The 72,089-nt window shown below is 38.5% G+C and overlaps 1 protein-coding gene across 1 annotated transcript, besides 1 other annotated feature; it reads right to left on the bottom strand.

Annotated features, from left to right (window-relative positions):
- UGT2B17 (UDP glucuronosyltransferase family 2 member B17) lies at nt 4,441-43,590 on the bottom strand. Its single transcript, NM_001077.4, has 7 exons — nt 43,219-43,590; nt 35,029-35,816; nt 32,840-32,988; nt 27,805-27,936; nt 19,092-19,179; nt 17,945-18,164; nt 4,441-5,172 (listed from the first exon to the last, which is right to left on the bottom strand). The coding sequence occupies exons 2-7, from the start codon at nt 35,750-35,752 to the stop codon at nt 4,893-4,895; spliced, it is 1,593 nt and encodes a 530-aa protein (NP_001068.1). The 5' UTR covers nt 35,753-35,816; nt 43,219-43,590; the 3' UTR covers nt 4,441-4,892.
- Nucleotides 52,250-52,352: a silencer, noted in NCBI's record as "fragment chr4:69450700-69450802 (GRCh37/hg19 assembly coordinates)". NCBI's record gives its function as "represses an EF-1alpha promoter that drives an FKBP-Casp9 reporter gene in an ReSE screen in phorbol 12-myristate 13-acetate-treated (for megakaryocytic differentiation) K562 erythroleukemia cells {active_cell/tissue: K562(+PMA)}" and the evidence as "EXISTENCE:reporter gene assay evidence [ECO:0000049][PMID:32094911]".

The raw sequence follows: 72,089 nt of genomic DNA on the forward strand, positions 1-72,089 counted from the left end.
TGATGGATTATGTTCATTGAGTTCTGTATGTTGAACCAGCCTTGCATCCTGGGGATGAAGCTGGCCTGATTGTGGTGGATAAGCTTTTTGATGTGTGGTTAGATTCAGTTTGCCAGTATTTTATTGAATATTTTTGCATCGATGTCCATCAGGGATATTGGCCTGAAATTTTCTTTTTTGTTGTGTCTCTGCCAGTCTTTGGTATCAGCATGATGCTGGCCTCATAAAGTGAGTTAGGGAGAATTCCCTCTCTTTCTGTTGTTTGGAATAGTTTCACAAGGAATGGTACCAGCTCCTCTTTGTACCTCTGGTAGAATTTGGCTGCAAATCTGTCTGGTCCTGGGCTTGTTTTAGTTGGTAGGCTATTAATTACTGCCTCAATTTCAGAACTTGTTATTGTTCTATTCAGGGATTTGACTTCTTCCTGGTTTAGACTGGTGAGGCTGTATGTATCCAGGAATTTATCCACTTCTAGGTTTTCTAGTTTATTTGTGTTGAGATGTTTTTATAGTATTTTCTGATGGTAGTTTGTATTTCTGTGAGATCAGTGGTGATATCCTATTTAACTTTTTTCATTGAGTCTATTTGATTATTCTCTCTTTTCCTTTTTATTAGCTTGGCTAGTGGTCTATTTTGTTAACCTTTTCTAAAAACCAGCTCCTGCATTCATTGACTTTTTTTGAAGGGTGTTTTATGTCTCCATCTCTTTCAGTTCAGCTCTGATCTTAGTTATTTCTTGTCTTCTGCTAGCTTTTGAATGTGTTTGCTCTTGCTTCTCCAGTTCTTTTAATTGGGATATTAGGGTGTCAATTTTGGATCTTTCCTGCTTTCTCTTGTGGGCATTTAGTGCTATAAATTTCCCTCTAAACACTGCTTTAGCTGTGTCTCAGAGATCCTAGTATGTTGTCTCTTTGTTCTCATTGGTTTCAACAAACTTTGTTATTTCTGCCTTAATTTTGTTATTTAACCCAGTAGTCATTCAGGAGCAGGTTATTCAGTTTCCATGTAGTTGAATGGTTTTGAGTGAATTTCTTAATCCTGAGTTCTAATTGTATTGCACTGTGGTCTGAGAGACTGTTTGTTATGATTTCCGTTCTTTTGCGTTTGCTGAGGAGTGTTTTACTCCCAGTTATGTGGTTGATTTTAGAGTAAGTGCTATGTGCTGTGAGAAGAATGTATATCTGTTGATTTGGGTTGGAGAGTTCTGTAGATGTCTATTAGGTCTACTTGGTCTAGAGATGAGTTCAAATCCTGAATAGGCTTGTTAAATTTCTGTCTCATTGATCTGTCTAATACTGATAGTGGAAAGTTAAAGTCTCCCACTATTATTATGTGGGACCTAAGTCTCTTTATAGGTCTCTAAGAACTTCTTTTATGAATCTGGGTGCTCCTGTATTGGGTGCATATATATTAGAATAGTTAGCTCTTCTTGTTTCATTGGTCCGTTTACCATTATGTAGTGGCCTTCTTTGTCTCTTTTGATCTTTGTTGTTTTAAAGTCTGTTTTATCAGAGACTAGGATTGCAACCCCTGCTGCTTTTTGCTTTCCATTTGCTTGGCAAATTTTCCTCCATCCCTTTATTTGTTTTGAGCCTACGTGTGTCTTTGCATGTGACATGGGTCTCCTTAATATAGGACACTGATGGATCCTGACTCTTTATCCAATTTTCCCATCTGTGTCTTTTAATTGGGGCATTTAGCCCATTTACATTTAAGGTTAATATTGTTATGTGTGAATTTGATCCTGTCATCATGATGCTAGCTGTTTATTTTTCACATTAGTTTATGCAGTTTCTTCATAGAGTCATTAGTCTTTATATTTTGGTGTGTTTTTGCAGTGGCTGGTACTGATTTTTCCTTTCCATATTTAAGTCTTCCTTCAGGAGCTCTGGTAAGGCAGGCCTGGTGGTGACAAAATCCTCAGCATTTGCTTGTCTGTAAAGATTTTATTTCTCCTTCACTTATGAAGCTTAGTTTGGCTGGATATGAAATTCCAGGTTAAAAATTCTTTTCTTTAAGAATGTTGAATATTGGCCCCCACTCTCTTCTGGTTTGTAGGGTTTCTGCCGAGAGATCCACTGTTAGTCTGATGGGCTTCCCTTTGTAGATAACCTGTCCGTTCTCTCTGGCTGCCCTACACATTTTTTCCTTAGTTTCAACCTTGGAGAATCTGATGATTATGTGTCTTGGGGTTCCTCTTCTCGAGGAGTATGTTAGCGTTGTTTTCTATATTTCCTGGATTTGAATGTTGGCCTGTCTTGCTAGGTTGGGGAAGTTCTCCTGGATAATATCCTGAAGAGTGTTTTCCAACTTGGTTCCATTTTCCCCATCACTTTTGGGTAAACCAATCACTGCTTATTTCATTAAGTTGACCTTCAGTCTCTGATATCCTTTCTTCTGCTTCATCAATTCAGCTATTGATACTTCTGTATGCTTCACGAAGTTCTTGTGCTGTGTTTTTTTTTTTTTTTTTATATCTCCATCAGGTCATTAATGTTCTTCTCTAAACTGGTTATTCTAGTTAGCAGCTCCTGTAACCTTTTATCAAGGTTCTTAGCTTCCATGCATTGGGTTAGAATATGAGTTCCCCTCTAGCTGAGAGGAGTTTGTTATTATCCATCTTCTGAAGCCTACTTCTGTTAACTCAGCAAACTCCTTCTCCATCCAGTTTTGTGCCCTTGCTGGAGAGGAGTTGCAATCATTTGGAGGAGAAGAGGCATTCTGGTTTTTGGATTTTTTTTTTTTTTTTTTTGCATTTTTACGCTAGTTTTCCTTATCTTCCTAGATGTATCTACTTTTGATCTTTGAGGCTGATGACCATTGGATGGGGTTTTAGTGTGGGGGTCTTTTATGTTGATGTTGATGTTATTACTTTCTGTTTGCTAGTTTTTCTTCCAACAGTCAGCTCCCTCTTCTGCAGGTCTCCTGCAGTTTGGTGGAGGTCCACTCCAGACCCTGTTTGCCTGGGTATCACCAGCAGAGGCTGTGGAACAGCAAAGATTGCTGCCTGCTCCTTCCTATGGAAGCCTTGCCCCAGAGGGGCACTGGCCTGATGCCAGCTGGAGCTCTCCTGTATGAGGTATCTGTCAACCCTTGCTGGGAGTTCTCTCCCAGTCAAGAGGCATGGGGTTCAGGGACCCACTTGAGGAGGCAGTCTGTCCCTTAGCAGAGCTCGAGGACTCTGCTGGGAGAATCCTCCTTGTCAGGATCCACTCTTCTGTTCAAAGCTGGCAGGCAAGAAGGTTTAAATCCACTGAAGCTTTGCCCACAGTTGCTCCTTCCCCCAGGTGCTCTGTCCCAGGGAGATGGGAGTTTTATCTATAAGTCCCTGACTGGTGCTGCTGCCTTTCTTTCAGAGATGCCCTGCCGAGTGGGGAGGAATTTAGAGGCGTAGTCTGGCCACAGCTGCTTTGCTGCGCTGTGGTGAATTCTGTCCAGTACAAATTTCCTGGCCTGCTTAGCACTGTCAGGGGAAAACTGCTTACTGAAACCTCAGTAATGGCCCCTCCCCCCAGTAAGCTCGGTTGTCCCAGGTTGACTTCAGATTGCTGTGCTGGCAGCGAAAATTTCAATCTAGTGGTTCCTAGCTTGCTGGGCTTCATGGGAGTGGGACCCACTAAGCGAGACCACTTGGCTCCCTGGCTTCAGTCCCCTTTGTAGGGGAGTGAATGGTTCTGTCTCACTTGGGCTCCAGGCACAAAACAAACAAACAAAACAACAACAACAGCAACAAAAAACTCCTGTAGCTAGCTTGGTGTCTGCCCAAACAGCTCCCCAGTTTGGCGCTTGCAACCCAGTGCTCTGGCGATGTCAGCACAGAAGGGAGTATCCTGCTCCGTGGATTGCAAAAACCATGGGGAAAGCATAATATCTGGGCTGGATAGCATAGTCCCTCATGGCTTCCCTTGGCTGTGGGAGGAAGATCCCTGGCAATGCAGAAACACCCTGCCTTCTGCATTGGTCTCACTGAGAGCTGCAGACAGGAGCTGTTCCTATTCAACCATCTTGCCAGATCTCCATCTTCTCAAAGTTTTACTGTTTCTAGTCTTATGTTGCCATCTTTCATCCATTTTGAGTTGATTTTTGTATATGATAAAAAATAAGGGTTCACTTTTTTCTTTTGGTTGTGGACATCCAATTTTCTCAGCACCATTTTTTGAAGAAACTCATCTTTCTTCATTGAGTATATTTGGGACTCTTATTGAAGATCAGTTAGCTGTATATATTCATGGATTTATTTCTAGGCTTTCTAGTTTGTTATGTAGATCTGTATCTGTTAATGTGGTATAATATACGTGTTAATTTTTGTATGTGAAACTATCTTTCATTCTAGGAATAAACTTGCCATGTCTTCTAGGAAAGAAGTGATGCTGAGTCTGAATACACAGTAAAAGCCAAGCAACACTACTGGTCTTGCAATCTCAAAAGGAAGAGTGAGACTTTTTACATAATTTAATTATTGAAGATTTCATTGGCAAAATTAAAAACAAAAATTCTGCTCAAAATGAAGCCAAAATATTCTGAGTATTTGCAAAACAATGTTGATACTATGAGTGGAGTTGTTAATGTTTTGTGTTCAAATACAATGTGTGAAACATAAGGAAGCTCAGTAACTTTTGTGTGGGGTAACTTTTGGATTAGAATAATAAATTTCAATATAAGCCCATAAGGTTTTATATTATTATTTTTCATAGCTTAAAAATCATTGACATAGAATAATTCCAACTAAAGTACATATTAAATTCCTGGAAAATAAATTTTGACTTAACAGGGTAAGTTGTGAAAAGACGTTTTGTCGCAGGAAAAAGGAAATCCTCCATTTAAAACCCTCCATGCTGGAATAAAGGAGGAGTCCCATCTTTTGGTCATTCCACTTCAGGCTTTTGATATAACTAATCCCTTTTCTTCTTCTTTCCTGTTTTGGCAAGCTTTCGGAAACAAAACAGGCAACATTTTGTGATCATAAATATCATAGTTGCCACGCAGGCCAGCAGGAATGCTATCACATCCAAAGAGTGGTACTGGATCCAGGTGAGGTTGTGGGCTGCGACCCGAAGGTGCTTGGCTCCTTTATGGCGCATGACAAACTCAATCCAGAAGACTGCTCGATCCAGGGGCTTCACCGGTTGATCATGATGAATTCTTGATAATTTCATGATATTCTCTTTATAGCTGAAGGATAAATATAAAGATATCAACATTAAAAGTAAATTTATTGCTTAAGCATATCAAGTCTATGGATGGTCTTTGAAAAGCGCCACACAAGTGATTCAAAGTAAGTGTCATTGAATTGACATAAAATATTAATGTTTTAATGTATGTCATTACAGAAAGTTTGGTTTTTAAATTGGAGTTTTATCACTGACAAATACCTTTAAAAATGAAAAATGGAATTTTCGGTGGGAAAGTTAATGTTTTTCTAGAGCAGAAAATATTGTGAGCCATTCTAAGTGCTATAAGTAAGATAGTGGAAATAGAATCTGGGAATGATCATTTTGATATTTTTAGTTTTTTTTTTTTTTGAGACAGGCTTTTGCTCCATTACACAGGCTGAGTGCAGTCACATGATCATGGCTCAGTGCAGCCTTTCCGTTTCGGTCTCAGGTAATCCTCCACCTCAGCCTCATGAGAAGCTGGGGCTACAGCTGCGCACCACCATGCCTGGCTATATTTTTTATTTTTTACATTTTTAGATATGAGGTCTTGCTGTAGTGCCCATACTCATCTGGAACTCCTGTGGTCTAATCATTCTGCCTCTGTCTCCCAAAGTGTTGGCCCTACAGACATGAACCACTGTGCCCAGCCCATTTTGACATATTTAAAGAAGAATTGTGTCACAACTGGTGAAATGTCTCCTAACTAGTTTCTCAGCTTCTACTCTAATCTTCTGTCTTCTACCGTATTTTCCTACTAGTAGCCAGAACATTTTCTAAATTAATGTCAAATTATGACAGTTGCCTGTCAAGATTTCCATCTGGTTTCTTGTTACATTAAGAATAAAATCCAAATCTGTCTGTGGTCTAGAGAACGCTACACAGACACCTACTTGTCCTAACCCTTTCCCCCTGTACACTTTCTTCTAGAGACAATGGCCTTCTGTTGTTCTTTAAACTCCTGAAGGTGTTCTCACCTTAGCCCGTTTACACCTTTTGTTCCCCGTGTCTCTCTCATTGAGCATTCTTTCTTGCAACTACTTGAGGTTTGCTTCTATTTCTTTTTGAGGCTTCCCCTTAAATGATACCTCTTAGAGAGTGTTTTCCTGGCCACACTATAGGCACCCATAGGATTTCTCTACTGCTTCGTTCTTATTTTGCTATTTGATTTCTGGAACTTTAAAATATGTTATATATCTTCCACAATAAAAGTTTAAGTATGAAATACATAGGATAAATGTATATACGCTATGTGACTATCTCAAAATTTTAAGATTATCTTAAACATTATCCAAAAGTGAAAACACCAATTTATCACAAACTGCATAGAAGAACTCTTTCCTCCTGGGCCATTTTAGTCACTACTTTTATCCTCAAAGTAAGTATTAACCTGAATTCTAATATCATAGATTATGTTTATATAATTGAATTAAATAATACTTATTCATTTCTGTTTTTGTTTAGCAGTTGTTTAATTGCACTGGTGTAGAGTATTCAGTTGATTGACAAAGACCACAGATCTCTTCATTTATGATTAATGGATATTTGTGTTGTTAACATTTTTTGATCTTACTAATAATTATGGTATTAAGATATTTATATATTTTATTAGATTTACATACTTATTCATTTTTGTTGGATGTATACTTGGAAGAATAGTTGATGAGAGAAAGGCATATTTATAATTAGAATTTTTTGACTGAATTTTTTAAAAAATATTTTTTATTTTAAAGAATCAGAGATTGTTTTTAGTTATCATTTTCTGGATGATTTATAATTTGATTCTAGTATGACTAGAACATACTATTTTTATGAATTTGAATCTTATACAATTTACTTAGCATTTTTTTATGGCCCAGCATATGGTCAATTCCAGTAACTATTTCATACATATAATCTTTTTTTTTTTTTTTTTTTGAGACAGAGTCTCTCTCTGTCACCCAGGCTTGAGTATGACGGAGCGATCTTGGCTGACTGCAACTTACGTCTCCTGGGTTCAAGTGATTCTCATGCCTCAACCTCCCAAGTGTCTGGGACTACAGGTGCTCATCCCCCACATCTGGCTAAGTTTTGTATTACTAGTGGACACAGGATTTCACCATGTTGGCCAGGCTGGTCTCGAACTCCTGACCAAATGTGATCCTCCCACCTTGGCCTCCCAAAGTGTTGGAATTACAGGTGTGAGCCACCACACCCAGTCTCCATAAACTCTTTTAAAAATGTTTATTTTCTGTCTACACACACACAACCAGAGATATATGTATGGATACATATATACAGATATATGTGCAATATATATACACACACACACATATAACACATAGGTTACATTTAATTGTGTACTTCAAATGTTTTATCTCCTTAAATAAAAGTTTTCAAAGATCATTATTTTGTCTACTTTGGTCTGTTTAAATTTAATGCGAGTACTGGTAGGTTCACTTTTTTGTTGTGATCTTTGAGATGGAGTCTCGCTCTGTCACCAGGCTGGAGTGCAGTGGCACTATCTCAGCTCACTGAAACCTCCGTCTCCCAGGTTCAAGTGATTCTCCTGCCTCAAACTCCTGAGGAGCTGGGACTACAGGTGCACACCACCATGCCTAGCTAATTTTTGTATTTTTAGTAGAGACAGGGTTTCACTATGTTGGCCAGGAGTATGGTCTCGATCTCTTGACCTCGTGATCTGCCCTCCTCAGCCACCCAAAGTGCTGGGATTACAGGCTTGAGCCACCACATCTGGTCGGTTCACATTTTTTAAAAACAGTTTTATTTTAAGTTCCAGGATACATACGCAGAATGTGTGGGTTTGTTACATAGGTATATGTGTGCCATGGTGGTTTGCAGCACCTATCAATCTGTCATCTAGATTTTAAGTCCCTCATGTATTAGCTATTTGTCCTGATACTCTCACTCCCATTCCATGCCCCGAATGGCCCCGGTGTGTTTTGCTCCCCTCCCTGAGTCCATGTATTCTCATTTTTCGACTCCCTCTTATGAGTGAGAACATGTGGTGTTTGGTTTTCTGTTCCTGTGTTAGTTTGCTGAGGATAATGGCTTTGAGTTTCATCCATGTCCCTGCAACAGACATAATCTCATTCCTTTTTATGGCACATAGTATGCCGCCATACTGTACATGCATCATATTTTCTTTATCCAGTCTATCATTGATGAGTATTTGTGTTGGTTCCATATCTTTGATATTGTAGATAGTGCTGCAATAGACATACATGTGCATGTGTCTTTACAGTAGAATGATTTATATGCCTTTGGGTATATATCAAGTAATGAGATTGCTAGGTCAAATGGTGTTTCTGGTTCTAGATCTTTGAGGAATCACCACATTGTTTTCCATGATGGTTGAACTAACTTACATTCCCACCAAAAATGTAAAAGTTTTCCTATATCTCCCCAGTTTCACCAGCATCTGTTGTTTTTTGACTTTTTAATCATCTCCATTCTGACTGGCATGAGATTGTATCTCATTGTGGTTTTGATTTGCATTTCTCTAATGATCAGTGATATTGAGCTTTTCTCATAAGTGTGTTGGCTGCATAAATGTATTTTTTTGAGAAGTGTCTGTTTATATCCTTTGCCCACTTTTTGGTGGTGGTGTTTTTTTTCTTGTAAATTTGTTTAAGTTACTTGTAGATTCTGGATATTGGACCTTTGTCAGAGGGATAGATTGCAAAAATGTTCCCTCATTCTGTAGGTTGCCTGTGCCCTCTGATGATGGTTTATTTTGCTGTGCAGAAGCTCTTTAGTTTAATTTGATCCCATTTGTCAACTTTGGCTTTTATTGTAATTGCTTTTGGTGTTTGTGTCATGAAATTTTTGCCCACGCCTATGTCCTGAATGATGTTGCTTAGGTTTTCTTCCAGGGTTTTTATGGTTTTGGGTTTTACATTTAAGTCTTTAATCCATCTTGAGTTAATTTTTGTATAAGGTGTAAGGCAGGGGTATAGTTTCTGTTTTTTGCATATGGCCAGCCAGTTTCCCCAGCACCATTTATTAAATAGGGAATCCTTTCCCATTGCTTGTTTTTGTCAGTTTTGTCGAAGATCAGATGGCTGTAGATGTGTGGTGTTATTTCTGAGGCCTCTGTTCTGTTCCATTGGTCTATATGTCTGCTTTTGTTCCAGTACTATGCTGGTTTGGTTACTGTAAGGTGTAAGGAAGGGATCCAGTTGCAGTTTTCTCCATATGGCTAACCAGTTTTTCCAAAACACCATTTATTAAATAGGGAATCCTTCCCCTAATTGCTTGTTTTTGTCAGGTTTGTCAAAGATCAGATGGTTGTAGATGTGTAATGTTATTTCTGAGGCGTATGTTCTGTTCCATTGGTCAATACATCTTTTTGGTACCAGTACCATTCTGTTTTGGTTATGTAGCCTAATAGTATAGTTTGACATCAGGTAGCGTGATGCCTCCAGCTTTGTTCTTTTTGCTTAGGGTTGTCTTGGCTATATGGGCTCTTTTTTGGTTCCATATTAAATTTAAAGTAGTTTTTTTCTAGCTCTGTGAGGAATGTCAATGGTAGTTTGATGGGAATAGCTTTGAATATATAAATTACTGTGGGAAGAAGCCAAGATGGCCGAATAAGAACAGCTCCAGTCTACAGCTCCCAGTGTGAATGACACAGATGAGGAATGATTTCTGCATTTCCAACTGAGGTACTGGGTTCATCTCCCAGGGGACTGTCAGACAGTGGGTGCAGGACAGTGGGTGCAGCGCACCACGTGTGAGCCAAAGCATGGCGAGGCATTGCCTCATCAGGGAAGCACAAGGGGTCTGTGAATTCCCTTCCCTAGCCAAGGATAGGGGTAACAGATGGCACCTGGAAAATTGGGTTACTCCCACCCTAATACTGCGCTTTTCCAAAAGGTTTTAGCAAACGGCACACCAGGAGATTATATCGCGCACCTGGCTCAGAGGGTCCTACGCCCACGGAGCCTCGCTCATTGCTAGCACAGCAGTCTGAGATCGAACTGCAAGGCAGCAGTGAGACTGGGGGAGGGGCGCCTGCCATTCCCATGGATTGAATAGGTAAACAAAGCGGCCCAGAAGCTTGAACTGGGTGGAGCCCACCGCAGCTCAAGGACGCCTGCCTGCCTCTGTAGATCCACCTCTGGGGGCAGGGCATAACCAAACAAAAGGCAGCAGAAACCTCTGCAGTCTTAAATGTCCCTGTCTGACAGCTTTGAAAAGAGTAGTGGTTCTCCCAGCACGCAGCTTGAGATCTGAGAATGGACAGACTGCTACTCAAGTGGGTCCTGATCCCCGAGTAGCCTGACTGGGAGGCACCCCCCAGTAGGGGCAGACTGACACCTCACACAGCCGGGTACTCCTCTGAGAAAACTTCCAGAGGAACAATCAGACAGCAACATTTGCTGTTCACTAATATCCACTGTTCTGCAGTGTCCGCTGCTGATACCCAGGCAAACAGGATCTGCAGTGGACCTCCAGCAAACTCGAACAGACCTGCAGCTGAGGGTCCTGACTGTTAGAAGGAAAACTAACAAACGGAAAGGACATCCACACCAAAACCCATTTCTACATCGCCATCATCAAAAACCAAAGGTAGATAAAACCACAAAGATGGGGGAAAAAAGAGCAGAAAAACTGGAAATTATAAAATCAGAATGCCTCTCCTCCTCCAAAGAAATGCAGCTCCTCACCAGCAATGGAACAAAGCTGGATGGAGAATGACTTTGACGAGTTCAGAGAAGAAGGCTTCAGACGATCAAACTACTCCGGACTAAAGGAGGAAGTTCGAACCGAAGGCAAAGAAGGTAAAAACCTTGAAAAAAGATTAGATGAATGGCTAACTAGATAACCAATGCAGAGAAGTCCTTAAAGGACCTGATGGAGCTGAAAACCATGGCACGAGAACTATGTGATGAATGCACAAGCCTCAGTAGCTGATTTGATCAACTGGAAGAAACGGTATCAGTGATGGAAGATGAAATGAATGAAATGAAGCAAGAAGAGAAGTTTAGACAAAAAAGAATAAAAAGAAATGAACAAAGCCTCCAAGAAATATGGGACTATGTGAAAAGACCAAATCTACATCTGATTGGTGTACCTGAAAGTGACGGGGAGAATGGAAACAAGTTGGAAAACACTCTGCAGGTTATCATCCAGGAGAGCTTCCCCAATCTAGCAAGGCAGGCTGACATTCAAATTCAAGACATACAGAGAATGCCATAAAGATACTCCTCAAGAAGAGCAACTCCAAGACACATAATTGTTAGATTCACCAAAGTTGAAATGAAGGAAAAAATGTTAAGTGCAGCAAGAGAGAAAGGTCAGGTTACCCACAAAGGGAAGCCCATCAGACTAACAGCTGATCTCTTGGCAGAAACTCTACAAGCCAGAAGAGAGTGGGGGCCAATATTCAACATTCTTAAAGAAAAGAATCTTCAACCCAGAATTTCATATCCAGCCAAACTAAGCTTCATAAGTGAAGGAGAAATAAAATAAAATCTCTAAGCATTTACAGACAAGCAAATGCTGAGAGATTTTGTCACCACCAGGCCTGCCCTAAAAGAGCTCCTGAAGGAAGCACTAAACATGGAAAGGAACAACTGGTACCAGCCACTGCAAAAACATGCCAAATGATAAAGACCACTGAGGCTAGGAAAAAACGGCATCAACTATCGAGCAAAACAATCAGCTAACATCATAATGACAGGATCAAATTTACACATAACAATATTAACCTTAAATGTAAATGGGTTAAATGCTAGAATTAAAAGACACAGACTGGCAAACTGGATCAAGAGTCAAGACCCATCACTGTGCTGTATTCAGGAAACCCATCTCATGTGCAGAGACACACATAGGCTCAAAATAAAGGGATGGAGGAAGATCTACCAAGCAAATGGAAAGCAAAAAAAGGCAGGGATTACAATCCTAGTCTCTGATAAAACAGACTTTAAACCAGCAAAGATCAAAAGAGACAAGGCCATTACATAATGGTAAAGGGATCAATTCAACAAGAAGAGCTAACTATCCTAAATATACATGCACCCAGATTCATAAAGCAAGTCCTTAGATACCTACAAAGAGACTTAGACTCCCACACAATAATAATGGGACACTTTAACAAACCACCGTCAACATTAGACAGATCAACGAGAAAAAGTTAACAAGGATATCCAAGAATTGAACTCAGCTCTGCACGAAGAGGACCTAATAGACATCTACAGAACTCTGCACCCCAAATCAACAGAATGTACATTCTTTTCAGCACCACACCACACCAACTCCAAAACTGACCACATAGTTGGAAGTAAAGCACTCCTCAGCAAATGTAAAAGAACAGAAATTATAACAAACTATCTCTCAGACCACAGTGCAATCAAACTAGAACTCAGGATTAAGAAACTCACTCAAAACTGTTCAACTACATGGAAACTGAACAACCTGCTTCTGAATGACTACTGGGTACATAATGAAATGAAGGCAGAATTAAAGATGTTCTTTGAAACCAACGAGAACAAAGACACAACATACCAGAATCTCTGGGACGCATTCAAAGCAGTGTGTAGATGGAAATTTATAGCACTAAATGCCCACAAGAGAAAGCAGGAAACATCTAAAATTGACACCCTAACGTCACAATTAAAAGAACTAGAGAAGCAAGAGCAAACACATTCAAAAGCTAGCAGAAGGCAAGAAATAACTAAAATCAGAGCAGAACTGAAGGAAATAGAGACACAAAAAACTCTTCAAAAAATCAATGAATCCAAGAGCTGGTTTTTTGAAAAGGCCAACAAAATTGATAGACTGCTAGCAAGACTAATAAAGAAGAAAAGAGAGACGAATCAAATAGATGGAATAAAAATGATTAAGGGGGTATCACCACCGATTCCAGAGAAATACAAACTACCATCAGAGAATACTATAAACACCTCTACGCAAATAAACTAGAAAATCAAGAAGAAATGGATAAATTCCTCGACACACACACCCTCCCAAGACTAAACCAGGAAGAAGTTGAATCTCTGAATAGACTAATAACAGGCTCTGAAATTGAGGCAATAATTAATAGCTTACCAACCAAAAAAAGTCCAGGACCAGATGGATTCACAGCTGAATTCTACCAGAGGTACAAGGAGGAGCTGGTACCCTTCCTTCTGAAACTATTCCAATCAACAGAAAAAGAGGGAATCCTCCCTAACTCATTTTATGAGGCCAACATCATCCTGATACCAAAGCCTGGCAGGGACACAAGAAAAAAAAGAGAATTGTAGACCAATATCCCTGATGAACATCGATGCAAAAATCCTCAATAAAATACTGGCAAACTGAATCCAGCAGCACATCAAAAAGCTTATCCACCTTGACCAAGTGGGCTTCATCCCTGGGATGCAAGGCTAGTTCAACGTACACAAATCAATGAATGTAATCCAGCACATAAACAGAACCAATGACAAAAACCACATGATTATCTCAATAGATGCAGAAAAGACCTTTGACAAAATTCAACAACACTTCATGCTAAAAACTCTCAATAAATTAGGTATTGATGGGGAGTATCTCCAAATAATAAGAGTTATCTATGACAAACCCACAGCAAATATCATGTTGAATGGGCAAAAGGTGGAAGCATTCCCTTTGAAGACTGGTACAAGACAGGGATGCCCTCTCTCACCACTCCTATTCAACACAGTGTTGGATGTTCTGGCCAGGAGAATAAGGCAGGATAAGGAAATACAGGGTATTCAATTAGGAAAAGAGGAAGTCAAATTGTCCCTGTTTGCAGAAGACATGATTGTATATCTAGAAAACCTGATCGTCTGAGCCCCAAATCTCCTTAAGCTGATAAGCAACTTCAGCAAAGTCTCAGGATAAAAAATCAATGTGCAAAAATCACAAGCATTCTTATACACCCATAACAGACAAACAGAGAGCCAAATCATGAGTGAACTCCCATTCACAATTGCTTCAAAGAGAATAAAATACCTAGGAATCCAACTTACAAGGGATGTGAAGGACCTCTTCAAGGAGAACTACAAACCACTGCTCAAGGAAATAAAAGAGGAAACAAACCAATGGAAGAACGTTCCATGCTCATGGGTAGGAAGAATCAATATCGTGAAAACGGCCATACTGCCCAAGGTAATTTATAGATCCAATGCCATCCCCATCAAGCTACCAATGACTTTCTTCACAGAATTGGAAAAAACTACTTGAATTCATATGGAACCAAAAAAGAGCCCGCATCACCAAGTCAATCCTAAGCCAAAAGAACAAAGCTGGAGGCATCACACTACCTGACTTCAAACTATACTACAAGGCTACAGTAACCAAAACAGCATGGTACTGGTACCAAAACAGAGATATAGACCAATGGAACAGAACAGAGCCCTCAGAAATAATGCCACACATCTACAACTATCTGATCTTTGACAAACCTTACAAAAACAAGAAATGGGGAAAGGATTCCCTATTTAATAAATGGTGCTAGGAAAACTGGCTAGCCATATGTAGAAAGCTGAAACTGGATACCTTCCTTACACCTTATACAAAAATTAATTGAAGATGGATTAAAGACTTACATGTTAGACCTAAAACCATAAAAACTCTAGAAGAAAACCTAGGCAATACCATTCAGGACATAGGCATGGGCAAGGACTTCATGACTAAAACACCAAAAGCAATGGCAACAAAAGCCAAAATTGACAAATGGGATCTCATTAAACTAAAGAGCTTCTGCACAGCAAAGGAAACTACCATCAGATTGAACAGGCAACCTACAGAATGGGAGAACATTTTTGCAATCTACTCATCTGACAAAGGGCTAATATCCAGAATCTACAATGAACTCAAACAAATTTACAAGAAAAAAACAAACAACCTCATCAGCTTGTGGGTGAAGGAAATGAACAGACACTTCTCAAAAGAAGACATTTAGGCAGCCAAAAGACATATGAAAAAATGCTCATCATCGCTGGCCATCAGAGAAATGCAAATCAAAACCACAATGAGATACCATCTCACCCCAGTTAGAATGGCAATCATTAAAAAGTCAGGAAACCACAGGTGCTGGAGAGGATATGGAGAAATAGGAACACTTTTACACTGTTGGTGGGACTGTAAACTAGTTCAACCATTGTGGAAGTCAGTGTGGCGATTCCTCAGGGATCTAGAACTAGAAATATCATTTATCTAGCATTCCCATTACTGGGTATATACCCAAAGGGTTATAAATCATGCTTCTATAAAGACATGTGCACAAGTATGTTTATGGAGGCACTATTCACAATAGCAAAGACTTGGAACCAACCCAAATGTCCAACAATGATAGACTGGATTAAGAAAATGTGGCACACATACACTATAGAATACTATGCAGCCATAAAAAATGATGAGTTCATGTCCTTTGCAGGGACATGGATGAAGCTGGAAACCATCATTCCCAGCAAACTATCGCAAGGACAAAAAACCAAACACCGCATGTTCTCACTCATAGGTGGGAATTGAACAATGAGAACACGAGGACACAGGAAGGGGAATATCACACACCGGGGCCTGCTTGGGGGTAGCGGGAGTGGGGAGGGATAGCATTAGGAGATACACTTAATGTTAAATGACGAGTTAATGGGTGCAGCACACCAACATGGCACATGTATACATATGTAGCAAAGCTGCACCTTGTGCACAGATACCCTAAAACTTAAAGTATAATAAAAAAAATTACTTTGGGCAGCATGGCCATTTTTACAATTCTGATTTTTTTATCCATGAGGATGGAATGTTTTTCCATTTGTTTGTGTCCTCTCTTAATTCCTTCAGCAGGGTTTTCTATTTCTCCTTGAAGAGGTCCTTCACGTACCTTGTTAGGCATATTCCTAGGTATTTTATTCTCTTTGTTGCAATTGCAAATGGGAATTTATTCGTGATTTGGCTCTGCTTGTGTATTGTTGGTGTATAGGAATACTTGTAATTTTTGCATATTGATTTTTCTATCCGGAGGCTTTGCTGAAGTTGCTTATCAGCTTAAGGAATTTTAGAACTGAGATGAAGGGGTTTTCTAAATATAGAATTATGTCATCTGCAAATAGAGACAATTTAACTTCTTCTCTTTCTATTTATAGAATACCCTTTATTTCTTTTTCTTGCCTGATTGCCCTAGTTCACATTTAAATCCACCATTTTATTCTATATATTTTTGTTTTCTAACCTGTTTTCTGTTTCTTTGCTTTTTTACTTTATTTGAAGTATTTTAAATCATTTCTTGTCTTACTAATTTTTTGGTAAAGTGTTTTTAATGTATTCTCTTAGCTGGTACCACCTTACATCATAATAATATTGGTAGGATTAATAGACTCTGAATTGATGGTAGCTGGTGTAGTCACAGCATTTTCCATATTATTTCCCTTGGATTATGGAAAACTATTACATATTTATTTTATCAATATTAAAACCTTCATGTTTCAAAAGGCATCCTCCAAAAAGTAAAAAAAAAAAAAAATCTATCTGCCCATAGTGGAAGAAAATATATGAAAATCGTATATTTGATAAGGGATAGTATCTATAACATATTAATAATTCTTATGAATCCATAATAAGGTAAATAGAAAAATGACAAAATGTTCACAAGATTAAAATAGAAATTTTATCTAAGGAAGATGCATGAATGATCAGTAAGCACATGAAAAGAGGGTTAACATCTTCAGCCATAAGGAAATGCAAATGAAAACCATAATGAGAGACCACTTTACACACACTAGAAAGGCTGTAATAGAAAGACAGGTGATAACAAGTGTTGGGAAGAGTGTGAAGAAATTAGAGCCCTCCTATCCAGCTGGTGGTAATGAAAAATGATGCAAATACTTTGAAAAACAGTTTAGCCATTCTTCATAAACAACAATTTCCCATATGCCTCAGCAAGTCCACTCCTAGCCTCTCCTCAAAAGAAGTAAAAACATATTTTTACACAGAAAATATGTATAACAATATTCGTAAGTGCCAAAATTGGAAAGACCTAAAATGTCCATGCCCTGATAAATGGGTAATTTTGGTATAAACATATCAAAGAATATTATATAGAAATAAAAATGAATGAGTTCTGATACATCCAACAACATAAATAAAACTAAAAATAATTATGCTAAGTGAAAGAAGTCGTTTACAAAACACTATAAATTGTATGATTTCATTTATATAAAATATGTGAAGAGAATAATCTATTGAGAAACAAAGTAAGTCGGTATTTTTCTAGGACTGGAGGTGTATTGGGAGTGACTTCATGCATTTTGAGTTTAATTTGAGCTCACAAAAATGTTATTTAGGGTTGTGGCTTCGTAACTATGTAAACATACTAAATATATTTAGATTTTAAATTTTAGTGAATGTTATGCTATGCAAATTGTAACTCATTTTCAAATTGATTAAAATAATGATAATAATAAAAATAAATTTTTGAGAAAGAATAGATTCATACTTTCAGAAATTTTAGGTATTGAATTGAAATATTTTATCATATTTCTCTAGTTACATAATTTCTATTGTGTATTCTATCATTAAAAATATTTAAAATAATTATGTACATATCTTTAATTTTTTTGATTTTATAATTCATTGCAGTCATTGGTGACCCATTAAATCTGTGGGGTTGAAATGTAACTTTGAAATAATTGTCTGGTGGAAAATAAGAGCAGATTTTACATTGGTTAAATCACTTCAATCCCTTCAAAATTAGTCTCTTAACAAAGGGTTCAAACTCATATTCACTGTTGACAAAATAATTTGTAAGTACCACCTGGTCACAAAATTGTAATACTCACATAGGGTCATTAATGACTGACTTCAATGCATTGAGCAAATCTCTACTTGACATGGTCCTGATGTCCACACTGAGGGCTGCTCCCTTGGCTTTCATGTGAGCAATGTTATCATGTTGATCCGCAAACAAGGGAATGCCCACCATAGGGATCCCATGGTAGATTGCCTCATAGATGCCATTGGTTCCACCATGAGTTATAAAAGCTTTGGTTTTGGGATGACCTAAAAGTGGATGCATTTTAACAAAGTTATTAATTATAAGGCACAGGAATTGAATAAGAAATGCACAATATAAGGAACTTAAAGCAAAACTGTTCCCTAGGTAACATTATACCCACAAAACTGCATTGAAATTGTTTTCAAATTTCAGAGGAAGAAGCACCTACTTCTGCTGGAAAGGTAAGTGAAGGCTACATGAAAAGGTGGTGGTCTGTGTGTCTTCACAGTGGAAACATAAATTTAAAAGTTTGCCAGGTGAACAAAATGAAAAAACATATTCTTAATTAAAAAATTAAAATGTGCAAAAAAGAAAAGAATAAGATTTGGTATACAAGAACATAGTCTCTTAAGTAGTATAAATTATGCAGTCACATTTATATATTTAAAAAATATTTAAATAGTTAAAATATTTAAAATACTTAAATTTTTTTTTAAAGGCAGCAAGGAGTAGGGTGGAGGTGGTGCTGAGGAAGGACAGGTTACACATCATCATGAAATGTGTTATCACTTTATGATAAAGATTGGTGATTTATTCCCACAGAAAATAGAGTCACTGGTAATAGAAGAATGTCTGTTATTTTTCAGTACCTGTTGAAATAACCCTGCAGTAGGGGAAGGAACAGATGTAAAGTTGCAGAAATAAGAGACAGAAAATCCAGGATGTTATTTAAAACCTGTGAGAGGTAATTACACCTGAATAAAGAGATTTTTATTCTGACCATAAAGAATGTGACTGTATGTAACAAAATGCCAACTACCATAGTGTATTCTTCTTATACTAAGACTAGAAAATAAATATAAAGTAGTTAAATTTGATTTTTTTTTAGTTTTCCAATAATAAATGTTAAATATGTTTGTTTTATGTTGAAATATTATCACTTCTAATTGGCTGTTACTAATATATTCAGTATTTGTTCTCCAGAGTCTTACCAAGAAGGTCATTCTGGGGTAACCACTTATACAGTCGAGTATTGGAACCTAAAGTATTTGGCTTCTTGCCATCAAATCTCCATAGAACCTGTTAGGGCAAGGAAAATATCTTGTTCAATGAATAGAACTCTAAAAATATAACTTGTTAGAATTCTGAAGAGATTAATAATCAGTTAATCCATATAAAAGATGAAGAAATAAGAAGAAGTGATGTCAAGTAATGAGAACTACTAAAAGTCTGAGGTAAGCTGAATACCCACATTTAATATCTTTACTTTTATAATCAATTTGGTATATAAAAAAATGACATTTCTAACTTAATAGCTAGACACATGAGAGTGTGAGAGGAAAATAAATCTTGGTGCCCCAAAATCTATGCTAAAGGGAAAAGTTAAGCTGCTCAGGGCAAACCTACTTCCCATTCTATTCAAAGTCAGCCCTTGGCTCACTGAGATAAATGCATATCTAATTGCCTCATTTGGAGAGGCTAATCAGAAACTCAAAGGAATTCAGCCATTTGTCTCCTATCTACCTATGACCTGGAAGCCCCTTCCATGCTTCAAGTTGCTCTGCCTTTGTTTCTAGTTGTCCCCCATTTCTGGACTGAACAAATGTCCATCTTATATAAGTTGATTGATGTCTCATGTATCCCTAAAATGTATAAAACCAAACTGTCCCCCCACCACCTTGGGACACATGTCACCAGGACCCCCTGAGGCTGTGTCATGGGTGCACATTTTCAACCTTGGCAAAATAAACTTTCTAAATTAACTGAGACCTGCCTCAGATATTCAGGGTTCACATTTTGGTAACCATGAAGAGACTCTGAGTGGAGGTTCCCTGACCTTTGATAAATGTCCTGTCAGTGCTTGGTACCAGCATGAGCTAACTTTATGGCTCAAACAAATAAGACAATTGGCTGAGGTCTGGGAGCAACCCCTCCAGAGAATCCCTGATACCCCAAAATTCAGTCAAGACCAAAAGTTTATTTTGCTGTACAACTCCTTTTTTTTTGTTTTTTATTTTTTTTTGGAGTTTTACTTGCTTCCTACAAGAAAGGCAATATTTCCTGTTTCCATGACAATGGAAGGCAGGTAACTCTATGGAGTTTGAGCTCACTCCCAGGAGGGAGGATAAATTTGAGGTTTCTTTCCTACTTCTAGGACGACAGAGGGCAGTTTTAGCCTGAAACCCATCCGTAGGTAAATAGCTGAATTGGGGTTTTGTCTTGGTTAATGTTTAACAACTAGCTGGACTTAATTTCTCCTTACCATTACAGTGCTTAATGATCACATTTTTGGGAGTATTTTTTTTGTACATTCCAGTATTTCTCCCATCAGATTTGACAAACTTTACCTGACTTGATCATATCTGAGTGAGAATTCCAAATTGTGGGTAACAAAGCCTGTCTAATTTGGTGAAAATTCTTCACAGATGCAAAAGAGAAAACAAAACAAAACCTAAAAACCATGCTCTTGGTTTCTGTGTTTGCTTCCTGTCTTTAAAAAAACAAATGTTCTTTTGTTTACTTTTCCTCCACCCTATACCTCCTTTTGTCTTTTGCCATTTGTAGTACCAAAAATCTAGAGAAGGCTTCTAATGATTTGAACTCTTTTAAAGAATTCAGAACAAAGGCACCACTCACCCCTTTGGGGGTGCTCTGTTTTCTTTGTGGAGTTTCAAGAGTTGTGGGCAGATTTTTTCTTAGGTCCAAAGCTCTGTTTTCCTATGTTGAATGACCTGATCTCTTTGGCTTCGAGATTACCACAGATTACCTTGTACTGTGAGAGGATTTTACCTTGGCGTGTGTAATGGCAGACGAGTTACAAAGTAGAGGGTGGCTGAGTACAGTTTACTGGAAGTAGTATTGACTGTTGTTATTTTTTTCCTCCTAGGAAGTTGTTGTTTAAGAATCCTAATTCTAGTTTGGAGATGTGTTGTAAAGGGTCTCCTCTATTGTTTTTATTCCCCAAATTAATCTCATTTGGCTTGTCTGTGTGGATTTGTGTGAGAAACTGAACTGTGGTTTACATAGGAAAATGAAAGACTGAGTTTTCTCAGCTCCAAAGTGAAAGGGCATCTGCTCCTCCCAGGCAAAAGGCACCCCTAAGCAACTGGGGGCCTTGTGGGAGTGTCTTGGGTTTGACCCCCTATGACATGCAGTGGTCCTGCAGGGAAATCCCCAAGAAAAATTAACTTTTAAAAAAAGGCTAGTCCAGGAAACACATATGAGGGCAGATCACCCAGCATTTTGAGCCCTCTCAGAGGTCATACACCTCTGGAGGGAGAAACTGAGACACGTAAGAGGGTGGAAACAACTCAGTGGTGACACACTGTGGAGTACTGCCCACAAGCAGCACACATTGATTCACCACACATAAACCCTAGGCCACAGCTCAGTTCCTCCTTTTAGGAAAAAAAGTGGGAAACAAATAATCTAAGAATGATGAGAAAAGAAGAAGAATGATCCCCTGATATCGCCTGTTTGGATTTATGACACCTCTACTTGGCAGAGTTTATGTAAAATGAAGGTAATACGGTCTTTGTGCACATATACATTAAGAGCCCTAAGGTTGTCCTACAAACTGTAGAGTTCCTAAGTTCTCTCTTTTTTAAAAATTTTCTTTTATTCTTGCTTTAAATTTGCTTTTATTTTTCTATTAAGTTAAAAACCACTGTTTTGATTCAACAGGTTTTTGTCTGCAAGCTGGTGATTTTTTTTTATCTCATAGCTAAATTTCTGAAGTAAAAACCACATAATCTTTTGTGTGTGTGTAAGTGTTTGCATATATTTAAAAGGCCATTATAATTTCTATAATTTTATGTTTAATTGGCAATTAAATCCATTTTATTTTCCTTCTAGCACACCAATTTTTTTCTCTGTGTACATTATGATGTAAATTTTGCTATTTGATTTTCACCTGAATGGTTTCTTTTAATATGCAAATGTAAGATTATTTAGCTCACAACTGCCTATGGTGATCAAGTATTCATACAGATTACCTATTGAAACAGGTTATCAAGAATTTGAAAGTCTAATATGGCAAAGAGGAGTTTTTATAAACCTGTAAGATGTACTTCTGTTGGCATGCTTACTACATCTATGTATTTATGTGTTTTGTACACAATGTTTTATTACTGAAAATATATAAAAGAGCTCTAATTAATTGGCTTAAGAAAATAAAAGTGCTTGAATTAAATACTTTGCCAGAAAAAAAGACTAATTAAATGCTTTTTCAAGTTTATGTAACTTAAATAAAATCTTTTATAAATAAGATAACAACAATTATTGATAAAGTATGATAATATTAGAAATGCATTAAGACTTGCCAGCATACATTTTTGTTTGCATTTATTAATCAAGAAATTTCATACTTATTCTTGCCAAATACTTTAAGGTGTCAAAATTTGACATAGGGGTTACAAAACTGTAAACCAAGCCCAAAACAGAATGATCTTCACTTGTGTAATTTTTAATAAATAAGACATTAATATTGGTTTAATGCAAATAGCTACACCTTGAATTAAGTAAGATTATCATAACTTCTCATCTTGTGGCCTTAAGCAATCTAGTCCACAGGCATTAAGCTTTGTTTTGGGAAAAGACTGTTATCATTTTTATTTCAAAGCTAAACTATAAACTAAGTTCCTCCTTAAGTTAGTTTGGCCTACACCCAGAAATAAACACGGAGAGCTTGGAGGTTAAAAGCAAGATGGAGTTAGGTCAGATCTTTTTCACTGTCTCAGTTATAATTTTGCAATGGCAATTCCATAACTTTAAATGATGACTACCACACTTTTCACAAATATTCTAGGTAAATGACTAAATAATTAGGTAAATGTAATGGGATAAATACTTATAGACAAACTCATAATTTAGAATCTAAGGTTATATTAAATTAAATAATAGATATTTCATTGTTTGGGTATTTTTAAAAAAAAATTTGTAGGAAAACATTCTTTCCAAAAAAAAGTGCATCTTTTTTAAAAAGGTGAAGAAGTGTTGTCTAATTCAAAGCTTATTTAAAGGTTATGTATAAAACAAGGTAAAAGGAACCAGGAAGTAAGGGAGATGTAAAGAAAGTTATAAAAATAAAAAGTTTTTTTTTTTTTTTTTTGTAAAAAGCTTGAAGAGAAATAATTTTATATGAGAAAGAATCTTGTGTGGTAAATTTAGTCCTAGAATAAAATGATCAGTTGTGTAAGAAAGAAGGATGTTCAGGACAAACCAGAAAGTCCAAACATATCATGAATGATCTGTGTAAGTCACAATAAGAAGATTAAAAAAACTTTTATATGATCAAGTTGTCTATAATTAAAGGGAAATTATAATGGTGTTTCTACAGATTGGGCTTGATGTAAAAAAAGCACTTATGCACTAAATAATTGGTTAGAACAATAACATTTTCTTAAGGGATTGATTTACTCTTAAAATATTATGAGTTTTTTTTTTTTAACCCAAAGTTTAACTTTTCTTGCATCTCACTGTTTTTGGTTTTCTCTCCCCTTTTAAAGGGTGTGAAATAGTAACACTCTCCTTCAACTCATTTTCAACTCATGTAAGTTTTTTCCTCAAGTTCTGTTTGTTGTGGCATAATGCTAACAGTGTTTTCTAAAAGCTATTCAACTCCTCAAGGTCCAGGGACTATCACAGAAGAGGTGGGTGTGTGAGATTGAAAGAACTGATACTAAGAGATAAAATAAGTTCCGTTTATGCATAAATTAATCATTAATGTCAAAGACACACTAATGCAAGACCAACATATGGGCCCCTGTGTCAGATTAACAAGGTTTTCTTGAAGCATAAACTGACTTCTTAATAAAGATTATAAACGTTATGAAAGGCTGAGGAAAGTTATATCTTATGGTCAAGATTAGAATTTTATAGATTGTTCATACAATTTTGAAAAACAAACTTATTTGGCTTCATGCTGTTTTATTAGGGCTTATTGTTTGGCAAATTGAGTCTCCTCTCTCAAAGAATGAAGATTTTTGCCTTTTTTTGAAATCCTTGAGTTACTACTTTAGTCAAATGAATGCTTTATTTTACCTGTGATATCAAGCTTTTTAATCCTTTGATATTTGACAAATTTTCCAAAATTATGTTTTTTTCTGACCTAAGTAATCCTTTAATTTATTAGTTTCCCTAAAGTCCAAAAATGACATAATTTGGCTTATTTGGTATAAAAATTATACAGGGAACATTGTCAAACATGAAATGGTGTTTGGTCTTTTTGAGCTGTATTTATATAAATATGTTATTGGCATGTGTTCCAAAATTATGGGAAACTCCTATAATTCTGATATGACTTAGTGTGTACATTATCAGTAATAATTATATTTGTTATGTTAAGTTATTGTGTGCCACAGAGGTAACAAATTTCCTTGTCCATTGTGTCTTTGACTGAGGCTGCCCTAAAACTTTTTGTCATCCACAGACAATTGTTGTCTGACTTTGGTCCTCTTTAGAAGGCGATTTTATACTCAGCCATGAAATTCTAACAGGTGCTCTTGAAAAAAAGTTTTTGATAATTTTGGAGATTGTGACATTAGAATGGAAGAAAAACTTTCAGGACTCATGGAGAACTAAAATGTTCATGAATATCAAGCAGAACAGGAATTAACTACATGGACTGAAATAATAGAAAACTAAAGTAATCTTTTTGACTTTGCTTAAAACATTGCTGATCCTTTGTTTTGTTTTGTTTTTTTTTTTAGAGTGAAGGAATCTTTCTTTTTTTGAGCTATTAACAGCTTTTAACAATTTAGTATACTCCTATGAAAAAAATTTAGAACATATTTGTTTCCCTCTACCTGATTTTTCAGAATTTGGAAACTATTTGTGAGTATTTTTTACTTTTGTCAATACAGTTATTTGCATAAGTGCAATAAGAATCTATTTTCATTTTTAACAAAACACAATTGGAGAAACTGGTTATTTTATCAAGGCTTCCACTGGAATGGTGGGCTTTCCTTTAGGGAATCAAACTTAACTTATGGAGCCAATAAAACCCCTTGGGAAAACTGGCCTCATACCTTCATCTATAAGGTCCCTGTACAGGGTTCCTGAACTGTGTTAAGCAAAGAATGTAACTTTCTGACAGGCCCAGGAGCCCCAAGTTTATTTTGGAACCCCAAGAGGAGAGGAATTCACCCAACTCATAGGTATTTGATGGTACAAATCTATGGCTTGCCTCAGCTTTAAAAAAGTCCTATCTGAGATTCTTTCTATAAGACAAAGTTCCATCAAAGCCACTTTAAAAGCCTATGTAAATAAAAAATTATTCTTCCTCCTCTGTATACAATAATCAGGCCAAGTATAATAAAGCAAATCAGTTGTACCATGGTTTGTCTTTAGTAAAATTGGGAAACTGAAGACAGAAAAATTATGTTTCAAAAATAACAGTATACCTGTTGTTAGATTCTAGTCTTGCCTAATGTTTTTCAATTTTTATTACTGTCTACAGTTTGGACTGAATTCTAATTTTTCATGGCTACACGTCTTCAAAATAGTGTCTTCAGGTTTTTTTTCCTCCCCTTCCACAATTTTTCCTAATTTGGAGTCACTGTAAACTAAGCTATGCTTTCATAAAGCCCTACAAATTAAGCTAGACAACTTAAACTCCAGAAGAAAATAACAGCAACCAATTTACATACATAATCCACTTTCATACCTGCCTACTGATTTATGGACTTCAGAGTAATGTGGCCTATATTAATTTTAAAGGATTGTTCTTTTGTTTTTGTTTTTCTCACTTCCTCCCTTTATTTTGTCTTCACAGTACATGAGACTTCAGAACCTGCTAAAAATGAACTTTCCTAATAACTCAGGACCTGCTTAGGAATAAACCTTCCTTGCCATTAGAGATCAGATGAAAACCTGAGACCAGAGACTCATTTTCTTCTAAAATGCTTTCTCCAAAAGATTTTTTTAAAATGTAAAATGAAAATAAACCTGGGGGCCCCAAAGTCACTAAGCAAATCACTGCCTCCCATTCTATTCAAAGACACCCCTCTGCTCACTGAGATAAATGCATATCTGATTGCCTCCTTTGGAGAGCCTAATCAGAAGCTCAAAGGAATGCCTCTTCCCTGCTTCAAGTTGGCAAAATAAACTTTCTAAATGTACTGAGACCTGTATCAGATATTTGGGGTTCACAAGATTATCAATGAAATATTCAAATATATAAGAATTGTTAGGCAGTCTTAATTCTAGTAATAAAAAAGTAGCAAATTAGTAATAACCTATATATTTATTTTATATACTTTATACTAGCTGTAACCTTCCAAATTTAATATAAATTTATTAATTTTTGAGTGATATGGGAAGAGTTTACTTATATCCACTTGTCTACTAGTCATAAGTTATTTTATGAATTTGACATCATTGATTACAAAAGACTAAATACTTAAACTGCACATATGGTGAGAAATAATGCTACATATGTAGTAAATTCAGACTATTATCAGTATTGCTACTTTTGTAAATGCTAACAATGTAGGAAAAAGGAGCCCATTGACAATTCATGATTAACAATACAGATGCTGAGAATGTAGAAAATTGTATTTTGCTACTTTTTGCTTAACTGATCTTTCACACTTAGATGATGCACTACCTAGCATTGACAGCCTTGATATATGGTCAGCTATAGCCAGTCATTACCATGTCTAGTACCAAACTAAGGTACTGATTTTAGATTTCCCAAGCAATCTTTATAAACTGGAGTAGAATTTACAAGTGTTGTCCTTGTATTTGATATGGGAGTGTTAAAGTAACTCTGTGTTTTCAGCAAAAACTTGCATAGATCATTCAGAGAGGGCTATGCAGATAAGAAAGTAAAACGTAAATTGAAAATACACAAAGATTGTAGGTATATTCTATAGATTAGAAAATAAGTTCCTACCATGTTTATTTATAGTTCCTGCTCCTTCCTCAATGTGGAGAAGGCACTAATCTGATTCTTAGAGCATAGTCTTTGTTGGGCCACATTTAATAATGCACATAGTCTACCCTAAAAGCAGGATTCTATCTCCATCCTTTCCATTACATTTTTCTGCTTAAGACATTAGCGGCACCCAAGCCAGCAGAGCAGACAAGTTTTTCTTTTTCTCTAAATCTACTTGGCTAGGTGGGTACCTCCAGAGCAGTGGCTAGTCAGACTAGGACATTCTTTCTCTGAATGGCACCCTGAACAGAACGCTAAATAGACCTATTCCAATGCATGGGAAGTAAAAACAGCCAGATTGCTTGGTAAGACGAAGCTGCATGATGCATTTCAAAGTTTTTTCAATACCTGCTTATTGTTATTGTGATAGTACAGTAACTTATTAAAATTTTACCGCTTTTTGATAATATCTACAGTGTATACAGTACCTTCTAAAATCCTGTAAACCAAAAGGAGCAAATGACAGGGCAGAATTTAGTGATTTCTATGTACATGCTACGATACCATGATAATACCAAACTTCACTAGCACCTCTTAAATATATTTCCTTCTGATCACAATATTAATGCCAACGTTATTATCAACCAAAACTCCTCTCTTTATGATTTTAAGATCTTCCATATATGTTTTTGCTTTGAACAGATGTCTGAGATAATTAGAACTATCATAGCAGTTAAATTTTCAGGCAGAACATTTCTGTAATGGACTCTTGAAGAGTTTAACAGATTCATTTAGTAGCCATCCACAGTTAAGGCACTTTATCTAACCTTTTGTGGGATCTGGGCAAGGGCTGATGCAATCATGTTGGCACTTTCTTCTGACATGTTACTGATCATCGACCCCAGAGAAAACACCACAATACCATTTTCTCCAGAGCTCTGCACAAACTCTTCCATTTCCTGTGAAGAAAGAATTTGTTCTATCAGAAAAGAGCAACAGCACAGAAAACACTGTTGACAGGATTGTTACAAACATCTAAGATGAGAAAGTCAGGAGCTATTGGAGTAATTTTTTTAAACTGACCTAATCATTCAGTTTCTTTGAAAGGAGATGTGTAATATAATATATGTGGGATCTTTCATGCAAATTTGTGTAAATATGTGTGCATATGCATGTATGTATGTGTGTGTAAGGAAGAAATGAAACAAAGCTATGACACTGCAGTAGGAGGAGATAATGCTAGAAAATATTACACCCAGACACTTTATTTATAATATTATAATTACTAACATAGGTTATTGGAAGGTAGCTTTACTTGGCTTTAATTCTATTTTTTTTTGTAGTTCTACTAAATCTCTTGTGTTTATTTGGGGTCATTTTATTTTATTTTTTTCTGTTCAGTTCTTTTAGTTAGGAGTCATTGGAGCCATTACATGACTATGAGCAATGAGGAAAAGTTAGTTACAATTAGAATGATTTTATATCTACATTTATTTAGCTTCTTTAGCTCTCTAACCCTTTATATTTCACTTAGAGTTTCCTAGTCTTACCCCACTACCCCTCACTTCCCCCGACACCCCCACCCCCAAAAAACACCTTAAAAGCTGAAGTATAAGAATCATTGACGTTCATCAGTCTGGTGTTGGGGCTTGGAATTTCCGGGAAATAGTTCTGAGAATTCCATTTATAATACAGTATTATATACTATTTAGTTACATAATTAAGTGATCTTATTTCTCAGATCATTGTTTAGGTATGACTATGATACCTTTTGTCCTGAAATCACACTGTGAAATTGATGTGCTATTTATAACTTACCATGAGGGACCCTCATCCTCACTTTGCTGTGTCTCACAGGGGGCACTTGAACCACAGTGGGAGAGGTCACCAAGCCTTTCTCCAGTGGAGATCTGCTCACCCCCTAGAGTAGCTCCCTCACACTATATGAAGCTCCTGGTAAATATGTGTTTGCTTCGAAATGAATGAGAATTATTCTGACTTGTGTTTCCTGATGTGTTCCTGTTTTTAAACTTAAATCCATTCTCTAATGCCACATCAGTCAATGTATTCTCACACCAAAAAAAAAAAAAAAGAAAAAGAAAGAGAGAAAGAGGAAAAGAAATGTAGACTCATAAGTTTCCCGGATATCATATCAAAATTGTATACTCATCTTTTTGTTGCTATTGTCCCTTTTGTTCTAAATTCTTTTTTTCTCAGTAAAATAATGACCAACCCCTTCTATCATAACAAATATACTTTCTGGTCCTAATCATTGGGGGAAATTTCTTTATAAAACTGTTTACGAATAAAAAAGGAAATTCTAAAATATGTCAATTCAGACCATATATTGGTATTTTTCAAAAATATAATTGAACTTTATGACATCTTTTATTTTTATTTTATTTTATTTATTTATTTATTTTTGAGATGGAGTCTTGCTCTGTCACCTAGGCTGGAGTGCAATGATGCAATCTTGGCTCATTGCGACCTCTGCCTCCCAGGTTCAAGCAATTCTCCTGCCTCAGCCTCCTGAGTAGCTGGGATTACAGGCACCTGCCACCACGCCTGGCTAATTTTTCTGTTTTTAGTAGAGACAGGTTTCACCATCTTGGCCAGACTGGTCTTGACCTCCTGACCTCATGATCCACCTGCCTCGGCCTCCCAAAGTGGTGGGATTACAGGCTTGAGCCACTGTGCCCGGTCTGATATCAGTTTTAATTGGAGATTCAGTGTATGGCTATTAGAGTTAATTCATGAGGCATCCAGGAACTCAGTGTAATTGCAGTTGCCTGTAGCCACATTTAATGTAACTTCGGTTTAATGTTTTGTCTCATTCACTGACAAAAGTCTTCTTCATCCACCAAGTATTGAAGTAAAAAATCGTCTGTTTATAGACAGATCAGCACTGATCTCATTCTGTGACGTCTTTATGAAAGCAATGGTAATAGAAGATCAATGTAAGTAGTCTTGTAAAAGTATGAAAATTTAGGAAAAAAATCATTTTTCCCATATCTCTATCTCAATTTAAAATGTGTACCATTTCATTATGGTTTTAATTCTATTTATATAACTCAATGTACATATGTGATGTTTATTTAGAAAATTTTTTCTCATTGTATATGCCTTTTTATCCTACAAAAAAATTGTGATCTTGTTCTACTCATCATTCTGTTCCTTAGTTTCCAACTATACCTGTACTACAGCTGACAGTGTAATTAAACATTGTTTTGAAAAAATGGATTGTAATGGCTTGGTATGCGCATTGTATAAGTTTTTAACCATTTCTTAATGTAAGATATTTGAATTATTTCCAGAGTTTTTTAACGAATATTTGCTACTAATATTGAATCTTACCATCATGATTTATTCTCTGTACAGTTTCATGTGAATATATTACAAAGGCAATAACTATATGCAGTTTTCAAACACTTGATACTTTTTGGCAAGAGTCTTATTCTTTTGAAATATACAAACATTATCTGAGAATCTAATACATAATGGAAAAGCAAGCAAATTTGTGGCAACAATTATTTTGTGTACAAAAGAATTAGAGAATCGGTTTCACAATTATTTACTTAGATTCAAGTCTACCTTTTGCAGGTTAACAACAACAGCCAGTGCCGGGCACGGAGGCTCACACTTGTAATCCCAGCACTTTGGAAGGTTGAGGCAAGTGGATCACCTGAGGTCAGGAGTTCGAGACCAGCCTGGCCAACATGGCGAAACTCTGTCTCTACTAAAAATACAAAAATTATCCGGATGTGTTGGTGGGTGCCTGTAATCCCAGCTACTTGGGAGTCTGAGGCAGGAGAATCAGAATCACTTGAACCTAGAGGGTGGAGGTTGCAGTGAGCTGAGATCATGGTAGTATTAGTAATAATCACTATTGTACTACTAGTCATTTATTCCTTGTCCTCCTTATTCTCCTATTCTCTTCCCCCTGCTAATGGCACTATCACTTTCTTTTGATGTGAGTGAGGATTTTTTTTTGAGAATAAGATAAGAGTACACAGAATTACCTTTTAAGCTAAAATATTAATGAAGTGCCTCCACCTTTGCAATACAACTTTAGCTTTCCAGCGTGTTCAACTGACTGCCCAAACTTAAACATTTATATTTAAACAAGCACACAGAGTATCTGTTCTCTAGGATTTTGCTAGGAAAATCAATCATTATTAAATGAAGACTGATATCTTAAATGGCTGGCACATGTTAGCTAATTTAAAATATTAGAAATAATGACTAAAATAATAATCATAATATCAACAATATTTTTGGATCACTGGCTATGTGTCAGAGACAACTTAAGTGTTTTATCTGTGGTAACTACTTTTTTCCACACAACACAATATGAAGTTGTGATTATTATTGTAAAAGTAGTCATGATTGCCTAAACTCATGTAAAAGTTCCTAAATATTCTTTACATTGTACAAAGTTGCCTTTCTGTAATATTACACATTGAGAACATTGGGATTTTTTTTGAAAGGAAATCTGATCATATCTCTTCATTTCTTAACTCTTTTCAGTAGCTCTCCATTGTCCTTAATGGGTATATCAAATTTCATATATATATATATATATATATTTTTTTTTTTTGAGACAGAGTCTCACTCTGTTGCCCAGGCTGTTGTGCAATAGCATGATCTCGGCTCTCTGCAACCTCTGCCTCCCGCGTTCAAGCGATTCTCCTGCCTCAGCTTCCCGAGTAGCTGCTATTAGAGGTGCCTGCCAACATGCCTGACTAATTTTTGTATTTTTAGTAGAGACGGGGTTTCACCATGCTGGCCAGTCTGGTCTCAAACTCCTGACCTCAGGCGATCCGCCTGCCTCGGCCTCCCAAAGTGCTGGGATTACAGGTGTAAGCCACCACGCCCGGCCCATCATTGACTTTTACTCAACCTTTTCCTGTAAACTAAATTTGGAGTCCTGGGAACTGCCCTTACTGCTTTTCTACTTTTCTGCCTTAATGCAAGACTTTACTTTTTTGTTTGTTTATTTGTTTGTTTTTGAGACAGAGTCTCACTCCGTCGCACAGGCTAGAGTTCAGTGGTGTGGTCTCAGCTCACTGCAGCCTCTGCCCCCAGACTCAAGCAAGCCTCCTGCCTCAGCCTCTTAAGTAGCTGGGACTATGAGACTACAGGCACACACCAGCATGCCTGGCTATTATTTTTATTTTTGTTAGAGATGAGGTTTTACCATGTTGCCCAGGCTGGTCTCAAACTCCTGAGCCCAAGCAATCGTCCCTTCTCTGCCTCCCAAAATTCAGGGATTATAGGTGTGAGCCACCTTGCCTGGCCTCTGGTTTTCTTTTTGGGTCTTTCTCATCCCCTCATCGTTTCACCTATCTCTGCACATTATTGAGTACTCACTTTAATTGTCAATGAGTTTGGGATCTCTTCTGCATATTTCTTTATCATTGTGGTCTTTCCTTATAACACTTTTTAGACTTTTCTTTTTCACTTGTTTTTATTCTATCTTTCAAAGTACAATGTTAGGCATGAGGGCGCAGAAACTGTGCTACCTTTATTCTCTGAAAATCCAGCACTTACCTGTGGTTTGCATTAATCACTCTACAAATATTTTTTGAAGAAATGAACCATACTATCTTGTGGGTTGCACAATGAAGGCCTTACTTTAACCAACCCTGTTTTCAAAATCTCCCTAGTAAACCTCTTTGGTCTTTAATGATAATAACATTCACATACTTGTGATAGTATAGAAATATATGATTTTCTAATGGCAAGTCCTTTTTTTTGACCTCCCATATTCCCCTCACTCTGAGTTAAACACTCTGAAAGAAACATATCCAGCCATTCCTTCTGAAAATGTCAAGCAAACAAATGAAACAAGAATATGTTCACCTTAGGCAAGGGTTTGGCTGGTTTACAGTGAAGTCCTCCAACAAAATCAACATTTGGTAAGAATGGGCGAGGAAATTCAAAATCCCAATAGGTTCGAATGAGCCACATTTCAGCTTTCCCCATTGTCTCAAATAATGTAGTGGGTCTTCCTGATGGAAAAAAACAAAACAAAACAAAAGGTAGCTAACACGAGAATTGTTATTTTAATATTGAATATGCAGGTATTTTCCTGAAAGGACTTGGAATAACATACCTAAAAATATATAAAATGTCTGCACATTGATAATATATATAAATACATTTATATAATATAATACATTATATTAAATACATTATATTAAATTAATGTATATTAAATAATATTAAATACATTATATTAAATTAATGTATTTAATATATGTTAATATATTTTAATTTAATAGTATTTAATTTTTAATTTTTAATATTTAATAAAGTTTAATATTTAATATTAATAAAATTTTATTAATTTTATTTTATTAATAAAACATTAATAAAGTTAATAAAATTAAACAATATTTAATATTTAATTTAATATTTAATATTTAATAGTTTTAATTTAATATTTAAATTATTTAATAAAATAATTTAATATAATGTAAATACATTATATTAAATACATTTATATAGTCATCATTTAATTTTTATGTATTGCATATGTTGCTCATATGTATATATAAGGAAGGCAAAGTGTTCAGAGAGCTGTAAGAAGAAATCACATCTTTAATGTAACATCAGTATATTCACAATCATAAATAATTATTAAAATAAGTCACTAATATGGTTTGACTGTCCCCACCCAAATCTCCTCTCATCTTGAATTATAATCCCCATAATCCCCATGTGTCGAGGGAGGGACCCAGTGGCAGGTGATTGGATCATGGTGTGGATTCCTCCATGCTGTTCTCATGATATTGAGTGAGCTCTCATGAGATCTGATAGTTTTATAAGTGTCTGGTATTTCCCCTGCTTGCACTTCTCTCTCCTGCCACTAAGTGAGAAGATCCAAGCTTGCTTCCCCTTAGCCTTTCACCATGATTCTAAGTTTCTTGAGGCATCCCAGTCATGTAGAACTGAGTCTATTAAACTTCTTTTCTTTATAAATTGCCCAGTCTCAGGTATTTCTTTACAGCAGTGTGAGAATGGACTAATGTAGCCACTATGAACTTAAATACACATTTGTCTTCCCTCTGAAGCTGCAATAGTAACAAATATACCTTTAAACAACTCTTTCAGTTCCACAATTAATTCATCTTACCTTACCCATGAAAACAGCTTTCCAGGAAGTACTCTAGTGTCTACAGTTTATTAAGCTAGTCCCTTGATCCTTGGTTCTCAAAGTAAACCATGAGTTTTTTGAGCTCAACACTGAAATCTTTACACCTACTACTGTCTTGGTTCATCTTAAGATCTTAATATAATTAGATTTTTAAAATAAATATATTTACAAATGAGAATTAAAAATTTTTCAGAATTTATTGACATAGAGATATGTGCTCTTCCTTATTTTGGCCCCTATTTTCTTTGATGGAGAGATGCAGTTTAATAAAATATAGATTAAAACTTAGATGTTCACTTTCAACAAGATTTCAGTTTTTGAAGGAAATAATTGTGAAGTTGTTATTGAAGGAATGTATAAATATTAGAAATCTCAAGTTTTAGGCTTCTGTTTCTGGAGTAGAGCCACTATATTTCTCAACTGTGAAGGAATCCTTCTTATATGAAAAACAAAATTTAATTTCTAAATGAGGAAACTGAGGTACTCAGGTACAAGTTCCTCAATCCTGCATTGATAATATTTTTAGAAATATGTGTAAATATAAAATTTGTATGTCTGCCTTCATGAAGATGTTTCTTGAAGTATCTATTGACTTTTTTAAAGATGAAAAAATGTATAGCAAAATGATATGTGATGGCTTAAAGAAATCATAAGTGTTTTACATTGAAGGTTTATGACTCTCTTGGTGTCCTATAGCAGTGATGGCACCAGGGTTCTAACTGATTCTATAAGGTCAACATTCTATATTTTTGAGACTCATAGATCATCTTACATTTGCAATTCATAATTTCCCATAAAAACACTATCTTCTGACATTATATTTATATAAGCCCACCTTCAAAGGCACAGGAAAATTAGAACTTAATAAACACCAATTGGACACACGACTTACCTAGAACTTCACTATAAAACTGGTCCCACTTCTTCAGATCATATGCTTGAAACCAAAAGTCAAAATAAAGCATATATATCATATTTTTTATCCTCTCCATGAAAATCATTTGATCACTTAATTCTGACATAACAACAGGTACATAGGAAGGAGGGAACAGAAATCCTCCACCATTCTTCTCAACTGTGTAGCCAACAGAGAAGCGGAGACTGTACAGAAAGGGTATGTTAAGTAGCTCAGCCAGCAGCTCACCACAGGGATTAACGGCATCTGCCAGAAGGACATCAAATTTTGACTCTTGTAGTTTTCTCATAAGTTTCTTGTTCAAAACTGCATCTTCACAGAGCTTTATATTATAGTCAGAATATTCCCAACACAATTCTTGTAGTTGTGAAAAATATGACCAAAATGTATTTTTTGAAATACTATATGTCCATCTATCGAACATTTTCATAAAAAAATCTTCCAAATCATTTTTAGTTAAAGATGTAGGATAAACTTCTAATTTAATAGCAGATGATTTACTGGCATTGACAAGAATAGAAGCCGAAGATGTCAACACAATCACCTCATGACCCCTCTGAACAAGCTCTTCCAGGATTGTCTTCATATTTATCCAATGGCTGTATTCTGTGGGCCACACCAGCACCTTTCCACAACTCCCAGAGCTAAAGTAACAACTGAGCTGCATCAGCAGAAAGACTGACATCCATTTCAGAGACATCCTGGTCTTATGCAGTGCTTCTTTTCCAGTTGTTGTTTCTTTCTGTCATTTCTCATACTTATATCTGAGGAAAAATCAATCAAGTTAAAATATAACTGCTAAAATTTGAGTTGACCTCATATTTATTTTAGTGTGTTTGGTGTTCTTTTATATTTACAATTACTCTAGTCAAGCAATAATTTTTATGACCTAGAATACGTAAGTAACCTGTCTTATGTAATTATTTTATAATACTGTTAAGAACAGTGGCAGGTGAGAGGCTCCTGCCTGTTCGGTGCCCTTGACATAGAGAGAAGAAGTAATTATACAACTCAAACGCCATTTTTTAATATCGTGGTGCAAGTAATGTCTTCTAAAACTTTGTTGACACATAATTCATATACCATATGACTCACCAATTAGTGTGTACAGTTCAATGTTTCCTAGTATATTCACAGAATTTTACTTTCACTACAATAATCAGTATTATCTCCAAAAGATTCTATACAATAGCCTCTAACCCCCCACTCTGAAATTTTGCATCCATCCTACCCTAGGCAACCACTAATCTAATTTCTATCTCTATAGATTAGCATTTTCTGGACCCTTTAAAAAATAAATGAGGGTTTTCCAGTGATCATGGCAGATGGGATGCAGGACTAGATTGCAGCTCCAGACAGAGCAGCATGCAGAGGCTTGCATTGTGAATTTTAGCTGCAGGTCAACTGCAAGGACAGACCAGCAATTCTGAGAGGATCCACACACCCTCTGCAGGAAGCGTACTGCTCCTGCAGGACCTGGGAGACATCCCAAACACTGTGAGTGCCCCAACAATGGAAGTGGGAAAGGGTGATCCCCCTCTCCAGAATACACATCCCCACTGGAGAAGCTGAAGTTCTGTTTGCAGGAGAAGTTCCTGACTTTATGTGAAGCTGAGTCAAATTAGAGAACCAAGCCAAGCAAAATATAGGGGTAGAGGAAGTAGCAGAAAGGTACTGGGAGCTCTCTGGATACCCAAGCAGCTCATTCCTGCCTGGCACCACAGTGATCCTTTAGGAGGGTGGCCAGCGGAGCAGGGGGTTCAAAGATTCTTCTGGGGCCTGAAAGCTTGAAGGGATGAGTAACTCCTCCCTTCTCAGGCCCAGTCCCAAGATGCAAGGCTGCTTGCATCAGCAGCGTGTGTCAGCAAGATAGCAGAAGCAGGAAGAGAGCCGGCCAGAAGACACCTACCCTGGCTGGAGACATGAACCCTTGAAGATCAAGAGGCCATCCAGATACTACATAGCAGTCACGTTAGATTGGGACACTTACTCTTTACAGAGAACTATAAAACCACTGTCCCATCCTCACTTGGGGCTGATGCCATTTTAGGCCTCAGCCCACCTGCACCCAGGCACTCATTAAAACAGCACGCTGCTCCGCACTGCCTCGTGTTGTCTGTTGGCATGCTCTCAGGGATCAAACCAATTCAAGAACCTTATATCTGGTGCCAAAACCTGGGTGGGGCTCAGGTCTGTGTCCCTTGTGGACCTACCCCTCCACCCCAGAGAGCAAGCCACAGCAACCAGACAAAGGAAACTCCTCAGCCTCCAGTTGCCTCTCTGTGCATGTGTAGCAGGATGAGCCACAGACAAAACTTCTCAGACACCAAGTTGTAGAAGGAAGGGCTTTATTCAGCTGGGAGCATCGGCAAGCTACTGCCTTAAAATCCAAGCTCCTCAAGTGCGCAATTTTTGTCCTTTTTAAGGGCTCACAACACTAAAGATTTCACATGAAATGGTCGTGATTGATTTAAGCAAGCAGTGGGTATGTGACAGGTGCTGCATGCACTGCTGGTCAGAGAGAAACAGAACAGGGCAGGGGGTTTTACAGTGTTCTTCTGTACAATGTCTGGAATCTCTGAATAACATCGGTTTCTAAGTTATGAGTTGATTTTTAACTACTGGGTTTAGGTCAGGCAGGCCCAGGCCTGGTTTCAGGCCTGGAGCCAGGCTGCCTGTCTTTGGTTTTACTTCTTTGTTGTTTTTTCTTAAAACAGGTACTGAGCATAAAACAATATAAAATAATCTGAGAGGGTCCTTCTCTTCCTTCATTCCCCCCTTTTGAGACTCTCACTTTTTATTAGTGGGAGTTCTCACTCATTTTTTTACTTATGTCTTTTTGTGGAATAGACTGATAGTGATTCATATAGTACAGTTGTGCTGAAGCATTTTGTTGAACTAAGGTAGCGATGAAGCTTTTTATCATTTGAAGAAGTACAGGTAGCAAACAAGGGAGCAGTAAGCAGGTTTTTATAATTATTGTAACTCCTATTATAAGAGTTTTAAATTTTTCTAGTGCTGGGAACCACTTTCTAAACATGGCTTCAGGGTTGAATCCGTGCTACACTTGCACAGGTACATGTGCCAGTTTTGTCATATTTTTAACTATGTCTTTAATAACTTGCCTGATTATCTATGTGTAGACAGTAATTAGTAAGGTTAAATTTTTCACAAACTCCTCCTTCAGCTGCTAGCAAGTAGTCAAGAGCTAGTCTATTTTGATAGATTGCATTTCTCATCTGAGTCTCTTGCCGGGCAAGAACGGTCAAGGCTTGACCGGTTTTATTAGTAAAAATTTCTAAAACAGCTTGTAACCATATGATTCGGTTGAGCATGTAGATGGGGGTCCAATATCCTCATGAGCCATCTTGTGCCTAAGTGGCGGGTCCATAGTATTGTATGATTTTTTTCAGGGGGCTATTTATCATCTTTTCCTATGGCTATGCTTCATTTTTTTGTTCCCAGGAAGCATAGACTGGGAAGCCTAGAAGTTCATGTTTTTATGGGCAGTAAGAAGAAAGAAGGCTTAATGGTGCGAATTACACAGCTACCTGTCTACTGATCAGGCAGCTTAGCATAAGCTTTGTGTCCACATATATCCAGTATAATCCGGTGGGGGCCGTCCAGTCCCAGTGGAATTCTGGGTGGGCCCAAACAGTCTGCAACTTTGGAAATTTACTGAATGGATTTCTTTCTGTGTAATTGGAACTCCACCATGTGACTGTTTTTGTGGTACTATTATAGAGCTTTTGTCTAAGACAGCTAAGCTGCCTTACAGGATGAGTGAATCCTTTTCCTTCTTTAGCTATGCAATACTGTCTAATAATTGAGACTTTTAGAACCTAGAGATGATCAGGGTGATTCTTTTGGGCTGGGAATTCATCAGGAAATGGGTCTGTAGGAACTAATTCTTGGGCTTCCTATGGCCATTGATCTACTGTTATGGTTCCTCCACAAACATAATATGAGGTGACTTGTAGAGACTGGGCTACGTGTTAGGCTAATTGCAAAAAGAAATTTTTAGTTTTTCCTGGAATCTCAGGTACTGGCACATTTAGTTCATCATAGAAAGTCTGAAACACTGGTTCTGGAGAGCGTTTTTGAACCTCTCCTTTTATTAGGATGCTTACATTAGGATCTAGTCCCTTTTTATCCATGTCTAATGATATATATTTTTCTTTTATTTTACTTTGGGTCTGAGGGGTTTGTGATTATCAATTCTAAAAGGTTGTAGCTCCTATTCATGCAAGAGGGGCTGAGTTTTCCTTTTTGGAGTCAAACACGATCTTTTTTATTTTCCTTTTAAGTAGTCTGAATGACACGAGACCAGTATTGACACATCTCACATAAATATGATTTTTGACAGATATACTTATTTTTTTTACTGTGTAACTTTCTTTTTTAATTTAGAGAATCACATCCTGTTTCATGCTGCTTACTATTAATAGCGGCACAAGTGTCAAATTTTAAGGTTACATTTTGAGGAGCTCTGTTTTTTTCGGTTCTACCTATTACCTTACTTGTGTCACATAGAAAAGGAGCAGTCCTTAATTTTATTTTAAAAACTGTGATCATGGGAGGCTTAAAATTGTTCATAACACACATCAGGTTGGTTATTTCCTGGGCTACATACCTTGGATAGAATAGCATTATACAAACAATTTGTTGTTGTTTTTGTTGCTATTTAATTTTTTTAGAGTCCTCGGGCGTCCGTGATATTAGTGTTAGTCAGTTTTGTTGTGAGTGTTAGAAAGAGGGCATATAGAACCAGGAAGCTGATAAGAAAGACGATTATGAGGGCGTGATCATGGAAGGCAATTAGCTCTTTTATAATAACCATAAAGTAATTAGCTCTTTTATAATAACTATAAAGTAATAGGACTGTAGCAATCTTTTGTTCCACCTCAGTGACTTGATGTATATACTGGAAACAGTTCTTAGTCTGAGGAAGGTCAGTTGAAGTCCTTCCTGTACAAGTCCAAATTCTGAGGAAAATGAGTCCTGCGATGAGTCTCCTCATGCTTCAGCCATGCGTGGACCAGTCAGCTTCTGGGTGTGACTGGAGCAGTGTTTGTTGTCTTCTTCAGAGTCATTTTGCAGGGATTGGTGAAGCTGCTCCCATCCACGTACAGCTCCCAGTCTACTGATGTACAGTTATGTTTAACTGGGCTCTCTGATAATAGGAGTAAGATAGTGAGCTTAGGGTGTTGCAAACTTCAATGGTTATGTGGGGATTTTCACAATGCAAGCTTTGGTATCTAGTTAGTCTATCATTTATTAGCTAATGATGTCCTTTGGTATTTATTAAAATTACCACAGCATGGGGAGACTTTATGTTTAGGTTTTTCCTAAGAGTTAGCTTATTTGCTTCTTGTGTTAACAGGGCTGTTGCTGCCAGGGCCCTTGGACATGGGGGCCAGCCTTTGGAAACCCCGTCTAGTTGTTTTGAGAGACAGGCCATTGGCCTTGGCCAGGAACCTCCAGTCTGGGTTAAAACTCCAACTGCCATTTTTTTCTCTTTCTGACACATAGAGTGTGAAGAGTTTTGTCAGGTCAGGTAGCCTCAGGGCTGGGGCCGACATGAGTTTTTTTTTTTTTTTTAACTCATGAAAAGCTCTTTGCTGTTGGTTGTAATAGATGTAGTTTATCTAATCTACATTTTTATTGACTGTTATCTACTAAAATATTGACTTAAATCTTGTAACTATTTGATTTCAAGCTTTAAATTGATCTGGTATTCCTTGCAGGGCTTCGATTGCATCTAAATAGATGTGAGAGTTGAAAGACTTATAAGGGGCTCCTCTCACTTTACGATGTGTTATTATTATTTTTTCCTTCCTCTGGTTGATGAAATGCCAGGGTGAAAGGGATAGCCCAATGGACTAAGGCACAAATGCCACTCTAGTTATTTGGCAGAGTGCCTAGTAAAGGTCCACCACAATACTACCACACATCTGCTCAGGGATGAACAAGGGCTGATTGATTGATAAGCTCTTGAAAATTCTTAAGCTCACTGCATCCTTTTAGGTCTCCAAGGAATGCTAAGTTTCCTCCCTGCCGTGAGAGACAGGAAGTGAACTTAGTGTTGAGAGACAGAAGCTGGATGGCCCTTGGGGGCTGACTGGCAGGGACTTCAGGATATAGCAGAGAGAGCTTGGCATGACTTATTACTCCAGGCTGTAGAATCCTGGAAAAGAGCTACCATCAGGCCCACACCTGGTGAACTGGAGGACCACCGTAGTGGGAAGGGGACAATTAGGGCCTCTGGCCTGCCATGTGCACAAGCATAACAATTGCTTTTGTTTATTGTGTAGTTGGAATATTTGATCCATTTCAACCAGGCATTTGTAGCTTGATATACTGTCTTAATTGCTAAAGTTTGTTTTAAGTCTTTAACTTTTATGATCCTCTAGTAAAATGAATATTTCCATTAGCACTAATTTTTATTAGTTTTTAGACCAAAGAAAGCTAAACATCATTTTATATTTAATGTTTCTTGTATGATTTTTATACCAGATAAGCTAAATTTTACTTTTATATTAGTGTGTTATTAATATTAAACTTAATTTTAATAAAACCTTGTAGACATATTTATCCAATTTTTCATAGTTGACCATAAGGTAAGATTTTATAGACTCTGTTTAACCTTTTACAATTTTTGTTAAAGAGCAGGTTGATGCTTTAAGGAAAAAACCTGTTGCATTTTTACTTTCATGTCTAGTTCACAGAAAAACTGGATAATACTTTTTTAACTTTAGCTAATAAGTTTACACACAGAATTTTCTTTAAATTAACATTTTAAAACTTGCTTGAACTTTTCAAACAATAATTCTTTTTTGACTTTTTAATGTAGGTAAAAATCCACATTCTTATGCCTCCTTATAATCTTCTCATTAAAGTTATATTTTACTTTTTTATACACCTGCACATAAACTGTTTCTTCAATAGCACTCAGGAGGCCTTATTACTTTTAAATTATGCAACATTTTTTGCATAAAATTTTTTATAACTTTTTTTCACGACTTTCGCCAACAATTTTTCAACATGTCTCAACTTTCTGACTTATTACAAACATTTTTTTCTTCTCTTTAAACAACAAGTTAATTTATTTCAGGACAAGAATTTACCATATAACACTCTTTTTACATAAATTTTACCTCCTCCCCCCCCTTTTTTTTTTGAAGATAACCATTCCTTTTTTTTAAAAAGTGAACTTTCTTTATGTCTTTGGACTAGACTGTCTAAGGCCACAAGATTAGAAGTTACCATAATATGTGTTACACTGTCAACTTTTAGCAAACTTCGCTTTTGTTGAAAACCTTGTAAGTTTGAAATTTCAATTATCCTTTGCTATTAATAAGACCTTGTTTAGTCTAAATTTACTTAGAATTGGTATAGATGGCCTTTTTTTTTTTTTTCTCTGCTGGTCTTTCCTTGCCTCTGCCAGCTGCTTATGCTGCTGTTCTCTTAACTATTGTGAGGGGGGGTGGGGGGAAGGGGTCTAAAACCAGCTGTAACTGTCTATGTACAGAACCTGGTCTGGGTGCCTTGGCTTACAGGTTACCTTGTGCCATACCTTAGAAACTAAAAAGACCTATCTAGGCTTCCTTCTGATGGCTAACCTACCTCTAATGCTGGCCAATCTATTTCACACAAAGTTCTAAGTTTTCCTGGAGTCATAGTGACTCCATAGTCTCTATTAAATCCTTTCTTGAAATTCATTATCATAGTTCCCAGTGCAGTGGGCTTACTTTGTGCCTGATCTATGTTTTTTTGAGACAAAACACCATGCTCACAGCACACACACACCACAAAACAAAGAACGGGTAAAAGGGCACACACAAACATTTCAGTTTACACCAAACCAAAATCAAAACCAAAATCAGAGTATCCAGAAATCCAAGCCAGGTCAAAAACCAAAACCAAAGTATCCAGCAATTCAAGTCAAGTCAAAACCAGATCAAAAGTGCCAATACAGGCACACCGTGGGTGATCAGGCTATGCTACACTTCCATTCAGGTGGAGTGGGGCAAGTTCAAAAGACTAGTCCTACCAAGTCTAGCCAAGTCAAAACCAGAACAAAGGTGCCAACACAGGCACACCGTGGGTGACCAGGCCATGCTTCTACTCAGGTGGAGTGGGACAAGTTCAAAAGACTAGTCTTACCAAGTTCCAGATGTCCAGACTCCAAGTGCCAGTTCCTTCCCGGTGTTCAGCCACTGTGTTAATCCTCCACGGGGGCCTGCTACGTGTTGATCTGGTGAGGTGTTCCACTGGGGCAATTTCCTACCCAGGAGCGCTCTTTGGATCTCATCACTCAGGCTGCCCGGAGTACCCCACAGGGATGCTCCACAGGGCAGGCTTAAGCCACCTAAGGGGCTGCCTCAGCCTTCCGTCAGTCACCTTGCTTCTGGGTCAGGGAGCCAAGAAATGTAGCAGGACGAGCCACAGACAAAACCTCTCAGACATCGAGTTGTAGAAGGAAGGGCTTTATTCAGCTGGGAACATTGGCAAGATACTGCCTTAAAATCTGAGCTCCCCGAGTGCACAATTTCTGTCCTTTTTAAGGGCTCACTACACTAAAGATTTCACATGAAAGGGTCGTGATTGATTTGAGCAAGCAGTGGGTATGTGACAGGGGCTGCATGCACTGGTGGTCAGAGAGAAACAGAACAGGGCAGGGAGTTTCACAATGTTCTTCTATACATGTCTGGAATCTATGAATAACATTGGTTTCTAAGTTATGAGTTGAGTTTTAACTACTAAGTTTAGGCCAGGCAGGCCCAGGCATAGTTTCAGTCCTGGCGTTTGGGCTGCCTGTCTTTGGTTTTACTTCCTTGTTGTTTTTTCTTAAACATGTACTGAGTGAAAAACAATATAAAATAATATGAGAAGGTCTTTCTCTTCCTTCACATGCACATTGGTCACTGATCTCGCCTACTGTTAGGCTTCCCTGGGAGCCCAGTTAACAGGGGAAAATCTGCATGACCTCTCTTGGTTTCTCCTGTCCCAAAATCCAACACTGATCCAAGAAGGCTCCAGTATGTGCCAGGCACTCCCTGATCATCTGGTCTTAGGGGGACGCCTCTAAGCCATTTGATTCCGTTCCAGGAACCAAAAAGGCAGAGGTGATAATAGCTCCTTTTATTGTCTTCCTCCAGCTGTCCAGGACAGTCTTCTTTTTCCCTGTTCTCCAGAGCCTACCCTTTGATATGGAAAACTCCCCATCCTCCATTCCAAAAAACAGCCCTCCAGACTGCCTCATAAAAAATCTGCAAACCTTAGGCCTCAGGCAAGATACCCACCCTAAGCGCCTTGTCTTTTTTATACAATAAAACCTGGCCGCAGTATGAATTAGATAACGGGTCCAAATGGCCAGCAAATGAAACACTTGACTTTACAATTTTAACTGGTTAAAGCAATTATTGCCGATGACTGGAAAAATGGGGAGAAATTCCTTGTTCCAGGCCTTTTTGCACTCAGATCACAACCTGACTTCTGCAATTCTTGCTTACCTGTTCAAATCCTTCATTCTCACCGCCCTCATAACCTTTCTCCTCCTGACCCTACCTCTTTTTCCTTGTTGGATCCAGCAGACTGCTGTCCACCCCTCCCAGCCCCTACCCCCACGTCTCAACCATCTTCTATAACTCCCCAAGCTTTCTCATTGTCTTCGCAGTCACCATCTTCCCAGCCACCATCTTCCCAGCCGGCATCACCTCCAAAAGTACCCACTTCTTTTTCTACACCGTCCTCTCCTCAGGAAAACTCTAGCATTGCCTGTACTCAGTCTCCTTCCTCACTGCCCTCTCCTGAAGCCTGTAAACCCATCAAGCCACCTTACACCCCTATGTATCCTCCACTGCCTGTCAACTCAACCCGCCTTCCCCCTTCAAACCCTCAGCAGGAACCCCTTCTGGCTTCTTTCTTCTCTCCTGTCCATACCAGCTTGGGCACCATCTTTGGCCCACGCTGCACCCATACTTCAGTGCGGGTGCTAGAATGCCCCCTTCAGGAAGTAGCAGGAACTGAAGGTATTGTTAGAGTTCATGTTCCCTTCTCCTTCACTGATCTCTCAAACTAACAAGACTCAGTTCATTTCCAGAAGACCCTACCTCTTATATTAGGGAGTTTCAGTACCTTACCCAGTCTTATGCACTAACCTGGTATGACCTCTACTTATCCTGTCTTCCACCCTCACCTTCTACTTATCCTCTCTTCCACCCTCACCCCAGAAGACAGGGACCATATTTGGACCCTGGTTCAGGAGCATGCTAATACAATTCATCATCAAGCTCCTGCCCAGCCTACTGGCACGGAGGCAGTCCCCAACCAGGAGCCCCACCAGGATTATCAAGACAGGGCCTCTGGACACTGCCATCAAGACCACATGATTGTGTATCTCCTTGCAGGACTCAAAAAGGGTGCCCATAAAGTGGTAAACTATAAAAACCTTTCAGAAATCACCCAAGGTCCTGACAGAAACCCAGCCTTTTTTCTCTCTTGTTTAACTGAAGCCATGAGAAAATATACCAACCTAGACCCAGCCAACCCAGAAGGAATCACTATTTTAAACCTTTGGTTCCTCATCCAATCTACCCCTGATATTTGGTGCAAGATTCAGAAGCTTGACAATGGCCCTGAAACCCCACAATGACACCTTCTTAATTTAGTCTTCAAAGTCTTTAACAGTTATAACGAGGAAAGTAAAAGAAAAAAAAAAAAGACAGAGTTTCAAATGCTTGCCTCCACCATCACGGGCCCTGCAGGCCCACAGGCTGCAGCTCCACACAGATGCCTCCTAGCAATCCACCTCCCCCTGGCACCTGTTTCAAGTGTGGCAATGAAGGCCACTGGTCCAGGCAATGCCCAAACCCAGGTAAGCCCACCAGGCTGTGCCCTCTCTGCGGAGGACCCCACTGGAAGTCAGACTGTGAGGTGCCCCAGCAAGGACCGCCCCCATCCCTGCCCCAGCCGGCCAAAACCTCCTACTAGGATCTCATCAGCCTTGCCGCTGAAGACTGACAGTGCCCTGGAACAGATGCCCCAGCAACTACCATTGCTTCATCTGAGCCAAGGATAACCTTGATGTTGGCAGATAGGCCAGTATTTTTTTTTTAATTAATATTGGGGCAACCTACTCTGCTTTACCTAAATTTTCAGGACCCACCCAGTCCTCCCAAGTCTCTGTTGTGGGAATCAATGGACAAGTCTCCAAACCCCAAGACCCCCCTCCACTTTTCTGCTCCCTGCACACCTTTTCCTTCAGTCACTCTTTCTTAGTCCTGCCTTCATGCCCAGCTCTGCTCCTAGGCAGAGATATTCTTTCAAAACTCCACACTACTCTCCACTTCCACATTCCCCATAGTACCCAACACATCAACCCAGACCCCTCCAAGGCTTCTAACAGGCTTCTAACTTTCTTCTACTCCTCCGACCTCCCACCCTGAAGCATGCAACTTTTCCTTATCCCGCACCTGTAGTTAACCCCACTGTTTGGGATACTTCCACACCCTCGGTCACAGAGCACCACACCCCCATCCACATCACCCTTAAAGAGCCCACCCCGTTCCTATCACAGAAGCAGTATCTCATCCCCCAAGCAGCTCTCATAGGCCTAAAGCCTATCATTTCTCTCCTCCTCACCAGTCACCTACTCTGCCCAACAAACTCTCCTTTTAACACATCAGTTCTACCTGTTAAAAAGCCAGATGGAACTTATCACTTAGTCCAGGACCTCAGGCTCATTAACCAAGCTGTACTCCCAGTGTGTCCAGTAGTTTCTAACCCATATACTTTACTTTCCTCACTTCCCTCGAATACCACCCATTTTTCTGTTCTAAACCTAAATGATGCTTTTTCACAATTCCTTTACACCCTGATTCCCAAAATCTCTTTGCCTTTACCTGGGAGAACCCCGACACCCACCTTTCAGGTCAGCTCACCTCGTGTGTACTACCTCAAGGTTTTAGAGACAGCCCCCACCTTTTTGGACAGGCCCTTGCTAGTAACTTCTGTACTTTATCCCTAAAATCATCCTCTCTTCTTTAATATGTTAATAATCTGCTCCTGTGTAGCCCCTCTCAAAGAGACTGCAACACCCATACATACTATCTCTCTTTTAAACCTCTTGGCAGAACAGGGGTATCAGGTCTCCCCTAAGAAAGCCCAAATATGCACCCCCCAGTCACCTATCTAGGCCTAGCTCTCACTCCTGAACGCAAGGGCTCACAACAGACCACATATTCCCTCCTTCAGTCCCTCCCGCCTCCACAAACTAAGCAAGAAATTCTCTCTTTTCCAGGATTAGCGGGATATTTTAGGCTCTGGGTTTCCTCCTTCGCTTTACTTGCCAAAAAATTATACGAAGCTGTTAAAGTCCCTCTCTATGAGCCTTTAAAACCTGCACAGCCTATTACCCAACCTTTCCATCTACTCCAAAAGTCTCTCATCTCAGCCCCCATCCTCACTCTCCCAGACTTCACCAAACCTTTCTCCCTTTATACTGATGAATGGCGTGGAGTTGCACTAGGTGTTCTAACCCAGTCTAAGGGGCCCACCCGGCCAGGTTGTTGCCTACCTCCCTAAAGAGCTTGAGACCACAGTTCTTGGATGGCCTGCCTGCCCCTGAGCATTGGTGGCAGCTGCTCTCCTCACTCTTAAAAGCCTAATACTATCTCTTCATGCCAACCTAACAGTTTATTCAACCCATAACATCAAAGACATGTTAGCTCACCGCAGTGTACTAAGTCTTTTCTCTGCCCCACGGCTCCTCCAGCTGTATGCTCTATTCATAGAAACTCCCCACATCACCATGCTAACCACCTCCCATCTAAACCTGTCCATGCTCTTACCTGAAGCTACAACTGCCCAAGACTCTACACTCTTCTGTGTGAATACTGTTCAAACCTTTCTTATACCTTTTCCATACCTAACAGACCAATCCCTTCCAGATGCCTCCTTTATTTGGTTTGTACATGGCAGCTCCTTCCTACATCAAGGACACTGACATGGGGGCTATGCTATAGTGTCACCCCCCAACACTATTGAAGCCAATCCGCTCCTCTTAGGCACCACCTCCCAAAAAGCTGAATTCAATGCCCTCACTCCAGCTCTCACTCTAGCATCCGGAAAACAGATCAATTTATTCAAATTCTCATTATGCGCTCCACGTAGTGCACTCACACTCATCCATCTGGAAAGAACGGGGTTTCCTAACTGCAAACAATACTCCTGTCATAAGACAAGTCTTCTAGTCCTTGTCTGTACTTTCTCTGGGTAGGTAGAAGAATTCCCAACAACTTCAGAAGGTGCAACTGTCATCGCACAAACTCATCATGCATACCTGCAATTCCCCGTTTTGGACTCCCAACATCCATCCAGTCTGATAACAGTCCTGCCTTCATCAGCCAAATTACCCGAGGCATCTCTACATCCTTAAGAATAAAGTAAGCTCTCCACACACCCTACAGGCCTCAATCTTCAGGCGAAGTTAGAAAAATTAACTCTGTCTTTAAAGCCCAACTCACCAAGCTGGCTGTAGAAACCCAACAGTCGTGGACAAAAAAAATCTCCCTTTCGCCCTCATAAGACTTTGCACAACACCAAAAGCACACTCTTTTTATAGTCCCTTTGAAATCATGTATGACCAAAATTTTGTCTTGGGGCCTCCACCCTTACCAGACTCTGAGCCACTCAGAAATTACCACCCCTCCTTAATCCAGACATGGTCTTTCATTTGTGAAGCAGCAAATGAGCCATGCCTCTCCCTGTCGACACCTCCTGGTCCTCTCAACATAACTGACTTGCAGGCACAGACATGTTTCCAGACAATACAGATGGTGCTCCTGCTACAGCGACATGGTGGATACCAACCTGTCTCTCAAGAATACCCCAAAAATTAAGTTTTTTTTTTCCAAGGTGCCCACTCCAATCCCTGTGTCATGCCTGAAGTAGTTACTGAGAAAGTCACCCCTTTTCCCTTTATTCTATAACCAAATAAACAGGAAGATTCTCCCTGGGGCCTGAAAGCTTGAAGGGATGAGTAACTCCTCCTCTCAGGCCCAGTTCCAAGATGCAAAGCCATTTGTGTCAACAGCTTGCATCAGAAAGATAGCAGAAGCAGGAAGAGAGCCAACTGGAAGACACCTACCCTGGCTGGAAGACACATACCCCTGAAGATCAAGAAAGAGACCGTCTGGGTACTACATAGCAGTCACATCAGACTGGGACACTTACTGTTTACAGAGGACTACAAAACCCCTGTCCCATCCTCACTTGGGGCTGACGCCCCTTTAGGCCCTAGCCCACCTGCACCCAGGTGCTCATTAAAACAGCATGTTGCTCCACACCACCTCGTGGTTTCTGTTGGCATGCTCTCAGGGTTTGAACCGATACAAGAACATTACAGGGGTAAAACTCCACAGTAAGAGGGACTTCTCTAGCTGAACTTTGTAACAATTTGAACAGGCAAGAAGCCTCATGGCCAGAAATTGGGGGAGGGCATGAATCTAGCTTGCAGACTTCACAGGCAGGGGAAGAACTAAAGCCCTTTTCTTTGCAGCTGGGAGGTGGAAAATCTCAGGCAAATATTCAAGTCCAACTCTCCCTCCTCCTTGAAAAAGACTCGGGACTATTGCAGGGGCCACGGTGGAAGTGGGAGTGGCCCTTCAGTGTGCATGGGAGGTGGGTTAGAACTGAGACTGCTGGCTTTCCCACACTTCCCTGACGACCTCATGACTCAGCAGAGGCAGCCAAAATCCACCTAGGTACACAACTCCAGTGACCTGAGAATCTCACCTCCATCCCCAGCAGTAGCCAAAGCAAGGCCCTCCCAAGGAAGGTCTGAGCTCAAACACGCCTGGACCTGGCCCACCTGGTGGTCCTTCCCTACCCCCCTGGTAGCAGAAGACAGAGGACCTACAATCTTGGGAGTTGTAGGGCCGTGACCACCACCAGTCCCTCTCCACAATACTACAGCTGATGCTTTCTGGAAAGTACCACCTCCTGGCAGAAGGCCAATCAGCAGAAAATAGAGCATTAAGCCACCAAAGCTAAGGACCCCCACAGAGTCCTTTGCACCCTCCACCTGAACAGGCACTGGTATCCACAGCTGAGAGATCCATAGATATTTCATATCACAGGACTCTGCAGACAACCCCCAGTACCAGCCTGGAGCTGGATAGACTTGCTGGGTGGCTAGACCCAGAAGAGAGACAACAATCACTGTAATTTGGCTCACAGGAAGCCACATCCACAAAAAAAGGGGAGAGTACCACAACAAGGGAACACCCCATAGGACAAAAAAATCTGAACAACAGTCTTCAGCCCTAGACCTTCCCTCTGACAGAGCCTACACAAATGAGAAGGAACCAGAAAACCAACCTGGGAATATGATAAAACAAAGCTCGTTAATACCCCCCCCAAAAATCACACTAGTTCACCAGTAACAGACCTAAACCAAGAAGTCCCTGATTTACCTGAAAAAGAATTCAGGAGGTTAGTTATGAAGCTAATCAGGGAGGGAACAGAGAAAGGCAAAGCCCAATGCAAGGAAATCCAAAACATAATACAAGAAGTGAGGAGAGAAATATTCAATGAAATAGATAGCTGAAAGACAAAACAATAAAAAATTCAGGAAACTTTGGACACACTTTTAGAAATGCAAAATGCTCAGGAAAGTCTCAGCAATATAATAGAACAGATAGATGAAAGAAATTCAGAGTTCAAAGACAAGGTCTTCAATTAACTTGTTCCAATAAAGAAAAAGAAAAAAGAAAAAGAAAATATGAACAAAGTCTCCAAGAAGTCTAAGATTACGTTAAATAACCAAATCTAACAGTAATCGGTATTCCTGAGGAAGAAGACAATTCGAAAAGTTTGGAAACATATTTGGGAGAATAATTGAGGAAAACTTCCCCAGTCTTGCTAGAGACCTATACAAGAAGCACAAAGAACACCTGGGAAATTCATCACAAAAAGATCTTCACCTAGGCACATTTTCATCAGGTTATTCAAAGTTAAGATGAAGGAAAGAAGCTGGGCATATTGGCTCACGCCTGTAATCCCAGACCTGATCAGGTGGTCGGAGGTGGGTGGACAACCTGAAGTCAGGAGTTCGAGACCAGCCTGACCAACATGGAGAAACCCTGTCTCTACTAAAAATACAAAACTTTGCTGGGTGCGGTGGCACATGCCTCTAATCCCAGCTACTCGGGAGGCTGAGGCAGGAGAATCACTTGAACCCAAGAGGTAGAGGTTGTGGTGAGATCATGCCATTGCACTCTAACCTGGGCAACAAGAGTGAAACTCCATCTCAAAATAAAAAAAAAAAAAAGATGAAGGAAAGAATCTTAAGAGTTGTGAGAGAGAAGCACCAGGTAACCTACAAAGGACAACCTATTTGATTAACAGCAGATTTCTCAGCAGAAACCCTATAAGCTAGAAAGGATTAGGGCCCTATCTTCAGCCTCTTCAAACAAACAATTATCAGCCAAGAATTTTGTATCCAGTGAAACTAAGCATCATATATGAAGGGAAGATAGCCGTTTTCAGACAAACAAATGCTGACAGAATTCGCCATTACCAAGCTACCACTACAAGAACTGTTAAAGGAACTCTAAATCTTGAAACAAATTCTGGAAACACATCAAAACAGAATATCTTTAAAACATAAATCACACAGGACCCAAAAGATCATTCAAGGCTGCTATGAACACCTTTATGCACATAAACTAGAAACTTAGAAGAGATGGATAAATTTCTGGAAAAATACAAGCCTCCTAACTTGAATCAGGAAGAATTAAATACACTGAACATACCAATAAGAAGCAGCAAGGTTGAAATGGTAATTTAAAAATTACCAACAACAAAAAGTCCAGGACCAGACAGATTCACAGCAGAATTCTACCAGACATTCAAAGAAGAATTGGCACCAATCCTTTTGACATTATTCCACAAGACAGAGAAAAGAGGAACCCTCCCTAATTCATTCTATGAAGCCAGCATCTCCCTAAAACCAAAACCAAAAAAGGACACAACCAAAAAAGGAAACTACAGACCTATATCCTTAATGAACATAGATGCTAAAATCCTTAACATGATACTAGCTAACCGAATCCAACAACATATCAAAAAGATAATCCACCGTGATAACGTGAGTTTTACACCAGGGATGCAGGGATGGTTTAACATACACAAGTCAATATATGTGATACATCACATAAACAGAATTAAAAACAAACATCACATGATCATCTCAATAGATGCAGAAAAAGTGTTTGACAAAATCCAGCATCATTTTATGATTAAAACTCTCAGCAAAACTGACATACAGGGGAATACCTTAATATAATAAAAGCCATCTATGACAAACCCACAGCCAACGTAATACTGAATGGGAAAAAGTTGAAAGCGTTCCCTCTGAGAAAGGGAAGAAGACAAGGATGCCCACTCTCACCACTCCTCTTCAACATAGTACTAGAAATCCTAGCCAGAGCAATCAGAAAAGAGAAAGAAATAAAGGACATCCAAATCAGTAAAGAAGAAGTCAAACTGTCCCTGTTTGCTAACAATATCATTGTTTACCTTGAAAATCCTAAGGACTCCTCCAGAAAGCACCTAGAACTGGTAAAGGAATTCCACAAAGTGTCCAGATGCAAGATTAATGTACACAAATGAGTAGATCTTCTATACACCAAAGGCAACCAAGCAGAGAATCAAATCAAGAACTCAACCCCTTTTACAATAGCTGCAAAAAAGTAAAGTAGAGTAAAATACTTAGGAATATACCTAACAAAGGAGTCAAAAGACCTGTCTACAAGGAAAACTACAAATCACTGCTGAAAGAAATCATAGATGACACAAACAGATGGAAAAACATCCCATGCTCATGGATGGGTAGAATCAATATTGTGAAAATGATCATACTGCCAAAAGCAATCTACAAATTCAATGCAATCTCCATCAAAATACCACGATCATTCTTCACAGAGTTAGAATAAACAATTCTAAAATTCATATGGAACCAAAAAAGGGCCCACACAGCCAAAGCAAGACTAAGCAAAAAGAACAAATCTGGAGCCATCACACTACTTGATTTCAAACTGTACTCTAGGGCCATAGTCACCAAAACAGAGTGGTACTGGTATAAAAACAGGCACATAGATGAATGGAACAGAATAGAGAACCCCAAAACAACACAAATACTTACAGCCAACTGATCTTTGATGAAGTAAACGGAAACATAAAGTGGGGAAAGGACACCCTTTTCAACAAATGGTACTGGGATAATTGGCTAGCCACATGTAGGAGAATGAAACTGGATCCTTATCTCTCACCTTATACAACAATCACCTCAAAATGGATTAAAGACTTAAACCTAAGACCTGAAACTGTAACTCTAGAAGGTAACATTGGGAAAACCCTTCTAGACGTTGGCTTAGGCAAGGATTTCATGACCAAAAACCCAAAAGAAAAGCAGTAAAACCAAAGCTAAATAGCTGGGATCTAATTAAACTAACTTTTGCACAGCAAAAGGAGCAGGCAGCAGAGTAAACAGACAACCCACAGAGTGGGAGAAAATCTTCTCAATCTATACATCTGACAAAGTACTAATATCCAGGATCTACAACGAATTCAAACAAATCAGTAAGAAAAAAAAAACCCCAATAAAAAGTGGGCTAAGGACATGAATAGACAATTCTCAAAATAAGTATACAAATGACCAAGAAACATATGAAAAAAGTGCTCGACATCGCTAATGATCAGGCACATGCAAATCAAAACCACAATGCAATACTACCTTACTCCTTCAAGAATGGCCATAGTAAAAAAATCAAAATACAGTAGATGTTGGCATGGATGCAGTGATCAGGGAACACTTCTACACTGCTGGTGAGAGTGTAAACTAGTACAGCCACTATGGAAAACAGTGTGACGATTCCTTAAAGAACTAAAAGAACTACCATTTGATCTGGCAATCCCACTTCTGGGTATTTACCCAGAGGAAAAGAAGTCATTATTCAAAAAAGATACTTGCACATGCATGTTTATAGTAGCACAATTCACAACTACAAAATTATGGAACCAACCCAAATGTCCATCAGTCAATGAGTGGATAAAGAAACTGGTATATCCATATGATGGAATATTACTCAGCCATAAAAATTAATGAATTAGTAGCATTTGCAATGATCTGAATGAGATTGGAGATTATTATTTTAAGTGAAGTAACTCAGGAGTGGAAAACCAAACATCATCTGTTCTCAATGATAATGTGGGAGCTAAGCTATGAGGACACAAAGGCATAAGAATGTTACAATGGATTTTAGGGACTTGAGCAGAAGAGTGTGAGGAAGCAAGGGATAAACGACAACATATGTGGTACAGTATGTACTGCTTGGGTGATGGGTGCACCAGGATTTCACAAATCACCACTAAAGAACTTATGTAACCAAATACCGCCTGCACGCCAAAAACCTATGGAAAAATAAAAAAAATTTAAAAAATGAAATCATACAATGTATGGTCTTTAGTGAGTGGCTTCTTGTGCTTAGCATAATGTATTAAAGGTTCACCCATGGAAGAGTGTATATAAGGACTTCATTTCTTTCTATTGTCAAATAGTACTCCAAAGTGCATATATACTCATTTTATTTGTTCATTTATCAGTTGGTAGACATAGATTTTTTCCATTTTTGATGATTATGAATAATATTGATTAACATTTATGTACAAGTTTTCTGTGGACATATTTTTATTTCTCTTGGGTGTATATCTAGAAGTGGAATTACTGGATTACATGGTAAATGTATATGTAACCTTTTGAGGAATTGCTAACTGTTTTTCACAGTGGCAGAATTATTTTCCATTCTCACCACCAATGCATGATGGCTTTAATGTCTCCATAACCTTGTCAATGGTTGTTATCCTATGTTTTTTGATTACAGCCAGTGTGAGTGAAGTGATATCTCATTATGATTTATATTTCCTTCATATCTAACAATATTGAGCATTCTTATGTGCTAATTTCCCATTATATATTTTCTTAGAAAAATTTCTATTTTGATACTTTGCCCATTTTGATTATTTGTCCTCCTTTTATGGACTTATGCATTTAATAAATTTTTGACATAAGTCCCTTGTCACATATATGATATCCAAGTATATTATCTTATTTTTTTGGTTGTCTTTTTACTTTCTTAATGATGTCCATTGAAACACAAAAATATTAATTTTGATGAAATCCTATGAATCAACTTGAATTGGGTCACTTTTATTTTTAGTGTCATATCTACTAAACTATCCCCAAATGCAAAATCATGGACATTAGCAACCATGTTTCATTATTAGAGTTTTACAGTTCTATTGCTTACATTTAGCTTTTAACTTATTTTGAGTTAATTTTTGTAAGTGGTTTGAGGTAGGGGGCCAACCTCTATTATTTCGTATATGGATAATCAGTTTTCTCAATTACATTTGTTGAATAATCTATTCTTTGACTCATTAAATTGGGCACTTTGGTCAAAAACCATAAATGCGTGAGTATATTCCTAGATTCCAAAATCTATTACACTGATTTGTATGCCTACCTTATGTCTGTATCACACTCTCTTGATTATTGTATATTGGTATTTGTCTTTAAAAGCAGAAAGTGTAAGCCTTCCAACTTTGTTTTTTATTTTAAATTGTTTCAGCTATTTTTTTTTCTTCTAGCTTTTTTTTTTTTTTTTTTTTTTTTTTAAGGCAGGGGTCTCACTACATTTCCCAGGCTGAACTAGAAGTCCTGGGCTCCAGCAATCAATGAATTTCAGCCACCTGAGTAGCTGGGGCTACAGGTGCATGCCACTACATCTAAATTGTTTCAGTTATTACTGTCTCCTACATATCTACATACATTTTAGAATCAGCTAGTCAATTTATGCAAGAAGTTATCTGGGATTTTAATAGGGATTGAATTGAATCTGCATAACAATTTGGGGAGCAGAGTATGGGCATTGTCACAATATTAGGTGTTTCAATACATGAGTATAAGATGCCTTTTCATTTATTTAGATATCATTTAATTTATTTCCATAATGTTTTGTAGATTTCACAGGGCAAGTTTTACTCTCCTTTTGTTAAATTTATTGATGGCCAGGCGTGGTGACTCACACCTGTAATCCCAGCACTTTGGGAGGCCTAGGTGGGCAGATCACAAGGTCAGGGGTTCGAGATCAGCCCGACCTACATGGTGAAACCCCGTCTCTACTAAAAATACAAAAATTAGCCAGGTGTGGTGGTGCATGCCTGTAACCCCAGCTACTCAGGAGGCCAAGGCAGGAGAATTGCTTGAACCCAGGAGGTGAAGGTTGCAGTGAGCCGAGATCATGCCACTGCACTCCAGCCTGGGCTACAGAGTGAGACTCCATCTCAAAAAAAAAAAAAAAAAAAAGAGAAAAAAATTATTCACGAACTGTATTTTTGTGCTATTTTAATTGTGATTGTTTTAATCGTTATTTTAGCCTAAATTTTTATTGCAATTAGGGAGAAATAACTTTTTTTTTATTGATCCTATATCCTAAAACCTTGCTTTATTGGTTTACTGCTCTAATATTTTTCTAGCGGATTTGTAAATGTTTACTATTATAACATTATGACAAAAGCCAATAAAGATAGCTTAACTTGTTTATTTCTAGTATGGAGTCTTTTATTCTTTCATTTTTTAAACCAATTTATCTTATCTAGAACCTCTAATACAGTGTTGAATGGAAGTGAGAAAAGCCAATTTAGTCTTTCTCCATTAAGTGCGGTGTCAGTGTGTGTTTTATTTATAGATACTATTTGTCAGTTTAAGGATGTTTCTGAAAGGTATTGCATTAATCACATGATTTTTTCTGCCTTTATTAAAATGATTATGCAGTTATTGTCCTTATTCTAATGATATTACATATTCACCAGTTTTTTGAGATGTTAAAGTTAGTTTGCATTTCTGGCATAAAATTCCCTTCTGGTTAAAGTTAGTTTGCATTTCTGGCATAAAATTCCCTTCTGTATGTCCAAAGCTTTTTGCACATGCTAGGGTTCTGTTTGCTAGTGTGAAAGAAAAATAAAGAATCAAGATCCTAAAGTCACTATGCCAAAGGGAAAAAAGTTTAGCTTGGGAACTGAGTCACACAAACTGTCAGAGGCATTCTAACCAGAGTGATTCCACCTTGAATAAGTCAGACAAGGTCAAACCTGCCAGGTTACATTCCCAGGGGATTGAGCACTCTTGGTTACAAGATACTCATGGTTGAGGGAATGAGTTAATGATGATAATTAACTAAATAAAGACCCAGAACTTATGAAAATGTCCCAATAGTTTGAAAACAAAAACTTCTTAATTTAAGAATTAGTTTTCCTTTAAAAAACTAGCCCACTTGTAAAATCTTGCTGAAATCAATAATACATAGGAAAATAACAATATTAATAGCCTGTCACAAGCTGATCACAAACCTTTGTAATAAAGTACAGTATTCTTAACAACCTATATAAGCAAGCACTAAGTTTAAGGTAGGGGTATTTCTCTTCTTGCTTTCTGAGGATGCCCTATTCTGTAATAGAGTAGTCTCTAACAAACTGTTAATTTTACTGTACTCTGCGACTCACCTTGCATTCTTTCCCACATGAGATCCACAAACCCACCCTTAACGTCTGGGACAAGACCACTTTTCCAGTAATATTTTCCTCTGGTGACTCTGCTGGGACCTAAATGAGGTGAGATTCCAACCCAAAGGAAATAGACTATGCAACACCAATTGGCTGATTTGGGTAAGTGGTGGAACATATTTTTATACTCGAACAGAGACACTGTTCAAAATCGGTTTAGAGGCCCAACTTAGGACAGTTAGAGGCCCTTCTGACAGATAAGAGGTTTAGAGGCCTTTCCGAAAGCTAAGGGGGTTAGAAGCCCTTCACAACAAGAAATGGGTTCAATGCTACAAAATGTTAATTACTACTCCCTTTCAATTAGCCCTCCCTGTGCTCTCTGTCATTCACTAAAGACTGTCTGCTGTCTGCCAATTTTCTGACTGCTGACTATACTTACTGTTTCTTTGCAGAGACCTTGCTTGATGGTCCTGAGATTTTTAACTTTCACGTTCCTCATTTGTCTTTGGATTAGTGGCCCTTTACTTGTGTGCTTCGGCATGTTGCTAAAAGACATTAGAGATGAATGGCTCTGCAAGATTTACTTTCCCTATATCTAGCCCATTCGAATGAATTATTTATTGTCTCATCTCTCAAAAGATTAATTGAAATTTGGTACTTACAAGTTTTGGTCCAGTGTGCACGATTTAGCCCAGTAGCAATTATGCCAATCTCCCATGGGTGAACAGCTCCCAGAAGGAGAACTGGAGATTTCTTTTTGGAAATTCTTTTTCATCCCCTCACTAATCAACTGACCTTTATTTCTTGATTATGAACAGCATGATCATGTAAGTTTTACCCTACTTACCATTACTATCCTTAACCTGGACATTCCTCTCTGGATGCATATCATTTCCCTTACTTAGTGTGACATTTCTTTGGTCAGGCCCTCTATTGTAGATTCTCTAGTTCAGGTGACTCAGCTCATTTATATTATGCGACTAACAAGAATGCCAGAATTAAGTCAACTACTGAATCATTTTCCCTTGCTTGTTTAGCTCTGAAAGCTCCTTTATCCTTTTTAGTGAAGCTTGCCCTGTGGCAGCACTACCTTGTTCACAAGGATCTCTACCTTCACCTGCTCTGCTCCTGTGTAATACAGCTTTGATCCTGAAGAGTTCTGAGTTCTCCACTAGGATGTCTAGTAGAGCATTGGAACAAATTTCAATTAGGTGAGCTTAAGAAAAATAAATTGACATTTTTATGTAATACTGTTTGGCCTCATTATGATTTGGAATATCAAGATAAATGGCCACCTAATGGAACCACAGCCTTTAATATTATACATCAACTTGATTTGTTTTGCAAGTGGGAGAGAAAATGAGGTAAAATACCATATGTTCAAGCATTTTTATTGCTTAGTCAGGATGAAACTTTACAGCAAGCGTGTGCATGTTTAATGAAAGGAAGGAAAGAAAAGGAATTAGATATACTAGATGACCCTTTAATGCAAGTCCCCTGAGTCCAATGGGTGCCTTTGGGTGGAACAGTACCTCCCTGTGTCAGCTCTAATGCTTCAGGTGCATCTCCCTCTGTCTCTTCTAGCCCTTCTAGTAGTCCTGTTTAGACACTTTCATTCCCTTCTCCTTACCCGTCTAGTCTAATTTTATACCTACCTCATTCTGAGAGGCCCAGTCCTATTCTGTAACTGTCACTCCCTGAGGAGGCCAGCCTTGCTAGTACTACCCAGAGTGGAGCCTCTTCTCAGTCTCCAAAGGAAAATCTTTGTTGGCTTAGAGAAGTGGCAAATGGGGAAGAGCGCACTATAAGGTCCCTTTCCCCATGTTTTTTTTTTGGTCTTATGTAAAGGTTATTTCTCTGAAGACCCAGGAAAATGTATAGATAAATTTGAGAAGCTAATGCTGACTTATAATTTGACCTGGTAGGATTTTCATATTTTGTTATCCACATGTTGTACAGTGGAAGAAAAACAATGAATTTTGGGATTAGCTAGAATACATTCAGACAAAGTACTAGCCTGCAATCCTAATGATATCTATAGAACAAGGGGTATTTCAGTGCCTGATTAAGATCTAGGATTGAACTATCAAAGAAATAGGAGGGCTTACAGAAGAGAGATCATATGATTACTTGGTTATTAAAAGAGAGGAGAGATGTGTGAAAAAGTCTCTTAATTATTATAAGGTGAAAGAAATTACTCAAGGTAAAGATGAGAATCCAGCATTATTTCAGGGAAATTTGGTTGAGGCAATTAGAAAATATACTAAAATTGATCCCATTTCAATGGAAGGACAAACCTTACTGGGGCTGTATTTTATAACCCAGTCTGCCACTGATGTCTGTCAGAAACTACAAAAAGCAGCCTGGGTCTGCAGACATCTATGAATCAACTTTTCAGTATGGCATTTATGGTTCTTAATAACAGATACATGGCAGAGGAAGTGAAAAACTTAAGAGAGCCTCCTAAAAGGCACAGTTTTTAGCTGCAGCATTAAGCTTACCAACCACGTGAGATCATCCTTACACTTCTTAGCCATGGCAAAGGAAGCTGGAAGGCAGAAAGCCACAAGCTGGGGTTCTAAGCACTGCACCTTGGGTGTAAATCAATGTGCTCACTGTCATAAAATTGGCTATTGAAAGAGGGAACACCCAGCACTCCAAAGTGAGTCTTTGGCCCCTGAACAAATGATGGCAGTTCAAGAGTGACAGGGCCCTAGAGCTTCTGTCACAGCTCCCATTGGACAATTAGCCATATCTCCAGAGGAGCTTCGGGTAATCATTGATGTGACAGGTAACAATATTAATTTCCTTTTGGACATGGGTGCTTCTTACTCTGTTTTGACTCATCATAATGGGCCATTATCATCCCAAGACTCTGTGGTCATGGGGATAAACGGACGAGCTCATAGACTCCATTTTCCCTATCCTCCAAGCTGCTCTTCAGGGACTCTTGTTTTTTCGCATGCTTTTCTTATAATGCCTGAATGTCCTACTCCATTTTCAGGAAGAGATTTATGAACTCAGCTGCAAACTCTGGTTTTCTTCAGAGATCACAAGGCAGATGATTGATTGCTTTTACTTGTCTCCCATGATAAGGGAAGAAAAATTAATAGGAGACACTCTCATAATATCTTGCTATCTTTACTTATACCCTCTTTGCAGAAAGTTGAAATTTAAAAAGGGAAAAGTAACTAGGCATTCACTAGAATTAGGTTAACTAAAAATTTCTCTGCAGAGCTCCTTACTAGGCATAGGAACTACAGCAAGCATCCTGAAGGAGTCTCATTAGAGTGTCTTTTAGACAATTGCTCCAAATATGTCCACATAGTAAAGAAAAGATGACACAGAACAACATACACAATCAAGTATACAACCACTACTTGGTAGCATTAGGGGAAGTTCCATGGATAGATGCTTGTAGGAGCTATAAAAAGAAGTGGTTTTGGAAGGAATCAAAATGAGACAAAGACCTTAAAACTAGGAAAAAAATGTATCTACAGAGTTCAGGGAATTTCTGCTATAAAAATTAATTGTAACAATAAATTGTAAAAAAAATGACAAGAAAAGCCAAATTGTAATGAAAGTGATCTGCCTAGGTTACAGCAGAGGCAATCAATAAATTATTCTGATGTTCTCACAATGCAGAATATGAAGAATGTTTGCAGAAATCAATACCTGTTGAAGATTAACTAATGAAAACCAAATGAAGAAATAACCAACTATATACAATATACAATAGTATACAACTATATACAATATACAATAGTTTACAATAGTATACAACTATATACTATGTATAATAGTAACATTTGCACCAAAGGATTATAGATATAGAAAATAAATCAAAATGATGTTTTATAATAAACATAGTTCAAATGTCCAGAGATGAAAAATAGTTCATATAATATATGTATGGAAAATGACGAGAACCATAAACATAAAAAGAAACACATCAATTCTAGAAATTAGAAATAAACTCACTGGTTACACTAAAATGTAATTGATAACATGAAATAAAATGGAACTGAATGAATGAACAAAAGAACAAACAATAACAGCAGTAGAAAGAACTAGTGAATCTTTCTATTTTTCTCCCTGAATCTTGACTCATAGAGCCCCAATAGGAATCACCTAATACTCTAGGAATTGCCACTAAGCTGATTAAAATATAAAAGTGTTATTTGTTAAAAAAGAAAAAAAAGCTGAATTAGTGCTCTCCCGATTGCCTGCTTTATTCCCAAAACTCTCTTATTTCTAATTGTTTTACTGGTCTTAATCATTCATGCTATGTTTCACTGAAGTATTTGTGAAATATTTCATGTGTTTATCTCAATTTTGATTTTATCTCAATTTTGGTTTCATTCTATCTTGACTCTTGCAACCTGCATGTCCTCATTTTACTTTACCAATCCAGCTCCAAAGACAACCTTCTCATAGACCTAGGATTTCTCATTAAATTTTTACCAGTTTATCTGAGCTTCATTGATCTTGTTTCTCTGCCAATTACTCTGAGCCACTGTCATCATGACCTAAAATTTTTTCACAAATTACAAATTTACCCTTTATAATTTATCTGTGTCAAGGAAGACTCTGTAGACAATACCAGAAGAAAAAAATGTGTGCAGTACATGAATGAAAAACCTGATGTTTCCTGACTTTTTGATGATTGTCATTCTAACTGGTGTGAGATGATATCTCATTGTGGTTTTGATTTGAATTTCTCTGATGGCCAGTGATGGTGAGCATTTTTTCATGTGTTTTTTGGCTGCATAAATGTCTTCTTTTGAGAAGTGTCTGTTCATGCCCTTTGCCCACTTTTTGATGGGGTTGTTTGTTTTTTTCTTGTAAATTTGTTTGAGTTCATTGTAGATTCTGGATATGAGCCCTTTGTCAGATGAGTAGGTTGTGAAAATTTTCTCCCATTTTGTGGGTGGCCAGTTCACTCTGATGGTAGTTTCTTTTGCTGTGCAGAAGCTCTTTAGTTTAATTAGATCCCATTTGTCAATTTTGGCTTTTGTTGCCATTGCTTTTGGTGTTTTAGACATGAAGTCCTTGCCCATGCCTATGTCCTGAATGGTAATGCCTAGGTTTTCTTCTAGGGTTTTTATGGTTTTAGGTCTAACGTTTAAGTCTTTAATCCATCTTGAATTGATTTTTGTATAATGTGTAAGGAAGGGATCCAGTTTCAGCTTTCTACATATGGCTAGCCAGTTTTCCCAGCACCATTTATTAAATAGGATGTGGAGAAATAGGAACACTTTTACACTGTTGGTGGGACTGTAAACTAGTTCAACCATTGTGGAAGTCAGTGTGGCGATTCCTCAGGGATCTAGAACTAGAAATACCATTTGACCCAGCCATCCCATTACTGGATATATACCCAAAGGACTATAAATCATGCTGCTATAAAGACACATGCACACGTATGTTTATTGTGGCATTATTCACAATAGCAAAGACTTGGAACCAACCCAAATGTCCAACAATGATAGACTGGATTAAGAAAATGTGGCACATATACACCATGGAATACTATGCAGCCATAAAAAAGGATGAGTTCATGTCCTTTGTAGGGACATGGATGAAATTGGAAATCATCATTCTCAGTAAACTATCGCAAGAACAAAAAACCAAACACCACATATTCTCACTCATAGGTGGGAATTGAACGATGAGATCACATGGACACAGGAAGGGGAACATCACACTCTGGGGACTGTTGTGGGGTGGAGGGAGGGGGGAGGGATAGCATTGGGAGATATACCTAATGCTAGATGACGAGTTAGTTAGTGGGTGCAGCGCACCAGCATGGCACATGTATACATATGTAACCAACCTGCATATTGTGCACATGTACCCTAAAACTTAAAGTATAATAATTAATAAATAAAAAAATGAAAGGACAAGAGTAGGAAAGTGTAAAAAAAAAAAAAGAAAAACCTGACTGAATCATAAACAAAAATAGGCAATTAGATTAAAAATTTAGTATTTGCTAATTAAATCAATGATAGATTTTTATATACTTTGGATTGGTAAAAATTAATATCACCATAGGGGAAGAACCAACTACCTGGCCACTCCAGTGCTGTATAGAGTGGCAATAGTAGAAAGATACACACGGGCTCAACAAACTCTCTCTACTTAAAACTAAGGTAGCTATTACTGAAATCAAAAATTCAACCTGCTAATATGTAAATTCTGATCATACCTTTAGAGATCAGAGAAGTGACCAGTAGTGAGGCTGCAGACACAATGAAACAACTCTAATCTCACCTTGTTATGAACTGTATCTGCTCCTGTGTTGAAGAGCTTCATTTGCGTAAGATTTTGCTTTTTCTTCATCTGAATTTTACTATGAGGCAATGCACAAGATTTTAACAACCTATAGATACTAACTGATATGATTTGGCTGTGTTCCCACCCAAATCTCATCTTGATTTGTAGCTTTTATAATTCCATGTGTTGTGGGAGGGACCTGGTAGGAGATAACTGAATCATAGGAGCAGTTTCCTCCATACTTTTCTCATAGTAGTGAATAAGTCTTATGAGATCTGATGGTTGTATAAAGGGCAACACCTCTTGCTTGGGTCGCAATACTCACTTGCCTGCTGCCATATCAGTTTCCTCCATACTTTTCTCATAGTTGTGAATGAGTCTTTTGAGATCTGATGGTTGTATAAAGGGCAACATCTCTTGCTTGGGCCGCAATACTCACTTGCCTGCTGCCATATCAATTTCCTCCATACTTTTCTCATAGTTGTGAATGAGTCTTTTGAGATCTGATGGTTGTATAAAGGGCAACATCTCTTGCTTGGGTCTCAATACTCACTTGCCTGCCATCATATCAGATGTGACTTTGCTCCTCCTTCCTTTCCACCATGATTGTGAGGTCTCCCCAGCCATGTGGAACTGTGAGTCATTAAACTTCGTTCCTTTTTGAATTACTCAGTCTTGAGCATATCTTTATTAGCAGCATGAGAAAGACCAATACAGTAAATTGGTACTAGGCCATAGGGCACTGCTATAAAGATACCAGAAAATGTGGAAGCAACTTTGGAACTGGGTAACAGGCAGAGGTTGGAACAGTTTGGTGGGCTGAGATGACAGGAAGATGTGGAAAAGTTTGGAACTTCCTTAAGACTTGTTGAACGGCTTTGACCAAAGTGTGATAATGATATGAATGATAAAATCCAGGTTGAGGTGGACTCAGATGGAGTTGAGGAATGTGTTGGGAAATGGAGTAAAGGTCAATTGCGCTATGCAAAGAGACTGGTGGCATCTAGCCCCTGGCCTAGAGATATGTGGAACTTTGAACTTGAGAGAGATGATATGAGGTATCTGGTGGAAGAAACTTCTAAGCAGCAAAATATTCAAGAGGTGACAGAGTATAAAAGTTGGGAAAATTTGCAGTCTGAAAATGCAGTAGAAAAGAAAACCCCATTTTCTGGGGAGAAATTCAAGTTGGCTGCAGAAATTTACATAAGTAATGAGGAGCCAAATGCTAATCATCAAGAAAATGGGGAAAGTGTTTCTGGGGCTTATCAGAGAACTTCACGGTAGACCCTCCCATCACAGATTGTAGGGAAAAGAAAGAGAGATCAGACTGTTATTGTGTCTATGTAGAAAGGGAAGACATAAGAAATTCCATTTTGACCTGTACCTTGAACAATTACTTTGCTGAGATGCCGGTAATTTGTAACTTTGCCCCAGCCACTTTGCCTCAGCCACTTTACCTCAGCCACTTTGCCCCAACTTTGAGCTCACAAAAGCATGTGTTGTATGGAATCAAGGTTTAATGGATCTAGGGCTGTGCAGGACGTGCCTTATTAACAAAATGTTTACAAGCAGTATGCTTGGTAAAAGTCATCGCCATTCTCTAGTCTCAATAAACCAGGGGCACAATGCACTGTGGAAAGCTGCAGGGTACTCTGCCCTTGAAAGCCAGGTATTGTCCAAGGTTTCTCCCCATGTGATAGTCTGAAATATAACCTCCTGGGATGAGAAAGACCTGACTGTCCCCCAGCCCGACACCCGTGAAGGGTCTGTGCTGAGGTGGGTTAGTAAAAGAGGAAAGCCTCTCGCAGTTGAGATAGAGGAAGGCCACTGTCTCCTGCCTGCCCCTGGGAACTGAATATGTCGGTATAAAACCCAATTGTACAGTTGTTCAATTCTGACATAGGAGAAAAACTGCCCTATGGCAGTAGGTGAGACATTTTGGCAGCAATGCTGCCTTGTTATTCTTTACTCCACTGAGATGTTTGGGCAGAGAGAAACATAAATCTGGCTACGTGCACATCCAGGCATAGTACCTCCCCTTGAACTTAATTATGACATAGATTCTTTTGCTCACATGCTTTTTGCTGACATTCTCCTTATTATCACCCTGCTGTCCGACACATTCCTCTTGCTGAGATAATGAAAATAATAATCAACAAAAACTGAGGGAACTCAGAGACTGGTGCCAGTGCAAGTCCTTGGTATGCTGAGTGCTGGTCCCCTGGGCCCACTTTTCTTTCTCTATACTTTGTGTACTGTACAGTCTCCAACGGGCATTATTTTTCAAAATACAGACCTTGTGCGGTGGTCATTCCTTCCTCACAGTATAATTAAGACTTTTACATTGTATTTAGATGAAATGGCTGCATTAATTGGTCAGGCAAGACTATGAATAGTAAAATCGTGTGGAAGTGACCCAGATGAAATCATTGTTCCTTTAAACAAGGAACAGGTTAGACAAGCCGTTGTCAATTCTGGTGCATGACAGATTGGTCTTACCGATTTTGTGGGAATTATTGATAATCACTACCCAAAAACAAAAATCTTCCATTTTTAAAAATTGACTACTTGGATTTTACCTAAAATTACCAGACATAAACTTTTAGAAAATGCTCTGACGGTGTTTACTGATGGTTCCAGCAATGGAAAAGTGGCTTACACAGGCCAAAAGAATGAGTCATTGAAACTCAATGTCACTCAGCTCAAAGAGCAGAGTTGGTTGCTGTTATTTCAGTGTTACAAGATTTTAATCAGCCTATTAACATTGTTTCAGATTCTGCATATGTAGTACAAGCTAAAAAGGATGTTGAGACAGCCCTAATCAAATATAGCATGGATGATCACTTAAACCAGCTGTTTAATTTATTACAACAAACTGTAAGAAAAAGAAATTTCCCATTTTATATTACTCATATTAGAGCACATACTAATTTACCAGGGCCTTTAAAGCAAATGAACAAGCTGACTCGCTAGTATCATCTGCATTCATAAAAGCACAAGAACTTCATGCTTTGACTCATGTAAATGCATCAGGACTAAAAAATAAATTTGATATCACATGGAAACAGGCAAAAAATATTGTACAACATTGCATTCAGTGTCAAGTCCTACACCTGCCCACTCAGGAGGAAGGACTTAATCCCAGAAGTCTAAGTCCTAATGCTTTATGGCAAATGGATGTCACATATGTACCTCATTTGGAAAATTGTCATTTGTCCATGTGACAGTTGATACTTATTCACATGTTGTATGGGAAACCTGCCAGAAAGGAGAAAGTACTTCCCATGTTAAAAGACATTTATTATCTTGTTTTGCTCTCATGGGAGTATCAGAAAAAATTAAAACGGATAATGGGCCAAGATACTGTAGTAAAGCATTTCAAAACTTCTTAAATCAGTGGAAAATTACACATAAAACAGGAATCCCTTATGATTCCCAAGGGCAGGCCATAATTGAAAGAACTAATAGAACACTCAAAGCTCAATTGGTTAAATAAAAAAAAGGAAAAAGAGAGTAGAAGTGTAACACTTCCCAGATGCAACTTAATCTATCTAGCACACTATACTTTAAATTTTTTAAACATTTATAGAAATCAGACCACTACTTCTGCAGAACAACATTTTACTGGTAAAAAGAACAGACCACATGAGGGAAAACTGAATTGGTGGAAAGACATGAAAAATAAGACATGGGAAATAGGTAAGATGATAACATGAGGGAGAGGTTTTGCTTGTGTTTCACCAGGAGAAAATCAGCTTCCTGTTTGGATACCCACAAGGCATTTAAAATTCTACAATGAACCCATCGGAGATGCAAAAAAAGTGCCTCCACAGAGACAGAAAACCTGCAATCGAGCATCATCTACTCGCCAGGTGAATAAAATGGTGATATCAGAAGAACAGAGGAAGTTGCCATCCACCAAGAAAGCGGAGCCACCGACCTGGGCCCAACTAAAAAAGCTGACACAGTTAGCTGAAAAAAGCCTGAAGAACACAAGGGTAACACAAACTCCAGAGAATATGCTGCTTGCAGCTTTAATGATTGTATCAACGGTGGTAAGTCTCCCTATGTCTGCAGGAGCAGCTGCAGCTAATTACACTTACTGGGCCTATGTGCCTTTCCCGCCCTTAATTCGGGCAGTCGTTTGGATAGATAATCCTATTGAAGTATATGCTAATAATAGTGCATGAGTGCCAGGCCCCACAGATGACCGTGGCCCTGCCCAACCTGAGGAAGAAGGAATGATGATAAACATTTCCATTGGGTATCATTTTCCTATTTGCCTGGGGAAGGCACCAGGATTCTTAATGCCTACAACCCAAAATTGATTGGTAGAAGTACCTACTGTCAGTGCCACCAGTAAATTTACTTATCACATGGTAAGTGGAATGTCACTTGGGTCACAAATAAATAATTTATAGCACTCTTCTTATTAAAGATCATTAAAATTTAGGCCTCAGGGAAAACCTTGCCCCAAGGAAATTCGCAAAGAATCAAAAGACCCAGAAGTCTTAGTTCAGGAAGAATGTGTGGCTGATACTGCGATGGTATTACAAAACAATAAATTTGGAACTATTATAGACTGGGCCCCTTGAGGCCAATTATATTATGATTGTACAGGCCAGACTCACTCATGTTCACAGGCCCCATCTGTCTGGCCCACTAATCTGGCCTATGATAGTGATTTAACTGAAAGGCTAGACCAGGTTTATAGAAGGTTAGAATCACCCTATCCATGGAAATGGGGTGAAAAGGGAATTTCATCACCTCGACCACAGTTAGTTACTCCTGTTACTGGTCCCGAACATCCAGAATTATGGAAGCTTACTGTGGCCTCACACCACATTAGAATTTGATCTGGAAATCAAGTTATGGGAACAAGAAATCATAAGCCATATTATACTATTAACTTAAATTCCTTTGCAAAGTTGTGGAAAACCCCCTTATATGCTAGTTGTAGGTAACATAGTTATTAAACCAGATTCCTAAACTATAACCTGTGAAAATTACAGATTGTTTACTTGCATTGATTCAACTTTTGATTGGCAGCACCGTATTCTGCTAGTGAGGGCAAGAGAGGGCGTGTGGATTCCTGTGTCCATGGACTGAACGTGGGAGGCTTCCCCATCTGTCCATATGTTAACAGAAGTATTAAAAGGAGTTCTAACTAGATCCAAACGATTCATTTTTACTTTGATTGCAATGATTATGGGCCTTATTGCAGTCGCAGCTACTGCTGTGGCTGCTGTAATTGCTTTACACTCCTGTCTTCAAACTGCAGAATATGTCAATAATTGGCAAAAGAATTCTTCAAAATTGTGGAATTCTCAGACCCAAATAGATAAAAAAATTGGCAAACCAAGTTAATGATCTTAGACAAACTGTCATTTGGATGGGAGATTGACTTGTGACTGGAATATGTCAGATTTTTGTATTAAACCTCGAGCCTGTAATGAATCTGAATATCACTGGGACACGGTTAGACACCATCTACAAGGAAGAGAAGATAATATTACCTTAGATATTTCAAAATTAAAAGAACAAATTTTTGAGGCATCAAAATCCCAGTTAAATCTGGTGCCAGAAACTGAGGAAATGGTGAAAGCTGCTGATAGCCTCACAAATCTTAACCCCGTCACTTGGGTTAAAACCATTGGAAGTTCCACTATTGCAAATTTTGTATTAATCCTTGTGGGTCTGTTCTCTCTGTTGTTAGTCTACAGGTGTATCCAGCAGTTCCAGAGAGACAGCGACCAGTGAGAATGGGCCATGATGACGATGGTGGTTTTGTCAAAAAGAAAAAGGGGATATGTAGGGAAAAGAAAGAGAGATCAGACTGTTACTGTGTCTATGTAGAAAGGGAAGGCATAAGAAATTCCATTTTGACCTGTACCTTGAACAATTGCTTTGCTGAGATGCTGGTAATTTGTAACTTTGCCCAGCCACTTTGCCCCAACTTCGAGCTCACAAAAACATGTGTTGTGTGGAATCAAGGTTTAAGGGATCTAGGGCTGTGCAGGATGTGCCTTGTTAACAAAATGTTTACAAGCAGTATGCTTGGTAAAAGTCATCGCCATTCTCTAGTCTTGATAAGCCAGGGGCACAATGCACTGCAGAAAGCGCAGGGACTTCTGCCGTGGAAAGCCATGTATTTTCCAAGGTTTCTCCCCATGTGATAGTCTGAAATATGGCCTCATGGGATGAGAGACCTGACTGTCCCCCAGCCCGACACCCATGAAGGGTCTGTGCTGAGGTGGATTAGTAAAAGAGGAACGCCTCTTGCAATTGAGATAGAGGAAGGCCACTGTCTCCTGCCTGCCCCTGGGAACTGAATGTCTTGGTATAAAACCCGATTGTACATTTGTTCAGTTCTGAGATAGGAGAAAAACCACCCTTTGGTGGGAGGTGAGACATGTTGGCAGCAATGCTGCCTTGTTATTCTTTACTCCACTGAGATGTTTGGGTGGAGAGAAATGTAAATCTGGCCTACGTGCACATCCAGGCATAGTACCTCCCCTTGAACTTAATTGTGACATAGATTCTTTTGCTCACATGTTTTTCTGTTGATCTTCTCCTTATTATCACCCTGCTCTCCTACTGTATTCCTCTTGCTGAGATAATGAAAATAATAATCAATAAAAACTGAGGGAACTCAGAGACTGGTGCCAGTGCAGGTCCTTGGTATGCTGAGCGCCAGTCCACTGGGCCCACTTTTCTTTCTCTATACTTTGTCTTTGTGTCTGATTTCTTTTCTCAGTCTCTCATCCCACCTGATGAGATATAACCACAGGTGTTGAGGTGCTGGCCACCCCTTCACACCTATGGATATATCTTGACAGGTGGGTCACACAAATTGGGAAAATTTGCAGTAGAAAAGAAAACCCCATTTTCTGGGCAGAAATTCAAGTTGTCTGCAGAAATTTATGTAAGTAATGAGAAGCCAAATTCTAATCATCAAGAAAATTGGGAAAATGTTTCTGGGGCATATCAGAGAACTTCACGGCAGACCCTCCCATCACAGGCCTGGAGTCCTAGGAAGGAAAATGGTTTCACAGGCCAGGCCTAGGGCCCCCCATGCTCTGGGCAGCTTCAGGACATGATGTCCTTCATCCAAGCTGTTTCAGCTCCAGCCATGGCTAAAAGGGGCCAAGGTATAGCTCAGGCCATTGCTTCAGAGGGTGCAAGCCCCAAGCCTTGGTAGCTTTTCTGGGGTGTTGAGCTTGCAGGTGTACAGAAGTCAAGAACTGAGTTTTGGGAACCTGTGCTTAGATTTCAGAGGATGTATGGAAATACCTAGATGTCCAGGCAGAAGTTTCCTGCATGGGCGGGACCCTCATGCAGAAACTCTGCTAGGGTAGTCAGAAGGGAAATGTGGGGTTGAAGTCCCAACCCAGTGTCGCCACTGGGGCACCACCTAGTAGAGCTGTGAGAAGAGGGCCACCATCCTCCAGACCCCAGAATGGTAGATTCACTGATAGCTTTCACTATGTGCCTAGAAAAGCTGAAGACACTCAATGCCAGCCTGTAAAGTAGCAGGGAGGGAGGCCCTACCCTGCAAAGTCACAAGTGTGAAGCTGCCCAAGACCATGGGAACCCACTACTTGCATTAGCGTGACCTGGATGTAAGACATTAAGTCAAAGGAGATAATTTTGGAGTTTTAATATTTGACTGCCCCTCTGGATTTTAGATTCACATGAGGCATGTAGCCCCTTTGTTTTTGTCAAGTTCTCCCATGTGGAATGGCTGAATTTACCCAATGCCTGTACTCCCATGTATTGAGGAAGAAACTAACTTGTTTTTGATTTTACAGGCTCATAGGTGGAAGGAACTTGCCTTGTGTCAGCTGAGACTTTGGACTGTGGACTTTTGAATTAATGCTGAAATGAATTAAGGCTTTGGGGGACTGTTGGAAAGGTATGCTTTGTTTTGAAATGTGAGGGCATGAGATTTGGAGAGGCTGAGGGCGGAATGATATGGTTTGTCTCCACCCAAATCTCACCTTGAATTGTAGCTCCCATAATTTCATGTGTTGTGGGAGGGACCTGGTGGGAGATAATTGAATCATGGGGGCAATTTTTTCCATACTATTCTTGTGGTAGTGAATGAGTCTCAATAGATCTGATTTTTTTTT

Source organism: Homo sapiens, chromosome 4, assembly GCF_000001405.40.
Source record: "Homo sapiens chromosome 4, GRCh38.p14 Primary Assembly".
Taxonomy (NCBI): domain Eukaryota; kingdom Metazoa; phylum Chordata; class Mammalia; order Primates; family Hominidae; genus Homo; species Homo sapiens.

Bases quoted from the DNA above. Each gene is read 5' to 3' on its own strand.
- UGT2B17 (NM_001077.4), bottom strand. From the start codon at position 35,752: ATGTCTCTGAAATGGATGTCAGTCTTTCTGCTGATGCAGCTCAGTTGT. The intron at 27,937-32,839 runs GTGAACATATTC...CTTTCTTCACAG, and splicing joins CAGCCAAACCCTTGCCTAAG to GAAATGGAAGAGTTTGTGCA. The intron at 5,173-17,944 runs GTGAGTATTACA...TTTATCCTTCAG, and splicing joins TCAGTCATTAATGACCCTAT to CTATAAAGAGAATATCATGA.